The 52184-nt window shown below is 41.0% G+C and overlaps 5 protein-coding genes across 5 annotated transcripts in view; 4 read left to right on the plus strand and 1 right to left on the minus strand.

Moving 5' to 3' along the window:
* Nucleotides 1-2124, plus strand: part of LOC125373518 (patched domain-containing protein 3-like) — an 8943-nt gene extending 6819 nt beyond the window's left edge. Inside the window, exon 4 of the mRNA XM_048384636.1 lies at nt 252-2124. Within this exon, the coding sequence (XP_048240593.1) occupies nt 252-1705 (1454 nt within the window). The 3' untranslated portion in view covers nt 1706-2124. The remainder of the gene's footprint in view (nt 1-251) is intronic.
* A 9669-nt stretch (nt 2125-11793) lies between these two features.
* On the minus strand, nt 11794-15130 carry LOC125373031 (highly reducing polyketide synthase ZEA2-like). Its single transcript, XM_048383838.1, has 2 exons — nt 14608-15130; nt 11794-12002 (listed from the first exon to the last, which is right to left on the minus strand). The coding sequence occupies exons 1-2, from the start codon at nt 15128-15130 to the stop codon at nt 11794-11796; spliced, it is 732 nt and encodes a 243-aa protein (XP_048239795.1).
* A 2494-nt stretch (nt 15131-17624) lies between these two features.
* Nucleotides 17625-35034, plus strand: LOC125373032 (F-box only protein 3-like). Its single transcript, XM_048383839.1, has 11 exons — nt 17625-17693; nt 18134-18195; nt 20747-20836; nt 21471-21625; nt 22207-22325; nt 26403-26574; nt 27896-27980; nt 29507-29632; nt 30049-30164; nt 32005-32118; nt 33904-35034. The coding sequence occupies exons 1-11, from the start codon at nt 17625-17627 to the stop codon at nt 34008-34010; spliced, it is 1215 nt and encodes a 404-aa protein (XP_048239796.1). The 3' UTR covers nt 34011-35034.
* Nucleotides 26336-28152, plus strand: LOC125373520. The gene is made up of 2 exons (XM_048384638.1): nt 26336-26574; nt 27896-28152. The coding sequence occupies exons 1-2, from the start codon at nt 26454-26456 to the stop codon at nt 28120-28122; spliced, it is 348 nt and encodes a 115-aa protein (XP_048240595.1). The 5' UTR covers nt 26336-26453; the 3' UTR covers nt 28123-28152.
* Nucleotides 35035-41590: 6556 nt separating the features above from the next.
* Nucleotides 41591-49086, plus strand: LOC124111038 (patched domain-containing protein 3-like). The gene is made up of 4 exons (XM_046470586.2): nt 41591-41849; nt 44299-45311; nt 45694-45900; nt 46521-49086. Exons 2-4 carry the CDS (start codon nt 44324-44326, stop codon nt 47903-47905), a joined length of 2580 nt encoding a protein of 859 aa, XP_046326542.2. The 5' UTR covers nt 41591-41849; nt 44299-44323; the 3' UTR covers nt 47906-49086.
* Nucleotides 49087-52184: the final 3098 nt, after the last annotated feature.

Consider the following 52184-nt stretch of genomic DNA (forward strand, 5'->3'; position numbering starts at 1 on the left):
CAGCGTGTGTTGTACATTCTTTGTGTTCAGGTTGATGATGTATAGTCGGAATCGTACCAGGCATTCTTCTTTTAATAGAGATTTCTTATCGTTATCGAAATGGTTTTGTTGCTTTTTGTTCATTTTATAATTTCACAATTCTTAAATTCTCTGGGCAGCATTTTAGCAATCACGCCAAAAGAGCAGGTTCTCTTCTCCCCTGTAGTCCATTCGTGTCATGGTGTTAATTTATATATTCTTCTCGTTCACAGGAGTGGCCGTCATCTTCTGCTACCTGTACCAGTGCCTCTTCTTCTCCCCCTGCCTTGCCATCCATGGCCGTCGGGTTAACAGTAACAGACACTGCATGACCTGCCTCAAAACTAAATCCAGAGACCAACTCAGGAACGATGATGCCTCTACCTGTAGAGTGTTCTGCTGTGGAGGCTCACCACCAACAGAGAGGGGACAGGATGAACGATTCTTTGAGACACTGCCACGAAAGTACCTGCCACAAATGTTACTGTGTGTGGGGGGGAAGGTAATTGTGATTGTGCTATTCTTGGCCTACCTCGGAGTGTCAATATGGGGAACATTGAACTTTAAACAAGGTTTGATTCTGAAGAACCTGGTCTCCACAGATTCATACTATCATTCCTATAGTGAGATATATGATGCATACTTCTCGAGTGCTTTCCCTGTCCCGTTTGTATTTGGCCCAACAACAAATTACAGAGACAAGAATACTGTAGATAATATCGAGTCTCTGATCAATAGTGCAAAAACAGACTCTGGAGTAGATCAGAATTCGTTGATTTGCTGGTTCGATTCTTATAGATCAACAACTCTTTATGACAACAGCAGCACTACAGCTTTTATATCGGGATTGAAAACATTTTTTACAACAACCACAGTATTTGATAACGATGTTGTATTTGACGCAACTGATACTGATATCAAAGCTTCCCGATGTTATCTTTTATCAACAAATATTAAAGAATCCAACGCTCAAGCTGATGTTATGGTTCGAATGCGAGCTCTGGCAGACAACTCACCTCTCTCTGTCTACACCTTCCACCCAGCCTATATCTTCTTTGAGCAGTATGTTGCTATCCTACCCAGTACACTACAAACTGTGGGCGTGGCACTGGTCGTCATGACTGTGGTCACCTGCATCTTTCTTCCTCATCCTCTTCTGGTTTTCCTTGTCGTCCTGAACATAGTTTCTATCCTCGTTGGCATCTTCGGGTTCCTTTACATCTGGGGACTGAGTCTCAGCTCAGTGACAATGATCCATCTCATCATGTCTGTCGGCTTCTCGGTGGACTTCAGTGTGCACGTGTGCTCTGCCTATATGATTGGAGAAGGAAGAAACAGGAGAGAGAAAACCGAATCTTCCATTGTCCATGCAGCTGGTCCCATATTAAACGGCGGAATGTCATCCTTTCTGGGCATTCTTGTGCTAGTGTTCTCAAAGTCCTACATCTTCAACTCCTTCTTCAAGATCATGTTCACAGTGATCCTGTTCGGCATGCTGCATGCTGTGTTCCTCCTCCCTGTGATATTGTCCATCCTTGGCCCTGTAACCAAAACTTTCGTAAGTCCTACAAGCTCACGTCCACCGACACCTCCCCCAGATTACCCCGTTCAGATTCGATTCCTAACCTTGACTCAAGATATCATCGTTGTGTCATCTGGGCCATATTCCGATCTAACAGGCATGTAACCAACTATATCATAAGTCCTGCAAGCTCGCCTCCTATAGACGACATATAACAAAGACCACTGGTAATACGCAACATTATTACATGTGTTCGTTTCAGGATTGAGAATTTTAAAAAATTTAACACATACACAAAAATAAAAGACATACACCTAAATATTCATTGTCCTCCCTCTCAACACACAGATACCTAAACTAGAATATTTCTGTCAAATCCAATGAGATGTAAATCCACAATACTAGTATTTGAGAAAGAAATAACATGTATGTATTAACCTCAGCAATACAGAGAAAGAGTACATACTCTCTGTTCTGAAATATGTTACTGTTGGTGTGCTGTGGTTTGCAAATAATATGACATTTATACCAATTGGGTTTCTACTGTCCCAATATTCATTCAGATAGTATGGTCATCTACTTATGTGTGTCCCTTGGGCACGCCAGAAACCTATGATCGTGGGTTCGAATCCCGGTTCGCCCCGATTATGTTTCTAGGTTTGTCAGCACCATAACCGTGCTCGTGGGTTTCACCAAAGTGGTAAACGTCTGAGACCTGCATCACTTCGGGCTTTCCTCCCACATTAAGCTGACACGCCGCGATATAACTGGAATACTGTTAAAAAGCGGCGTTAAACCCAACTCACTCACTCACTCACTCACTCACTTATGTGTGTTTAACTGTCTTAGTGTGCCCATTTTATTTCTCTATGTTGATTTCGTAGTACATCTGTCCATGTACATAAACCATATAATTATCATGAAATAGGTTCACAGTTTGGTAACATGTGTAACAGGAAGAAGGTTTTTTGTTCATCTACCAGAGATGGACATTGTAAAAAAGTACCTGCCAAACTGTGTGTACACTACCACCAATTATTGATCTGGTGTCTGTATAACTACAACACTAGAACCATTGATCATTGATTATTTAATGCTATGTGGATGACTTTCTTTGTCATGTATTGCCTTCCCTACTGTGATATATGAATAAACCAGTCTGTTATCTTTGTTATATTCTTGACACTTCACCGATTCATACAAACATCCACGAAAAAACAAAACAATTTCCATGATCATAGAAAGTCTCTAGTCAAAACGAAAATCCATTTTCCGACTAATTCATAAGCATGTGTTTATGAATCACTATAGTGATGGCACTAGGTCTTTGTGAGGGTGAGAAAGTGAGAAAGTGAGCGTATCCTTCCCCCACGGTAACGCCCGTGACAAACACATGCAAATGCAAGCCAATTCTTCATCTTCACGCAAACAAGTCAAAATAGGGAATATCATCGGTCAAATGTGGAAATGTTCTCTATATATCTACCATAAAATGTTTTAAACTTTACGAAAACCTCGAAAGCTTAAACCTTGATGAAACAACTTTTGAGGATGAGTCGTATGGCGTTTTTTGATATCTTCGTAGAAAGAGAAGACCCGATTGAACCTCAAAAGCTGTGAAATGTAGACACCAAAGGTTGCATATTGCTCGACAGGTAGGGAAGGTTGAAGACATCCCTCTTGTCATACAGACTTGTGAATAGCTTTTGTCTCTTTGAATTTGTATCCATTGATTTAAATATGAAACAGAGGAGTTTCATTGGTCTCTTTCAGGTGAGTGAGTGAGAGGGAATCGGCTATTTGATCATTAGAGAACGATATCAAATTATACTGTGTGCGTGTGTGCGCACATGGGAATACATGGGTTGGCTTGGCGTAGATATAGTAAGTGAACGAGTGAGTATGGTTTTACGCCGCTTTTAACAATATTCCAGCAACATGTGTGAGTGTGTGTGTGTTGGGGGGGGGGGGGGGGGTGTCATTCCTTGCTGTTTACCTCGGTTAGGACATATTATGGTTCTGAAGAATATTAATGCAATTTTAGATACCTGCGTACTACCTGTACAATAAAAGCAGTGGTGGGGTAACATAATCTTGAGGAATTAATGACAAACACTGGGACCTTTGCCGCCACACATCGGCTTTATCGCCTGTAATATGATAAATAGGCCGATTTCCTTGTCATGTGCCTTGCGTGAGAGGCGACGAGTATCCCTGCCTTTTCCTCTTAACTTCTCTTATCAAGCACATGAACTTTTGGATCACTCGTAAGCCTGCATTAATCTTGTTGTTGTTGTTGTTGTTGTTTATTCAGCAAGGTTACGTAGGTCATCGGCCCATGTTACAGCAGTTGTATAGCAGCCATTGTTGTAATTACAATTACAATTGTCCTTAATTACATAGACTTATTAATAAACATATCAAAATTTCTTATGATATCAAGACGTTGGCTTTTATGTAATGCGGGAAATACATAGAAGTTTCTTGGAATATACTGTTCACGCTATTAGGCATACACCTTGCATACAAATAAGAAATGATACTCATCCTCAACAAAACCTTTTTTTACAAACATTGCAGAACCTTTCGCTTCCTCGGAACATTTGCATATCTGCCAGTCTCAATTTTTAGTTCGTGAGAACTACGTCTAAACTTAGCTAAAGCTACATGAAATTTGTGGATAGAAATATACTTAATATAATACTCTTGAAACGCTATAGATTTTTACATAAAGTAATTGAATGTTTTTGCACCATGTGACAAGGATGCATGCCATTCTTGCTGATAAATACATTTTGCTCTTACCATTAATTCTGATAAAATTAATTAAATACTACCAATACTCTGATTATCCCAAACTTAGCCAATAATTTAATGCTGTCCATAATTTTATACTTCTCCAGGTAAGTAAGAATCATCAATGACATTGGCGGACGCTCTACCACTAGACCACGAAGGCGTTCTAATATCACAAAGGATACGATTGCAAGATAACAGCTAACTAATCAAAATCGAGACGTATATACGGTTATTGTATAATTGACATAAATTCGGTGGAATCCTTTCGAAACAAACATAGTGTACTTATATTTTATACCAGCAAAATCTGCATTTCAGTGTTCAAAAGAATGTAAATACAAACTGAGCTGGCCAATTTTTATGAAAGCCTATAAACACCTGTAAACACATTTTGGCAGTGGGAAAAGATTAATGAGAGACATGGCAATGCATTTCTTTGTCAATGAAGGACACGGAAGACCAAGTCGTCTACGGTGCCACAATAGCTGTGCAGAGTTGCGTAACAAGGGAACGCGAGAAATCTATAAATTCGAATGATCAAATCGAAACTCCGTCACCCTTTGGTCACGTTTTGGCTTCTAATTTCCGTTGGTGATATGCGACACATTCTGTACAGTATACAGAGACATTTTGTGCGTGTGTGATCCTTGCCGTCTTCTTGTCATATGATCCATGTGGCTGGGTGTTTAGAGAGCCAATAAGATTTAGGTGTGACTCATCTTTGGCTTGTCATGCCAGCATACCACAATCAATAGTCACATAATCAATGGTGTTATTGCATATAACTTTTTTTTATGATTTTCGATGTAATCAATTTCCAAGAACAAGGCAGTCAGTGGAAGAATCAAAAGCGTTTTTTCCTTGAAATGTGACACCAAAGAAATCAACACGAAGGCTAGTTATGTCTATCGCGTGCCAGATTTTTCTGCATGATTTCTTCTCATTTGTTTTGTAGTGGTTTATGTCACGACATTACCCAGAATGACTGCACATTTCCTCGAAATGATTTGCATCAGGCAATGTGAGCCACGTTGTGACCTTGTGATGTATGTGAAGTTGCGATCCTTGTAGATAAATCTCAACATAAGTAAATACAACACTGCGTTCGCATTGTATCTTGTTATTGTTATGGTACATTCCATTGTGTACATGCGATGCAGCCATTCTTGTAGTACCTCACCGGAGAGTATTTGGCACACGGCAGAGTCTACTTTAGAGGCTGTCAGAACATCAGAACACATAGCCATAGAGTTTGACACTGCGTATTAGTCTTACTATTATTTACACATGATATGTCTATTTTATCTGAGCGTTCATGTTACTATATACGTAGGTACACATTGCTTATTTGTTTGTTCTTTAACACCGCACTCAGCAAGACTCTGTAAATAATCAAATCTTGACCAGACAATCCTGTAATTGACATCATGACCATCGACCCAGGCAGTTAGGAAACGTTGACATGTTTCAACCAAGTCAGACGAGCCTAATCCCGTTAGCCGCCTTTTACGACAAGCAGAGTCGCCTTTTACGGCAAGCATGGGTTGGAGAAGAGCTATTCTACGCCGGATCTTCACCGGTATGCACACGTTACTATCCACGTAGATACACGTTACTATCCACATAGGTACACGTTACTATCCACGTAGGTACACATTGCTATCCGCATAGGTACACGTTACTATCCACATAGGTACACGTTACTATACACGTAGGTACACGTTACTATCCACATAGGTACACGTTACTATCCACGTAGGTACACATTGCTATCCGCGTAGGTACACATTGCTATCCACGTAGGTACACATTGCTATCCGCGTAGGTACACGTTACTATCCACGTAGATACACGTTACTATCCACATAGGTACACGTTACTATCCACGTAGGTACACATTGCTATCCGCATAGGTACACGTTACTATCCACATAGGTACACGTTACTATACACATAGGTACACGTTACTATCCACATAGGTACACGTTACTATCCACGTAGGTACACATTGCTATCCGCGTAGGTACACATTGCTATCCACGTAGGTACACATTGCTATCCGCGTAGGTACACGTTACTATCCACGTAGATACACGTTACTATCCACATAGGTACACGTTACTATCCACGAAGGTACACATTGCTATCCGCGTAGGTACACATTGCTATCCACGTAGGTACATATTGCTATCCACGTAGGTACACGTTACTATACACGTAGGTACACGTTACTATCCACGTAGGTACACGTTACTATCCACGTAGGTACACGTTACTTTCCACATAGGTACACATTACTATCCACATAGGTACACGTTACTATCCACATAGGTACACGTTGCTATCCACGTAGGTACACGTTACTATCCACGTAGGTACACGTTACTATCCACGTAGGTACACGTTACTATCCACGTAGGTACACGTTACTATCCACATAGGTACACGTTACTATCCACATAGGTACACGTTACTATCCACATAGGTACACGTTGCTATCCACGTAGGTACACGTTACTATCCACATAGGTGCACGTTACTATCCACGTAGGTACACATTACTATCCACGTAGGTACACGTTACTATCCACGTAGGTACACGTTACTATCCATGTAGGTACACGTTACTATCCACGTAGGTACACGTTCCTATCAACGTAGGTACACATTGCCATCCGCGTAGGTTCATGTTGCTATTACTACTGAGGTAGAAGTAGAAGTAGTTCTTTTCACTCTGGCGTAATAATTCATGTGACTGCGTTCGATCTTCTTCGCTGTCATATCAAAAGGTCGTCTCGTGAGCAATTGGAAAATAAGAATTCTTTTATATGCTTGTTGACTGGTTACAGACAGGTTGAACATTAACACAAATGATATTAGAATAGAGAGCGATTATTGAACATCATATTATTTTTAACAGAATGACAATAAAATATTTAGTAAGGTCACGAAGCTGTTTGTCAGACAGTAGAAGATATACTTACATCAATATATTCCTAAACGTTGTTCATGGGTGGCCAGCACAAGGTTGTTGGGGGGCACGGGTGGCCCAGTCGTCTAAGGCGCCGTGATTCGCTGTGCAGAGTTGCGTCCCTTGGGCATGCCAGAAACCTATGATCGTGGGTTCGAATCCCGGTTCGCCCCGATTATGTTTCTAGGTTTGTCAGCACCATAACCGTGATCGTGGGTTTCACCGAAGTGGTAAATGTCTGAGACCTGCATCACTTCGGGCTTTCCTCCCACATTAAGCTGACACGCCGCGATATAACTGGAATACTGTTAAAAGCGGCGTTAACCCCAACTCACTCACTCACTCACTCACTCACTCACTCACTCACTCACTCACAAGGTTGTTGGTGTATCCACCATCTTTGGTGCAAGCATCTTCACTTAGCTTTGACAATCATAGTAAGCAACGTAGTTCATACACCGCGAATATTGCAGGAGCAGTTATATGTCTGCTAGACAACTATTTCTTTTCAGTGGACATAAATATACCGTATTCGACGTAATAAGCGCCCACGGCGATATTTGCTATTGGCTAGTGAACAATCCCAATTAGCACAACTTACACGATCAACTGATCTATCAAGAAGAGAATTCACATTACATTATACCCGGACGTGACGTGACGAGAGAGATTTGAGGGATTTTACGACCGCTTCAGCCGTCGGCTATTTCGCAGTCGGGGCCAGACGGGTTTTAGATAATAATATAATACTGGGGAATAGAGATGTAATCGGCTGGCCCAAAAAACTGTAAATGAAGGGGTGTAAAGAAGAAAGAAATACAGTAAAGGTGGGGAAATGGGATAAGAGAACCTAGTGACAAAGTATGACGCTGTAAGAAACCTAGTCTACTATAAGCACCTAATGGGAGAGATAAATAGTTGAATGTGATCAGTTAAGCTGATATGCTTGTGTAATAACAGAACTGCTGAGAAATAAGATAAAAAAGAATAATGGTAGGGTAGGAAACCTACTCTAATAAACATTGGGCTTACTTGGCTGGGGGGGGGGGGGGGGGGGGGGTCAGGCGGGAGTCGAGTAGGGTGGTAGTCGTGAGCGAGTTGGCTTGGCTTGGATAGGTGGCTGGATTAAAGAACATGGTAATGTGTGGCTGGATATGGGAGAATTTGTCGCGCGGACGTCGGAGAAGGCAATCCGCGCTAGGAATTTGGATCCCGATCCTAAATTGCAAAAGTGGTGATTTTGTAGATGGTGGTTTTTAACTAAGATTTGTTGGGATAGGGGTGGGGGGGTAGTATTTCATTGAGGTTGATTTGGCCACTAAGCATTCTATTTATAATTTTATCCGTGATGACTGACTTTGTGAAGTTGCGGCATTTAGTGACAGGTTTAATGAAAAGAGATTTTATCCATGCGACCTTAGAATTTTGAATATTAATTTGGAAATTTTGACTCTTTATGTTTTTTCTGATTATTGATTTGATTTCGGCCTTACTTGTGGTGAAGTTAATGCAGGGTGATGGGTGTGTGGTAGCTAATTTTGCTGCTGTGTCTGCTAAGTAATTGCCTTGTATTCCTGTGTGTGCAGGTGCCCAGAGTAGTGTTATTGTTTTGTTTGTTTCTGTGAAGTTTTTATGTATGTCTATAATAATGTTTATGATGTCTTGACGCGATTTAGATGTTTTGTTTTGAATTTGGGATAATGAGCCTAATGAGTCCGAAATGATTAGAAAGTTAGTGTCCTTGGATTGTTTGATATAGTGATATGCACATTGGATGGTGAGTAGTTCTGCAGTGGTAGTGTGTGTGTAGTTAGTGTAATGGAAGTTTGTGGTAATGGGGACTGGTTGAGTGATTTGAATTCCTAGACCTGTGATATTCTTGTTATTTTGGGAGGCGTTAGTATAAATGTGTGTATGATTAGGCCAGTTTTGATGTATATATTGGTTTGTTTTTTGCAGTTTGTCTGTTTTGGTTAAGTCGGTTTGGGTAGTGAAGAGTTTGTGTACAAAGTACTTACTTACTTACTTACTTTGGAGATTTAACGTGCGCTTTCCGACTGATGCGTATTTCGCACACGGGCCCGGCCAGGCCATTTCATGTGTTTCCGAAAGGGGCGAAAGTGGTCTGTGCAACCCAAGAAGGGGGTTTTAGGGGTTGCTTATATAGAATTTGGGAATTTTGAGATTTGGAATAGATGCCGATGGGATTGGGGAGGGGAACTAAGGGAGCTGGGTATGGGGGATGTTTGTTTGTTTATGTGATTTTGATTTGGTAGGTTATTGTGTTTTTAGATGCGTTTTATTAGTTCCGTTTTTATTAAGAATACACCTAAGGCCTTGAAGTTTTCTAGTTTATTTTGTGGGTTTAGTATTGCTTCTAGAGTTAGAGCCTTGTTTAGATTGAGGGTGGTTTGTAATGCGGTTCGATGTGTTAGGTAGTGTGTGCAGTGGATGAGTGCGTGTTCTGGGGTTTCTGGTTGTTTGCAGTGTGGGCAGTTACCTGTAGTGTGTTTTTAAAAAAAATTTAGGTGGTTATTTAGGTTGGTGTGTCCTGTTTGGAGTTTAGTGATTACTCTGTCGACTTTTTTGGATGGATGGAGAATTTTTGGTTTGGTTAGTGGTTTGCTGAGCACTTTTTTGATTTGGCTATTTGAGTTTAGATATAGGTTATGCCATTTTTTTGTGATTTTTTGCTTGTTTACACTTTTAATTTCTGATTTTGAGATGGGTAAGTTTAAGCTTATTTCTGGGATTTTGAGGGATAGTTTAGCTGCTTTATCGGCGTTTTCATTACCGTATATTCCTACGTGGGCGGGTATCCACAAGAAGGTTATTTGTTTGCCTGCCTGAGTTAGGTCGTTGGAGCTTTTAAGTATTTGATTTATTAATTTAGGTCGGTTTTTGGTATTTTTGTTTTGGAGGGCTTGCAGTCCACTGAGGGAGTCGGTAAGTATTAGGATTTTTTTGTGTTTTTTTTATTCTTGATTATGGAGGGCTGAGGCCATGCCCATTAGTTCTGCCGTGAATATTGATTGGTTGTTTGGGAGTCGGAAGGATTGTGTGGTTTTAGTTGGTTGTGTGGTATGGACTCCGAAACCTGTGTGTTTGGAGGTCGGATCTGAGGATCCGTCCGTGTAAATGTGACACCAATTTGGCCAATTTTCGTGTATGTATGCTAGTGTGGTAGTTTTAGCTATGTTTGGGTCGGTTTGTTTATTTATTTGGCTAGCTAGTGTTGTGTCTATTTTGGGTATTTTAAGTTTAGGGGTGAAGATATTTGATTGTTTGCAGTTTTGTTTAAGATTTTTAATTTGGTGTTCATTTAGGTAGTTTGTTATTCTTTGGGATATTGGGGTAAGTAAGGGGTGTTTACGAGCTAGAGCTTGGTTTTTGGGGCTGATGTTTTGGTTTATTAAGTTTTGGATGAGAGGGTTTGATTGGGACGCGGCCCAGAAGTTTAAGCTTAGCTGTTCCCTGCGTAGACTTAGTGGCATTTCTCCTGTTAAGGCCTGAAGTGAGGTGTAGGAGGTGCCATGTTGGGTGCGTGTAATTAGTTTGAGAGCCTGATATTGTATTGAGTCAAGATTTTTAGATAGAGAGTTGTTTAGGGTGTTGTATATGGCGCAGCCGTAGTCTAGTTTTTATCTAATTAGTGATATGTAGAGAGAGAGGAGGGTATCTTTGGATGCTCCCCAGTTAGAGCCAGTTAGGCATCTTAGGGTGTTTAGGTCTTTACTGCATTTAGTTGTTAGGTTTTGGACGTGAGCATCCCAGGTGAGATGTTCATCGAAAATAAGTCCTAAGAATTTGGTTTGTTTTTGAAATTTGATTGTTTGATTGTTTAGCTGGAGGATTGGGGAGGCGGGTTTCATGTTTTTATGTTTGAATACTATTCCTGTTGTTTTTTCTGAGTTAAGGGAGAAGCCCCATTTGTCAGCCCATTGTTGTATTTTATTAAGAGATTTTTGGAGTAAATTTTGGACCATGTTCATGCTTTTAGTGCGGATCCAGATGGCTCCATCATCCGCGAATTTTGATGTGTTTACTTTAGGGGATAGGCCCTCGAATAGATCGTTTATCATTATATTGAAGAGGGTGGGGCTGAGGATACTGCCCTGTGGAGTACCATTTTCTAGGGGACATTGGTCCAATAGAGTTTGGTCTATACCCACGGTTATTTTACGATTGTTTAGGAAGTCCTGGATGTAGTTTATTATCTGACCTTTGAGTCCTATTTTTTTAAGTTTTTGTATTAGCCCATCGTGCCATACCATGTCGAAAGTAGGTATGGGCATGATATATATACATAACAATAAATAGATGTTTATATAACAGATAAGGTTGGTGTACACTGATTGATAGGTAGTTATGATAAGACAAGTTTATACAAGAGATAGGATTGATTACAGTGATTGATAGGTATGGGATTAACACAAGGATTACTAAGAAGAAATGTATGGGAAGCCAGTGGGGAGATAATAGTTCAGTGTTGTTTTGGCGAGCTGATGAGATCATGGTAAGCTGGAGGGATGTAGTATCCTTGATCTCTGTTTATGGCTGGCTGAATTCTTTTGATGTCAATGGCTTCTCTAAATTTTCTGAGCTTGAAGTCTTTCTGGTTTCTTGTTAAGATGTTGACGTTGACACTCAAATCCACCCCAGCCATAATATTAAGTGGGACAACGTCAACATCTTAACAACAAACCAGAAAGACTTCAAGCTCAGAAAATTTAGAGAAGCCATTTACATCAAAAGAATTCAGCCAGCCATAAACAGAGATCAAGTTATCATCACTGGGTCAAACACTTCTGTTCAATTAATATATATAGTTTTCTTTAATCATGTAGGTATAACAATACTTTATATGGATAACAAAATGCTTCCAAATAAGGTGATCCCTCTGAGTTTTGAGGTTTATTTGTAAGGACCTGTGTCGGGCAAAATAATTATTGCATGTAACTATAATGGTAGTTTACTGATGTGGCTTCTGTATCTGAATAGCTACGTCCTTGCTGCCTGCCAAGATGACGTAATAACAACAAGCAACATCGACTGGGAATTACGATGGACAATTCAAAGAGGAAGATTACAAATGTCATTAGGCAATTTGTGTGCCATCTGATTCACAAAACGTTTAATAACACGAATTGGCGATTGATATGCTTTGACAGTAGCACTGGATGTCATATTTATGAGAAACATGTTCATGAATAGTGATGTTAAATGCTGCATCCTTTGGCACGCCAGAAACCTATGATTGTGGGTTCGAATACCAGTTCGCCCCAAATATGTTTCTAGGTTTGTCAGCACCATATCCGTGCTCGTGGGTTTCACCAAAGTGGTAAATGTCTGAGACCTGCATCACTTCGAGCTTTCCTCACACATTAAGCTGACACGCCTCGATATGACTGGAATAGTGTTAAAAGCAGCGTTGAACCCAACTCACTCACATAGTTCAGAATTACCATCAACTTTAATACACGTCTTCAGATATCATCAAATACGATTCTGGGTTCCTCTGTACGTTATTCATTAGATTTAATAAAATTTATAACTCAAATTGCTTGGCTTTAGCCAAATTCAGTAACTGCATTGCGACCTAAACCAGCTGTTACAAAGTTGAAAATGGCGGGCGTCAGCAAAACACGTTGCTACGCCCTGATCACAAATTGACACAGATATTGGTAAATATCGAGCTGCTAAGGGATTTTGATCTGTTTGTTGAAGAAGGAAGGTATGATTAATCTTTATCTTATGGTTAATCAGCGTAACTATGCTTAGAACGACAAATTCTTCAAAAGTTACGGTCAATGGAAAACTCTTGAAAAAGATAAACAAGATCGTTTTGACAGACATCGATGCTTATGAGGTACTGCCATATCCTAAACAATATAAATAACATGATGGCATTGAGATGTGATTATTCTCCGAGATAACAGTATGTTATGAAGCTCTATAACAGCATGCTATGATCCTCTGATAGATTTCTTACCAAAACGAATTACGAAACATTGAATTACGTGAAAACGAGGTTCGCAAAAATATACTGGTGTATACCTGCAAAACTTACACTGTCATATAACCATCAAAAATACAACAGGGAAATATGTAGGAAATATTTCTAATTTTTACATGCTGTCAGAACTTACACAATATTACAATAAAGATATTTTAATATTTATATATTCTTTGCGATGGTCATCACAATACATTATAAGTGTATAGATAGAATTATGAAAGAATGTTTCATAAAAAATAAGATGTGATTTGCCTATATACAAGGGCTGATCAAAAAGTTCTAAGCCTGACTAACTTTCAACTATGTACCATAATAAAGTGAACCAGTAAATGTAATACATTGTTTGAGTAGTTCATTGCAAGTGTTTTTGGTCTGTTTGTGACAGGTAACTACTAGATGGCATGGCTGTGAGGGGTGACAGGTAGCAGCTTGATGGCATGACTGTATGCTATGTCAAGTATCTACTTGATTACATGACTGTCAGTTGTTAGAGGTAACTACGTGATGGCATGATTGCATGCAGTGTGAGGTATCAATTTGACGTCATGAGTGTATGCTGTGGTTGGTAGCTACGATATTATATGACTGCATGCTATGCCAGGTAGCTATTTGATGACAATACTGTATGAGGTATCGGGTAGCTACTTGATGGCATGGCTGGATGCATGCTGACTGTAGATTAAAGGATATATCTTGTTTTTATTCCTGTTGGACGTTTTTCCTCCATTCGTCATTAATATTATTCGATATTTGGGTCACCGTCGCAATTTCGACGTTCAGTGTTGTTGGCGAGGACTGAACATGTGTGTCGTCATGATTTGCGTGGTGGTTTGTATGTAATTCATCGAATCAACACCCTGTTCTCTGGTTCCCTATTCAAAATCAAAAGTGCTGTCCAGCATGGCTGCTTCAATAACATAGCTTTCACATACTCTACGAGTTTCAACATGGCTTCCTTTTTTGAGATTTTGCTCATTTCGTTCAGATTCAAAGTTGTATGGGAAGCTGGTCGAACAGAAGAGGTTGCAGATGGATAAAGAAGCAGCCGAAAACGAGACGCAACATTTGGGTTGTTTTCTCTTTGAAAAGTCTCCTCAAACTTTGCCATATGAAGACCACACATCACATCTGTGGTTTGTTTAACAAAAGAACATGTTTTAGACATTCTGTTCTTTTTCTGTATGATGTTATATCCATATAACTCAAGAATATTTATGTTCTTTTCTTGTAGCATTCCCATTTGCAGAGGGCCCCAGTTAACAGTTTGTCCACTCTGACCATTTTTATTCCGCACATGCGCAAGGCCATCCATAAAACCATTCCCAGCACTGTAGTTTGATTGTCCAGCGTTTCCAAAGACCGGTGTTACAAACGAAAACAGCACAAAGTAGTGCAGTGGGAGATACTCTGTCAGGAGATGCAGGTTCCAGGATCCAGCAACCTTGGGAGAAGAAGCTGTGTGGAACTTCTCTCTTGTCATGCCCGGAAGTAGTCCATCCTCAAGCACAGCAGACCAAAAGAACACCCCTTTCAATGGGAACATCGGGAAACTAGTTTTCAACTCCGACAATGCTGATTTCAGCGCACTGATATCCTGAACATCAGCTTGCACTGATGTCACACTACATCCATAGTCCTTGGATATCTGTTCAATGTCTGCTTTTTTGTCATCGGTAGGATTACGTCTACTGAGAATTGCAACACATCCTGCTCCTTTGCTAGCCAAATACAAGACGCATTCCCATCCCAATCCAGTCAAACCTCCAACAACAAGATACATTCCAGTCTTATCAAACAGCATATCCTCTAGTATACCCACTTGTTCAGTTTGGAGGCTTGCATCGCTGTAAATATTCCATTCCTTTCCGTTTGGGTAGTTCGGTAAGGTCAAATGGTAGAGGCTGCGACACTGGAGAGTCACACAAGGACTTGAAACACAGCAACATTTCATCCACATTTCTGCTGCTGTCCTTAATCCAGCTGTACAAGTTTAGAATATGTGCCTCCATTTCATTGAATGAAAGAATTTCCAAAGACCTCACAATGGATACTTTCACTTGTAATCGGTCACATTTCACCAGTTTTAAAATGGAGGTTTTCATCATATTTTTGAAGCAGACAATACGCTCTTGACAATGCTATTTCTGAACAACCATTTGTGCTAGCTCTGCAGTTATCTGTATTGTAGATATGACCACTGGGCTTCCATGGTGGGATGGTATTTCATCAGGTGTCAACATTACAACTGTCTGTGTTTGTGTGGTCAACAAAAGAGCCTTCATTGCCTCAGCATACTTCTTCGTCTGGTGTGTGTACAGTATTGCAGTGGCTTTCATCAATTGATCAAATAATCATCAAATGCAATAAAGTCTCAGCATGTATCCAGTTTCATACTTGTTAAGGTACTTCATTTCCATCACAAATGATGTTCGGACACAGGTCTTTGGCATGACTAGATGTTGGTAGCAATTAACAGCTGTTGTATCCGTATCAGATGTCTCAGTTGAACTGCAACTGAATGGGTAGTGAACCTACCTTCTTCCACTGGCGTCTGAGATACTTGCCTTGAAATCTTAAGGAAAGTTTTGTAATAGTTTCTCTCGTTTTTGAAACTAAAATTGTTTCCATGCCATTTCTTTGCTGTTCAGTCAAACATATGGTGTAGTTATTATCAGTTGGTCATACACCTGTCCATAGAACTGTATGTGGTTTATCTTGATCTCTGGATAGTTTTGGATTTCTAAAACCCCGCTTATAACAATCTGAAACAGGTGTCCGAGTCTTCCTTCAGTTTTAGAAGCTTTATGGCCCGATGAAGGCCTGAATACCTTCATCAATACAAGCTTGTTCATCATGCCTCTTGTTCGCATTGAGGCGATCAACAGGAGTAGTTTCTGTCTTGATAAAGATTGGTATTTTGAGAATATTGTTGGACATGTAGAGGAGTAGAGATCTCAGTAACATGATTATATCCTCCAAGCATTTCTCCAGATACGAACCATCCTCTGTTTTCTCAGGCATTGCTTGAAATAGGACAGCCACTGCTGATGCCTGTTGTAGTTCAAGAGGAAAACTGCTCCCGAGTAAAGTGGAATTATCATGAGTTCTCCATGGCACTGAGGTGAGTGAGCTGTCACAATTGCAGAACATTTCATCTTGAAATGCGTTGCTGTTACAGGCTGAAACATCTTGATCTAGGCTGAATTTCAAAAGCAACGTTTCAGACATTAAATATCTCCACACCAATCACCTTCAACGTGAAAGCTGCAATGTGCGCGATGACCTATGCATCCATTGTCAGTAATGATAGTGTGTTTCTGTTTCTTGGATAACCTTAACATTGACGAGCATGTTCTTTGATATATTGTTCTTGACAACCTTTCAGAAAAAAATGGAAGCATCTCTTTGATGTTTGTTGCCACTGTAACAGGTGTTTGTAACATTCCATCAAGAACACCAGGATGAAGAACTGTAAGTTCCATTTCATTTCCAAGCTGGGATCCATTGTCAATCAAAGTAAGACTTTCTTTTTCAGCTACCTGGCTATTTTAGATAGCAGACATTATTACCCCATAGCTGAATCCAGCCTTGTCTAACTTCTTATAAATATCCTCCTTTATCAGCGTTTGCTTACATCGTCCTAATTGATAGCACATCCAGAGTTTGCCTGATCACTGCTTCTGCGTATGCTGTAGTATCTTTCCTGATAGCGACTGCCATCACACATTTGGGGATATATGTGTTATCCTTAATTTCAATGTTTGTAATGTGTCCCCTATTTAGGTTAAACAGCATTTTTAAAGACACGGATATGTTCACTACATTGTGTTCACTTAAAGCTATCCATTTGCAATGGAAAGTGCAGCCTCGGCATCCACGGCACCTGGAAGAATAATTGTTCCTTGCACCTTGTGCTCAAAAACACTTTTAAAACTGTTTGGATCAATAATTATTCTTGCAGATCCAGATTCAACAGTGCCCTTCAGAAACAGATGACCTCCCGAATTCTCTGTTCTACCCATAAGCATTTGGTGTTCAGTGTCAGATACCAATAGAACAGGTTTTCCATTGAAAACATAAGCTGGATAACTTGTTGCCTGCATCTGTTCATCAAAGAAACTGTTCCACCTGATGCTGACTCCAGGGGTATACAGTACACTCAGAGCATTATACATATCAATGTACTTTGATCCTTTGTGGATAGATGAGACAGTTGTTACATCCAGAGATGTGTGCTTGAAAATATCCCGTATGTGGGAATTTAATACTGGTTTGGGGCCTAACAAGATATTGTTATGGAAATTGTGAGCAGCCTTCATAATGGCATCACAGAACCTGACTGGTTCCCTTATGTTCCTACCCCAGTAGGTAACAGACCTTATGGCTTCTTCATTTAAGACTAGGTCAACTGATGAAATGAATTCTGTTTCCATCTTTGATGTTTGCAAAGGAAATAACACTTTGTCCAGCTGGTCTTTAGATGAAGCCATGGAGGGACTGTGGAAAGCTCTTGTAACAGGAAGTTCATAAAACAGTGTGTTACTGTCTGAAATATGCCCCAATTCCTCTTTGACTGACAGAACAGCCCTCTCATCGCCACTGATAGTACATTAGACTGGGCTGTAGTGAAGGGCGACAACTGCCTGATTGTGATGCTTCCTGCATGCTGTCTTTACTTGTTCAATGTCAACATTTCGGATAAGCATCATCTTTCTACTTGGCACCATAGCCAGGATCCGAGTCCTTTGGAGAATGACCCTGACAGCATCATAAAAGGACAGGATTCCACCAATGTGTGCTGCAGCCAACTCCCCCACTGACTGACCAACAACAGCTGCAGGCTTCACTCCCCCAGGATTCCCAGAGGTGAGCTAGAGACACCTGACAAGCAAAGGTGGCAATAGGAACAAACAAAGGATCTGTCATACCAAGAAAAATGAACACACCATGAGGTATGTAGATATACAATGATGTTTGCAGTCATACCCTGAAAAGAAAGTGAACACACCATGACGTATGCAGATATACCATGACGTATGCAGATATTCCCAGAAAAGTGAACACACCATGACGTATGCAGATATACCCAGAAACGTCAACACACCATGACGTATGCTGATATACCCAGAAAAGTGAACACACCATGCCGTTTGCAGGTAAACCCAGAAAAGTGAACACACCATGACGTATGCAGATATACAATGACGTATGCAGATATACCCAGTAAAGTGAACACATCATGACGTATGCAGATATCCTTCGATGTATGCAGATATCCCAAAAAAGTGAACACACCAAGACGTATGCATATATATCATGACGTATGTAGATACACTACTGCCTAGAAGTTCATTCCCCTTACACGCATGGGCAACGCGTTACGCAACCAGTGTGCATCGGGTTGGTCACGTGTGTGATACCCGTGTGCAACGCGTTGCACACGGGTGTGCTCCCCGTCCGCCACTCGTGTGCAACGCGTGACACACTCATTAGAGGGGGAACAAACTTTTGACCAAAGGAGGACCCGTCTTAAGCTGAACCTGGAGGTGGTAACAAGGAGAGAAAATTTTGTTATCCTGACGAAAAATGATAATACACATGTATTTGCTAATGTCTCCTTTCTTTATGTGATTTTGTGGGAATAACATGAATACTGTTGTGTTTAAATAGATCTGTCTTGTTTTAAACGACCATTGCTTCTAAATCCGATGGTGTTAAGAGAATACATGGTCCTGGAACATGTTATTGCAATTGAAATGCTTTTATTGTGATTTGACATTAACCGTCTGTAGTATGACTTTCAGTGATAATATGTATGAGGTTTGGCGGCGCATTGTTTTTATTGGACCCTAATTACTTTATGATGACTTGGACTCTTTACCTCAGCTCCATAGCCGTGAGGCTGGAAAAGAGCAGCATGTAATTAATGAGGGTGGGTTATATCATTGAGGATACACTTGAGGGAGAGAATACTAATTACCGTACTACAGGAAGAGACCTGTGTTTTAGCTGGCCGTTCGATAATGGCCGCCAGGAGAAGTGAGCTTTGACTGCGTCATCTAAAATAAATAATAAGATACAGCAGTGTTATTTTCACGGGTCTGTTGAATAAACTCCCAGCGCTACTGTCAATGTATCTTCTACTTGATCCTTGATACATCATTTTGGCATTCACAATATATAGTATTTCAACGTACAAAGGAGCACTGATCTAAAGCAATTCCGCGGGAGTAGTTGTTACCTGTGCATTACTCTATTTTCCCAGTGAGTACCCGGATGATATAGCAGAAATCTAGACTTGTTCGCGACCTGTGCTCGCCATTCGTAAGCGCATTTTTATTGAAAGTAGAAGGACGTATGATCACATTGATCAACAAAAATGAAATACAGTTTTGGAAATGTAGGTATATTTGTGGGGAGCATCGGTAATGGTGATGCAGTTTTGGTAAGTCACTTGCTTGGTAATTGTGCGATCTTTGTGTACACTATTTTGACTTGCAACACAAAGTAAATATTTCATCTGAACATTGCTTATTTTACCGTGTGTATATGTTTACATTCAAAATGTACACAGATTTCACTAAGGAAATTTATTAAACGCCTAAATATTCAGTTTATTTTAAAAATTAACTGAAAAATATGTCCATCTTTATTAATATGATAACGAATTCCAAATATTTGTTTATGTTTAATATCATCACCAAGTACAGTTCTGTATTGTTTGGCTTCTTTTCTTAGCATAATTAATATATTGTGATGTGTTTAAGCTCTTTTGATCGTCTTTATCATTTTTAGTCAGTCGGTTAAATAAATGAATGGATTATTCAGTCAATTTGTAAAATGACTGAAATATTTAGATATTTAATAAATTGCCTGAGTGAATCATATTTTACACATTGACTGTAACATATACACGCTTACAAGTGGTTGCGTGTTACCATGGTCACATAGCTGGTTGTGTCACCTGATTGGTTATGAGTGAGTGAGTTGGGTTTAACGCCGCTTTTAACAGTATTCCAGTCATATCACGGCGAAGTGATGCAGGTCTCAGACGTTTACCACCTGACGGGTATGGTGCTGCCAAACCTAGAAACATAATCGGGGCGAACCAGGATTCGAACCCACAATCATAGGTTTCTGGCATGCCCAAGGGACGCAACTCTGCACAGCAAATCGCGAATGGTTGTGTGTCACCTGGCTGGTTGTGTTCAGTTAAAAAGAAGGGGCAAACTTTCTTACTATCAACTCCTTAATACCCATCTCCTTCATGGTGAAGTGAGATTCACGATTTTGAAGATGGCGCAAAAGTATTTCTCTTGCTGTCACATTTAGAGTCGGAAGAGACCACCTGATCACTTTTAATGAGTGCCCTGTAGCGCACTAAAAAACAAATTTGTTTCCATCTCTGTTGTTTCAGCTTGTCCTTCGTCAACAGCCTGTTCCACAGTGTTGCTGCTGATGACTCTCTCTGGAAGACACAGTGTGATAAATGTTTCTTGCTGCAGGAGTAAGTCTTACCACTGCTCACAAATAGGTTGGCTGGTTGGTTGGTTTGTTGTTTAACGCCTCACTCAACAATATTCCAGCTTAGAAACGGCGGTCTGTAAATAATCGAGTCTGAACCAGATAATCCGGTGATTGATATTATGAGCATCAATCCACGCAATTAGGATCGATGACATGCATCAACCAAGTCAGCAAGCCTGACCACCCATTCCCGTTAGTCGCCTCTTTCGGCAAGCATAGTCGCCTTTTACGGCAAGCATGGGTTGCTGAAGACCTATTCTACTCCGGATCTTCACGGGTCCACAATTAAGTAGCATCTGATGTAGGACGCATTGTACATGTTCCCATCCTCTACCATATATAACAGTCCAGTATTCATGCAATGGAATGGATTTCAGAATCCGGATGTTGATTTTGTGCCCCAGTATCCTTTAGTGTTTTCATTTCAGCACTTTTTTCTTATATTTTTATTTCACCTGAACCAAAATTTTGTAAGATCACTTCCAGGAACTTCCTGATGTATCTCTATTTCCATGGAAACTCCTCCTCTATGCATCTCTGTGTTTCCAGATCATTTCCGGATGTCTCTATGTTTCTGTGGAACTTCTTATATCTCTGGGTATTTCTTCTGACAGATGCCCTGAGGAAAGTTCATGGAAGGAGTTGTTTGTCAAGTATTATGGAAACTATGGCGATGTCCTCGGTGTCTACCCAAAGATTCGCACAGCATGGAACAAGATCATGGGCTACCTGAAGAAGTATGACAAGGTCATCACTGGCTCGCTCCTTCGTAAGTCCCAGGATGCCAAGTTGCCTTTCTTGTGTGTGTGTGTGTGGTGGTGGTGTGTGTCTGTCTGTCTGTGTGTTATGTATTAATGTGTGTGTTGTCTAGTAATGTGTGTCTGTCTGTGTGTGCATGCGTGTCTGTCTGTCTCTGTGTGTATCTGTGTGTGTGTTTTTCTCTCTCTCTCTGTGTATGTATGTCTGTATCTGTGTGAGTGTGTTTCTCTGTGTGTTTGTGTGTGTTCTGTATCAATGTGCTTCTATGTGTGTCTGTACATGTCTGTCTCTGTGTGCGTGCATGTCAGTGTACGTGCGTGTCTGTGTGGGGGTGTCTGTATGCGTTTCTGTATGTGTGTCTGTGTATGTGCTTGAGAGACTAAAACCACACAATGGCACAATTATCTACACACTGAAGCACTATTCTGGTTGGCTACGAGATCCATTCCCTATTTTGAGCACCTGCTATAACATGGAAAGAATCACAGAAGTAGGGACTCGACTATACTTTAATCCCAGTTTATCTGCCCAGTCACATCAGAAATTCTATCAGCAAAGATGATCCTCTGATGCTGCTTTCTGAATTTTCAGCTCCAGCCACTGAGGAACAGTTACGGGAGGCAGAGAATAAACTGGGCTGCCGTTTCCCCGATGATATGAGGTGTTCCCTGAAGATTTATAATGGACAGAAACAAGGGGCTGGGCCAGGGTAAGTGGCTTCTTGTACAAGCTGCTCAGGACATTTTCAAGTTATGGGAAACATTAAGACCTCTTTTTATATGTTTACATGAATGACATCTGACATGTTTTCTTTCTGTCACTTGCAAAATTTGGACATGATCTAGTATAGGAGTATGCCTCAAAGAATATATAAACTTTTGAGGCAAATGTGTCCATGTCTTTACCAACATCTAAGAAATTCAGCTTTAGCCAAGCATTTGTTCATTTTCAGATATTAGGAAAATTCTTACTGCAAAATTCTAGAATTGGCAGTTTGCTCATGTTTTTGCCATACATTTTGGTGTTTATTTTTTTGCGTGTTTAAAAAAACAGCATTGTAATTCTCATTCATAAGAACACAGGTCATTAATTATGTGATGACATGTAAATGGTTTGCTTGTATCTTGAACAATTCAGATTTAGTTGGTCCAGAAAGGGTCCTTTTCATACCGTTTAGTTTAAAGAAATCAATGATTTTAGTGTAAAATATAAACATCCTATCAAAGAAATGTTTGTACATATGTTATAAGAAGGCTGTCATGTTTAAATAACCACATTTCATGACACATCATCGAAGTGTGTCACCAGTGTCTTGGCAATATCATTGGTACAGGCAAACCATTGGCTACTATGTGAGCATAGAACCCTGTCATGATCGTATGGAATGATATTCTAATGAAACACGGTCAAACCCAAACCGTTTCTTGTATGGGGATCCCCATCCAAGACCTAATCGGAGTCCACAGTCAGTGTTCCACCAGTCCCAATCAAAGACCTAATCGCAGTCCACAGTCAGTGTTCCACCAGTCCCCATCCACGACCTAATCATGGTCCACAGTCAGTGTTCCACCAGTCCCCATCCGCGACCTAATCATGGTCCACAGTCAGTGATCCACCAGTCCCCATCCACGACCTAATCGTAGTCCACAGTCAGTGTTCCACCAGTCCCCATCGAAGACCTAATCGCAGTCCACAGTCAGTGTTCCACCAGTCCCCATCCACGACCTAATCATGGTCCACAGTCAGTGTTCCACTAGTCCCCATCCACGACCTTATCGCAGTCCACAGTCAGTGTTCTACTAGTCCCCATCCACGACCTAATCACAATTCACTGTCAATGTTCCACCAGTCCCCATCCACGACCTAATCGCAGTCCACAGTCAGTGTTCCACTAGTCCCCATCCACGACCTAATCATGGTCCACAGTCAGTGTTCCACCAGTCCCCATCCACGACCTAATCATGGTCCACAGTCAGTGTTCAATCAGTCCCCATCCACGACCTAATCATGGTCTACAGTCAGTGATCCACCAGTCCCCATCCACGACCTAATCATGGTCCACAGTCAGTGTTCCACTAGTCCCCATCCACGACCTAATCGCAGTCCACAGTCAGTGTTCCACCAGTCCCCATCAAAGACCTAATCGCAGTCCACAGTCAGTGTTCCACCAGTCCACATCCACGACCTAATCACAGTCCACAGTCAGTGTTCCACCAGTCCCCATCGAAGACCTAATCGCAGTCCACAGTCAGTGTTCCACCAGTCCCCATCCACGACCTAATCATGGTCCACAGTCAGTGTTCCACTAGTCCCCATCCACGACCTTATCGCAGTCCACAGTCAGTGTTCCACTAGTCCCCATCCAAGACCTAATCACAATTCACTGTCAATGTTCCACCAGTCCCCATCCACGACCTAATCGCAGTCCACAGTCAGTGTTCCACTAGTCCCCATCCACGACCTAATCATGGTCCACAGTCAGTGTTCCACCAGTCCCCATCCACGACCTAATCATGGTCCACAGTCAGTGTTCAATCAGTCCCCATCCACGACCTAATCATGGTCTACAGTCAGTGATCCACCAGTCCCCATCCACGACCTAATCATGGTCCACAGTCAGTGTTCCACCAGTCCCCATCCAAGACCTAATCGCAGTCCACAGTCAGTGTTCCACCAGTCCCCATCAACGACCTAATCGCAGTCCACAGTCAGTGTTCCACCAGTCCCCATCCACGACCTAATCGTAGTCCACAGTCAGTGTTCCACCAGTCCCCATCCACGACCTAATCACAGTCCACAGTCAGTGTTCCACCAGTCCCCATCGAAGACCTAATCGCAGTCCACAGTCAGTGTTCCACCAGTCCCCATCAAAGACCTAATCATGGTCCACAGTCAGTGTTCCACCAGTCCACATCCACGACCTAATCATAGTCCACAGTCAGTGTTCCACTAGTCCCCATCCACGACCTAATCGCAGTCCACAGTCAGTGTTCCACCAGTCCCCATCCACGACCTAATCATGGTCCACAGTCAGTGTTCCACTAGTCCCCATCCACGACCTTATCGCAGTCCACAGTCAACGTTCCACTAGTCCCCATCCAAGACCTAATCACAATTCACTGTCAATGTTCCACCAGTCCCCATCCACGACCTAATCGCAGTCCACAGTCAGTGTTCCACCAGTCCCCATCCAAGACCTAATCGCAGTCCACAGTCAGTGTTCCACCAGTCCCCATCCACGACCTAATCGCAGTCCACAGTCAGTGTTCCACCAGTCCCCATCGAAGACCTAATCGCAGTCCACAGTCAGTGTTCCACCAGTCCCCATCCACGACCTAGTCGCAGTCCACAGTCAGTGTTCCACCAGTCCCCATTCACGACCTAGTCGCAGTCCACAGTCAGTGTTCCGGCAGTCCCCCCCCATCCACGACCTAATCGCAGTCCACAGTCAGTGTTCCACCAGTCCCTATCCACGACCTAGTCGCAGTCCACAGTCAGTGTTCCACCAATACTTGTGTTTTTCAGGTTGCTTGGCTGGATTGGAATATCAACTCACTTCAGATCAGAAAAAACTCTTGGATTGCAAAACTATTGCTGAGAATTTCCTCGTAAGTTTCCATTCGTACATATTGATTCTTAGGTGAAGCTGTTTGAAATAGTCTCATTGGTCCACTTGCACGAAGCAATCTTAGCACTTTGATGATTATAACCATGATAACTCCCATACTCAAACATAAAGACGAGGACAGTTGTAGTGCTAAGATTGTTTTAGCAGGTGCGCCTTTATTAGATCCAATTACAACATACAATATTTACACTTGTGGTTTAATGTTTCAAAGGGAAGAAAATGTATGTTAGATTACAGTTCGTTAAAGAGATATGTATGTTTGTGGTTTTATGGACAAACGTATCACAGAGGTGAAAACAATGTGTCTTTTTAAGATATCATTTGGTTGTATTTATATTAACACCTTCATTTAGATTTGAAAACATTTTTTTGATTTTGCATTCTGATGCTTTTTGTACTGACCAAGATTTGGTCTGCGCTGTTTTGAAACATGATGTTGATTTAGTCTGCGCTATTTTGAAACGTGAAGTTGATTTAGTCTGCGCTATATAGAAACACACCACAAGGCTGCGATGTTGTCACAGATGATGGAGAAATGTATTGAAACATTATGAATGTCGGTAAGTTCATTGTCAACTGATCTCGATGTATATATGGCGTGACATACCCTGTGTTCAAACCATAGGCCATAGGCTCACACACACCGTACATCACACCATATGCCCTGAGGGATCGGTTAACAACATATTTACCTTACCAATGATCATTGTACAGGTCCAGAATATATGTCCTCAGTTTCACTCAGTTAACAAAACTCATCACAGACCGAGTAATGACCAAGTTACTTCCCTTTACCCAGTGCATTCGGATAGACATCGGTTCATTTCTGAAACTCAATGAAATAAGTAAGTTACCTAACATGTGTACTGATTGATTTCTCAGCAGGTTACATGAAATTCATACCAATGTAGCAGGGCGTGGAGTCATCCCACAGATGACATCCTTACCTTGTCAGCTTGCTGACGGGGTTAACCTCTTTGGTCATGTGGACAAGGTGTCCGACCTCGGATCAGAAGGTCCGTGGTTTGAATCCCATCACGGGACTCAGAAGTTTTATGGCCGCTACACTAACATGGAAACAAGGAAAATATTTGCCAGCTCCAGTCAGAAGATAGTATTTTAATGTAAGATAACACGTGTCACCAATGCTTCTTGGCAGGTTACAGACGATGCCCCCCTCCCTTGGTGCACGCCCATCACCTACTGCTGCATGACACAGCGCTGCCAGCTGATGAGCTTCAGGGACGAGTTTGGCATTCCCAATGGCCAGATATTCTTCCCCTGTGCAGATGAAGATTCGAAAGACGATGATCTGGATGCCTTCATATGTGGTTTGTTTGAATATATGTAGATTGTAGTTTTTGACCCAGTGAATAAATTGACTAATGTCAGTCAATGTTAAAGGATGTGAGTCATGATGGGCAGAGTGCCTTGAATGCTGTGTTCAAGTGGGCCCTCTTCTTCTAAGATTTACCCTTTTCGACATAATAAGCGCCCAGGGCACTCTCAAAATTAGAAATAGGGGGCTCTTCTTGTTAGAATATTATTTTGGTGAAAAACAACAGTTGAAAGATCGTAAATTTCGTGGTTTATGCTGTCAGCCTGAAATGTTTATATACGGCAGATACGTTTTTCCAGAATTTAATTGCCCATAATTAAGGATGCATATAACACACATATTATACTCGAATAAATAAGTCTTGTGTACATTGATCAGTCAGAAGGGGTGCCATGGGCGGATGCACCCCCGCAACCCCCCTTTTTATTTCGAAAAAAATCTTTTTTTCTGTATAAATTACCACCAAAGATAATAAATAGATCCCCCCTTTTCAAAAAAGCTGTATCCGCCCATAGGTGCTAATTGGAATTGTTCACTAGCCAATATATTAACAAATATCGCAGTGGGCGCTTATTAGAGCGGGGCGCTTATTACATCGAATACGGTAGTTGTTTTTCTTGCGATGCCACGGAATCTATCCTTAATGTTGAAAAATTAATAAAAAAAACTGTTTGACTGTAAATATTCTCATTTTGGATATATGTTTCTGTAATTTAGTTTTCCTCCAACATCAAGCTTACACACCGTGATATACTGTATTTTCTTGAGTATAGTGCACACTTTTTTCCAAAAAAACACAGCTGTGTAGAAGGAGGTGCGCATTATACACGCCATGATGAGTTTTGATGTTTTACCTGAATTACTGTTCAAACTGGCGTTAACCTCGCCCACTTAACTCAGCTGTCTCTATTTTACTATTGAGTAAAAGATCCCTTGAACATTTGTTCTCAAAATAAGCATGATAAGATTTTGATAATGTTTTCTTTGTATTACTTTGTCTTTGTTATTTTATGACCTGCACCAATTCTGGTTTAGAATATGTCGCAAGGCACTTTGTTTGTGACCAGGGGTGACTATATGGATCAGGTGGACATGCTCGAGGACTTAGTGGATTACATGTTATCTTACCCTGATTATGTTGAACACTGCTGATTACATCAATCACTGGATTGTCTGGTACAGACGATGATGTAAAGGCTGTATGTATATAGCCTGGGATATTGCTGTGTGCTGAGTTAAGTAACAAACAAACAATACTCCATGATCAGCCCGACGGTATATACATATGAATTGGCTTCATGTTTGTATGACAGGCAACAACTACACGGAATGGCTGGAGGAGCTAGCAGAGATTATGGACAAGGAAATCTTCTACAGAATCAGGGGCTGTCATTTCAGGTCTGTACTATGTAATCTGTTGGAACAAATGTGCAGTTCGCTGGTGTGCAGCAATACACGGGAGTGGAATTTTGCCTTAACATTACTGAATTGGTTTGTTGATTCTGCCAACCCTAACATATTTTATATGAGGCAATTTTAATTCTTTGAATTAATATGGGTACTTTGTGGATATAGGAGTGACAAAAAATGGGGCCATGGCCATATGACACACAGTTGAACCAATCAACTCAACTCGAAAGGGTGCACGGGAATCCTCACATTGAGACGCCAAACGCTAACACCGTATATGGCGTGCGTGATTCCCATGCAACCTTTCGAGTTGAGTTGATTGGTTCAACTGTGTCATGTTGCCCTGTGACGCAGGGGTAGCATTATGCAGATGGCTGTTTCAATGAATGCTCGTTCCACCCGTGACGAACAGGTCTGGTTGTTGATGAAATATAGTGATAGCTAAATAGACAGATATTTTATTCATGCACCGATTGTCTTTGAATGTAATATCCAGTTATGTATGACTGTTTAATAATCTCATACCAACTTTGACTGGAGTAGGTCCGATAGTTTTTCAGATATTGTAGTAAACATTGGTACCTTAAATTACCTTCCCGACTATATCTGTGGAAGTATGCTTCATTTCTGGTACTTCCTGAATTAGATAACTGTTGTTGTTTTTTGTGTCCATTAGGATAAAGCACTTAGTCAACATTGTGCAAAACCATACAAGAAATGCCAATAAATACAATTTCACAAACCGCAACCGGACCCAACTTGGCGCCATTTTGAGTTATTGAAAAATGTGCATACGACAGTAATGAGCAAGACATGATTTGATTGGAAGAGATACAGCAGACATCGAGTGTAAAACCCGTGTCTCATGTCTGTTGATCGCAGGTGACAATTGTGGAAGAGTTGCTTCCCTTCCATTGAGAAATCCATCAATGTTTTGTGTTGGCAAATTATTAAAAAAATATTTTTTAAAAATTCGAAATGAGGGAAAATTCTGTCAGGCGGATGGATCTGTAATACACGATAAAAAATAGGTCTGTCCTAAGTTATGAAAATAATAATTGTGTGTACCATAGATTAATATTGGGCAAGACTGACAAGACAGATGTTAGGAACGCTCCTCACATCAGGCACATGGTAACAAATTGAGATCACCTTCTGACAAACAAAGAAAATCTGAACTCTCTCCTTTATTTTTTTTTCCTATCTACCAACTAGGATATTTTACAAACGAATCCAAACATCGAGAAAGTAAAAACAGAGGTCTTGCTTTAAAATGCTAGCGTGTTTAATTTATTTTGAAGGTGATGTTTATGTATAACTTGTCTGTTTACGTGCAGCCAAACATAACTAGGTAACATGTTTCTTGTAACGAGGACAAATAAAGACAGAACCCTGGGACAGTTATGCCAGGACACTTGAGATGTGGTTCCTCCTCAGTGATCATCATGTCTTTATACATGTCAGAGTAGAAGAATGAAGTGTAAACATTTTAGCATGTGTTGTTTGTGTTACAGGTTTCTAGATGTACCTGACTGTGTGAGTGTAACAAGAGGCAAGTTCACAGTGAAGGCAGGCTCGTGCTTTATGCCAGACCTCAGCACCGTTCATCCCCCGAGCTTCTTCTACGTCTACAGAATAACGTAAGTACTGTGCATCCCTGAGCTTCTACGTCTACAGAATAACGTAAGTACTGTGCATCCACAAGCTTCTTCTACGTCTACAGAATAACGTAAGTACCGTGCATCTCCGAGCTTCTTCTACGTCTACAGAATAACGTATGTACCGTGCATCCCCTAGCTTCTTCTATGTCTACTGAATAACGTAAGTACCGTGCATCCCCGATCTTCTTCCATGTCTACAGAATAATGTAATTACCAACCTTAGCACCTTGCTACCCTCAAAAGCATCTTGTATGTCAACAGACTAACATAAGTACCCACCTGAGCACCTTAGCGAGACATCACAAGTAATTTCCACTCTGATTAATTAATATTCTCCTCATGTGTGCAGTATGATAAGAAGCGCTACCTGTATGACACAGTGTGTTTGTTTGAAGGATGAAGATGCATGACGATGCCCCCGTGTATGAGTCCTGTCAGCTGTTGTCGCGGTACTGGTCCATCACCGACATGGATGTTAATGAGGAAATTGTGGAGGGGCCAGGAGTTGTAGGTGCGTATTTGTAGTCATGGTTGACTGGTTCGCCTGAATTATTAAAGGGTATGCAACAAGCGAGGTGAATGTAATCAATATGTGACACCATTTGCATTTTGTAGTCTTCTTCATATTGTTGCAAACATATCACATTGTCTGGTCCAGACTCAATTATTTACAGACCGCTGTCATATAGCTGGAATATTGCTGAGTGCGGCGTTAAACAACAAACAAACCAAACCAAACCAAAGATTCAGTTAAATGTTTTTTTTATTTGTTTGAAAAAGGAAGGTGAACACCCCTGTGCCGGCCTTGAATTAGATTTACTCTTGAAAAGACCTTCAATTTTCTGGACCAAGCACCCTCTGAAGTCAATAACTTTAAAAGACATGTATGATTTTATGGTTAAGAAAAATCTTATAAAAATCTTGTACAAACTTGGAAGAAAACATGAACATGTTCGTCAGCTGGTTCCACTGCTGGGACGTGAGGAAAGCTTTCAGCTTCTGGCCAGCAGGTGGCAGCCCAAAATAGTAGGACAAATCTGTACCATTGCCAGTTACGAGCATACATGGGTACTGTACTTTGACTTCTATAAACATGACATCATGTCTACACCTTGAAAGTATTCAAGCAATTAATTTGTTTGGGACGTTAATAATTACAGCAAACGTTTCTGCTCTGGTTAAGTGTAGCGAGAACAATTGTAGTCTCACAAACAGACTTCACATAGGATGTCATTTGTTAACATTGGATACAAAGGACCAGTGAGTTTTGTGTTTAGTGTCGACCAATCACACCCTGTGAGAAATTGGCCACCACCTGTCTATTCATTTAGGTAGACAGGAGCCCAGTCTTACATGTTTGTCGTTAGTAACCATAGAGTTATCTCCCTTCAGTTAGAATCAGTTATACCTGAATTTGTTACAGATTGTTTGGAAGGGCCAGAAGCATGGTACCAGTACTTTATATTTAATCCTTTTGGGGCAAGTGTGATAAAATGTTTTTATTTGCTTGGCATTGAATTTAGGGGATGGATCCTTGAAAAGGCCAATACTTTTTTGACTGAAATTCTGTATGAACCATTTATTAGGATTTTGATGTTATTGATTTCTCCATGTTTTCCTGACAATGATTGTGCTGAGGGCTCAGTTGGACTAAACTATCTTAACACTAAGACTGTCTTAAGGTGCAGGGTACCTTTGTACAAAACAAACTTAGTGCTAAGACTGTCGTATGTCTATGTTAAGGTATGAGAGTTACAATCACCTAAGCGCTAAGATTGCTTTGTACAAGGGCACCCAGGAATATAAGACAGTCATGGTGCTAAGATCACTTTGAGCTGGCTGTCAGTGTCATTCAGTCGACACAGGTGAAAACTGATTCCGTTGCCATGGTTTCATGTGAGTTTCTATTGATACAGGTGGAAATCTGGTTTGGTTGTCATGGTTACATGTCACATTTAGTTGATACAGGTGAGGACCTGATTCTGTTGCCATGGTAAAATGTCAGTATCTATTGCTACAGGTGAAAACCTGGTTATGTTAAATGTCAACTTCTGTTGATACAGATAAAATGTGATTCAGTTACCATGGTTACATGTCAGTTTTTGTTGACACAGGTGAAAATCTGGTTCTGTTACCATGGTTACATGTCAGTATCCATTGCTACAGGTGAAAACCTGTTTATGTTAAATGTCAACTTCTGTTGATACAGATAAAATGTGATTCCCCTACCATGGTGACGTGTCAGTTTATTTTGATACAGGTGAAAACCAGGTTCTGTAAAGTATCAACTTTGATACTGGTAAAAACATGATTCAGTTGCCATGGTTACATGTCAGTTTCTGTTCATACAGGTGAAAACCCAGTTCTGATTCCTGGAGAGGAATATTCTTGGGAGAGTGGAACGACATTCCCTACAACATATGGCAACATGAAGGGCTATTTCACTATGACAAGTCTCAATAAAGGTGAGCTGAAGATCAGTGGAACTGTCCGATGTGCCGCTGGGGCAGGGACAGTTGGTCTGTATGGTATTCCTGTAGTTGTGTATTTTCAGCTGCGATTTATGAATCGCTTAGAGAAAGAAAATTAATCGTTCATCCTGGGGTCTGCAACAGTTTGAAGCGCTTACGCACTCTTTCAAAATCGCGTTGCAACTCTTGCTTTGTTGCCTTGACTTAATGAAAAATGTAATAGGAGAGGCTCGATGACGAGCTGATGAAATTTATGACTACTTTGTAGATATGGAGCAGACTGAGGATGATTCGATGTTAGCTTTTGCTCATTTCCCGGTTGATCCAGTCAAGGATTTCTTGTTCCGCTGTCAAAGTCAGCCGCCATTTACGTTTGAGTACAAAGTGCCCTCAGCCAGCGATTGTTTCACTTGCAAGCGGCTGAACGTTAGTGCACTCTTGTAAGGCGAATTGCTGTACATCACTTTCAAGAGATTGGTGCTTTGCAACGCACCTCTTTTCTTGCTTTAAGTTGTAAAAGTCTTCTAATTTGATTAATCATGTCGAGTGTACTTTGGATAAGGTACTGATTTTGATCTATGCGAAACTTGTGTCCATAAGAGGTGTTTTGATTGGTTGTTAATTTCAAGAATTCGGTTCTGTTTTGTGATGGTGATGGTTATGAAATTGAAACGGAATGAAGCTATGTTGGTTATTGGGTCCAGAGTATTCACCACTACAGAATGGAGATATGATGCTCATGAAATTACATTTTTTAACATGGCTTGTTAATTAAAATAACATTTGTTACCGACTGACTTGCCTTTGCATGTGTTTGTGATGGGTACACCAGTGGTGCAGGATACACTCACCTTTTCATAAACTCCAGGTATCATCGCTATTTGACAGTGATTCAAAAACACATGTTGATGATAAAGTTGAATTGTACAATTCACTCTGTTTGGGGCAAAGATTTCTTAAGGGTAGGGAAAAGGTTTTGTCGCTGTTATTATTGTATATTTCCTGTTATCCACTGCTATCAAATGTCAATGGCGTCTAACCATTCAGTTGATTTAAGTACACACTATTTGCACATATATAAATAGGTTTGTCAAGTTGTGCTTCATTTATGTAGAGGTAATGGGAAATTTTGTATTGTTAGGTGTTTTCCTTGAAACAAGTAGAACTAAAAAAAGTTGACAACTTGACCAAGACACTTTGTTTGCTACGGTTCTTGTGAAAAAGAAAACTCGTCAAGATTTTCGTGGAATTTGTTTGGGCCAATATTTTGAATCAAATTGTACTGGGACAATGAGTAAGTTGTGATAAACTAACTGTGATAAAGCCTTGCATGCACATGACTGTGGGGAGGTGTGTGTCTGTGTGTCTGTCTATATGTCTGTGTATGTCAGTGTGTGTGTCTGTGTGTATGAGTGTCTGTGTGTGCATCTTTCCTCATGTATGTGTCTGTGCGAGTGTGTCACTGTCACTCTGTCTGTCTGTCTGTGTGTGTGTTTCTGTGTCTCTGTGTGTCTGTGTTTGTGTGTGTATGTGTGTATGCGAGTGTGTCACTGTGTCTGTCTGTCAGTCTGTCTGTGTCTCTGTGTGTGTATGTGCTCACACACAGTTGAGGGATTATCAGCTATTCTCCTTGCCTCTTCTGCACAACATGCTGAAACTTTAAAATAAAGATACAGCCTATGCCACAGATTTCTTGGCTTCCAATCCGGGTTTTAACAATTATCAGAGTCCAACACAAACAAGTATGCTTTCCAACTTTGTTTTGACATGTTATTTCAGACACCGAATTCCGCATAGAGTGTCCAGTGTTTCACATGAAATGTCAGCCTTACGAAACGTCAGCGCAGCGGAAGGAGAGAGTTGAAGAAAGAAAGAAGAATTTGTAAATAGCTCCAGGATGTCCTTCAGCTGCATGATGTTTAGCAGGATTACTGCGGACACATTCTCCCTGACCTGAACGCCCAGGCCCCATCTCGGTCGAAGTGACGATGGGTAGCGAGCGACGAGATATCAAAGTCGGGATAGGGATGCTGGAGTGGAACCGGAAGGTGGTTGGACTGATGTGGATCGGAGATCAGCAGCCAGCAGAGATGGCGATTCTGATTCATGTTGTACATAGGCACAGGGACACAAAGATGTCATACATGTGTGCTCAAGAATCTGTTCGAATTCTGGTACTTACAGGATTAAAACAGTGCTGTTACTGTGAACTCAATAAGAACATGTACAATTTTATGGATAACAACTTCTGGTTCATTGCATTTGGGGATGTTTTGATGTAGATTCTTATCTACTCACCATCTTCCAGAATGCCAATCAAACAGTTGCTGTGAACATGATATCGGAGCCCACAGATATATCTTTCAGCATGTGGCTTGTACCTTATGCTCATGTCATGATTACACCAGCTTCAAGAATCTTGTTTTCATTGGTTTGGTTCGTACACAACAGTCACAAAGTGTCTATTTTGTTGATTGTTTTTTGTTTGATGATTCCTATTTGTCATGTTCAACCAGACATCACTGAAAAGTTGGTATTTACACAAGACCTTCTTGAAAATATGTGTAGGGTTGTACAGAGCTGTTTTGTTGGGTTTTTTTAGGGGGGGGAGAATGTTTGATTTGTTCCATTTTGGTAAAACTCTTGTTAAAGACATAGTTGTGAATAATGGTTGTTATCATCGAGAGAAAGGAATTTAAAAAAGGCGAAATAATAGAGGAAAATTTCAAGCAATGATAACTAATAATGAAAAGCTACTTAATTTCCAAGGCCAACTATTATGTTTGGACCCGATCATGTCAGTTTGGTGTTTCAGTTTCAAGATTATCTTGGTCAATAAGAAGGAGACAAAAAAACAACATGCTACTGTTGATGTAGGTTTTTTTACCTTAGTAAACTCTTGGCACATAACTTCTTTCAGTGGCATTTAGAAGTTGGTGTGATGAAGTAAGACGAGTGATATCACTTGCTTGATAAAGGTGTTAGGATCTACACCGAAACGTCGCACTAATTGTAAAAAAGAAGATGTTCATCCATAGAACTCGTCTTACTTCTTGGCACATATATTTTAAACCAAATTCAAACGAAAAACTGTTTATTGTATTGGAGAATATTTTCAGTCATCTTTTGAAAATATTTACTTCTGCATAATTAATGGTAGGCTATTCATTAAAGAAGAAATTAACATGGTCAGGCTCTTGTGAATTCATCTCCAAGCAATCTGAGATCCCCATGAAGGAGTTGCGATCGTCTCAAGGTAGCTGGAGCTTTGTGGTGGGAACATGCTGGGAATTTCCACACAATCAGTATGCGGTTTGTGTTTACATACAATTCCTGTTCATATATGTCTATAGTATGTTATTTAAGTATTTCATCATGTTATGCAGTGGTAAAACTCATATTTTTGGTTCAGTGTTAATATATTTAACAGTGAAAAAGGATTATAAATTTTGAACTTTTTCCGAAATATATCTGCAGCCCCACTTAAACAAGGCATTCCTAGTGCTAGGACTGTTGTAGCACCAACAGATTATATGGTCTCTGGTTTCACCCAAATGGTAAAGTTTAAGACCTACATGACTTAGGGCTCCCACCCCATGAACTTACATGCCATGATATAACTCACTCACTCACTCACTCACTCACTCTGAAACAATTGTCATTCCAAAACAGTGCCTTCTACGAAAGACACCCCTCATCTTTATGTCACATTCTGGATGACTGCTGGTTCCTCTTTCACTTTTCAGGTACAGGTTTAAAAAGCAATTTCATTACATTTATTGTAATCCGATATCTGTCTAATCTGACTAAAAGTTTCAGTCCTGACGCAGCCACCTGTATTATCATATAGAAACCTTGTGCAGTCCGACATCTCCGCTTCTGTTTTGTGGTCCCATGAGTAAATATACTCTGTGTTGTCTGAAATCTCATTAAAATCAGACCTTAGTTCTCGCTACCGCTAAACAAAGATCTGAAGACATTCCATTAGGGGTCATGTCAGACCGACCTTTCATCCGACCAATCAGTGCGTCGCTTACCAGATTATGAAAGTGACAGTCAGAGTGTGATATCTAATCATACAACCTTTAAAACTTTAACATGGGGTATACCGAACGATAGTTACGGATTTAACGACTGATTCCTTACAATCTAGACCATCTATTAGCCATTCCAGAATGTTTTTTGTTCAGGTTTCAATTTTTTAATCGGAATTTGTCAAAATATGTTTCGAAGCGAAGTCGCCAATTTGAAATTATTGCCGTAAAGCACGAGAAAGCTGCCTTATGATTGGTCATTCCATTTGTCGGTCAAAGTTCGCGCAAGGTCGGTCTAACGTGACCCGTAATCGGATGTCCTCAGATCTTTGTTCAGCGGTAGCGAGAACTAAGATCTGATTTTAATGAGATTGTGTTGTCAGCATCAACACTGGAACAACCTTCAATAAACACTCAAGTGTGGCCGTGTTGTGTTTGTATTCTTAAGGGACCATTAGTTGAACATTAGCACATGTATTTAGTGTACAGCCTTCAATAAAAACTCAATTAACGCTTGACGAGGATTAATCACAATGAACCAATTAACTTTTCAGGCTTGGTGGGTCAGTGGAGTAGCCGAGTGGTTAATTCATTTGCTCATCACTGCTAAGTCCTGGGTTTAATTCCGCACATTGTAACAAAGAGAAGAATCTATTTTTTCCGTAACCTGCAAGAAGACTCGTCCCCCTATCGATGAATGTTATGTGCGAAAATACGTGAAACCAATGAGAATGCGCGTATGATTTCAAGTTCTTCGTCAAAGAATCCCTCAGAAATAATTTTTGATTTTACACATGTCTTGCATCTTAAAATATACCCAAGACACAGTTAAATGTGTTCAATCTTACTGTATAATTCCGCATGTCCCGATATGCTTTAAATTGCATCTGAAATATATATAATATATGGGGAAATATATGTGAACCATTACGCAACGAGTTGACAATTGTTTTAGGTATGCCCGTTTGCGCTAAGACGGAACCCGGTCGCACAAATGGCCATGAGAGGGGCACGAGTCGCTATTCGGCTTGTCCCGGAATAACACGAGTTTGTCACGATGAAGCAATTAGTCATTGTTTTATTTGTAACTGTAATTATTTTCCTGATTTATGTACACACGATTGAATTATTTATTCATAGTAAAGCTAATGTCCACAGTGGTATGTTAAGCAATAAGTCAATATTTGTCTCTGTAATTATATTTTTCTGATTTATGTACATACGATTGAATTATTTATTCATTGTAGAGATAACGTGATATATTTTACATAACTATATCTTTCAACAATGCTTTTTAATATTTTCTAATTGAGCATGGGTTCAGTGGCAACTATCACAATTTACTGTACAGAGTTGCATCCATTAGTGGTACCAGGATCCGCTGCTTGTGGGTTTGAATCTCTTCATTTATTATAAGGTGTGAGCCCTATTTGAAAGAAATAGTTATCCCCTCCCCCAAAAAACCACCCACACGTGATAAAGTCTGACCCCCACCACACACGCCTTAGCCGCTCCCCCCCCCCCCCCCCTCCCAACCACACACGCCTTACACCCCTCCCAACCACACACGCCTTACACCCCTCCCAACCACACACGCCTTACACCCCTCCCAACCACACAGGACCGCCTCCGTGGTCTAATGGTAGAGCGGAAGGTCCGGGGTTCGATCCCCAGCCGCGTCATACCAAAAGACGTTAAAATATTGTACTTGTTGTTACCCTGTCTGGCGCTCGGCATTGAGGGGCTAAAACAAGGACTGGTCGGCTCGGAGTCAGTATACTGTGTCTGAGTGGGGTATTCATGTTAAACTGCGGCATGGTATCTCAGTGTGCTAGCACTATAAATCGGCATCACTCCGGACTAGTACAAGCAGCCACACACACACACACACACACACACACACACACACACGTGCATGCATGTCGCTATATAAGTGCAATAAACTTGGACGCGACGTTAAACCCCATTTCACCTAACCCAACCACACACGCCTTATCCGCATCGATTTGCAACCCCGGTATCGAGAAACATACTGTACATTACGTTACAAGTTATATTGGCGTGCAATAACGCGAATAATAACAGAAACTATTGATACAACAGCTTGTGCCGATTCTCTGGTATTTCCCGGTTGGCTTCAAACAGCATAACATCAAAGTGCCCTCAGCCATACAGGATTCTGCCCTAGATTATCCCATCTTCGAAACAAACGAGACTAATGTGTGACTCGTTAATTATTACATGGGCGCATGTGTCATTATTTTTAAGATACGCGGGTCAGGATTGTTGTAATTTCTGAGCTATTACTGTGATACAGATACGAATGTAATAATCAGTCTGTCAAGACATTATAAATAACTGCTGCGAAGAAGTGATGTCCTAAGTTCAATTTTGAAACAGTCATACACATTTTGACGTCATTGCACTAACCTATGTGGTAAGTTCACATATGTGAACATGTGCTGTGGTGTCCATATGCGTATCATCAACCCAATAGCTAATAACTACGAGTATCATACTGTGTTGTGTGTGACAACAATACACAATTATTGCAGGTCAAGTCGGTCTTGTCTGATAATAAAACTCAGCGATTTGCCTGATATAATCGCCACAATTGTTGTCCGGGATTGACTATTGTAGGGTCACAATAGGCAGTTTCACGGGTAGTCGGCTTCAGTTAACGACCATTGTGTTGCGCAGTTAATAATACGGCGATAACAAGTGTAGACGCCAATCCAGGTAGTCATGTAACAAACAGTTTTCTGACTCGTTAGCCCATGACGCCTCATTAGCCCTTGTCGCCTTGGACAACAGTGCTTCTTTATCTGAGCTTGGCATCACGGGTGGCCCAGTCGTCTAAGGCGCCGCGATTCGCTGTGCAGAGTTGCGTCCTTTGGGCACGCCAGGAACTTATGATTGTGGGTTCGAATCCCGGTTCGCCCCGATTATGTTTCTAGGTTTGTCAGCACCATACCCGTGCTCGTGGGTTTCACAGAAAGTGTAAACGTCTGAGATCTGCATCACTTCGGGCTTTCCTCCCACATTAAACTGACACGCTGCAATATAACTGGAATACTGTTAACATCGGCGTTAAACCACTCGCTCACTCATCTGAGCTATGTTAAAGAGGCAACTTTAAGTAAGTCTTTATAATTGAGTCCCGAAAATGCTGTAAAGTCTTTTCCCAGGTCCCTCTACTACCCCCCCCCCCCCCCCCCCACCCCCACCCCACCCCACAAACACGCACACGCACACGCACACGCACACGCACACACCATCTATTTTTAATGACGAATACTCACATCTTTGTTGTGCAAAAGCTATCTTAAAAATAGAAATTGTGATAGCATTTAATGTTAAACTTTACATGTATGATTTTCTTGTAAGCTGTCATGCCAGTTCTGTTCAGTATATTACTTTATTTTTCTTCATTCCAGAAACTCAATGCGTGATAAATGTATCCTTTATTAACAATTGTTTGTTATTTACAATTATTTACAATTGACTTGCCTTTGCATGTGTTTGTGACGGGTGCCACCGGTGAGGCAGAATACGCTCACATTTTCGCGAACACATGATGCGAGGGCTGGTTGAAAAGTTCTAAGCCTAACTGTGAAAGACCCGTACCCAGTCGATGTTTTTATTTATTTCTCCACATAGTCCCCTTCCAGGTTTACACACTTTTGCCAGCGATGCTGCAAGGCCTGGATGCCGGTCAAGAAGAAATTTTCTTCAGCCACCCTAAAAGAGTCATTCACAGCGGAAATGACGTCATCACTACTAGGAGAATGGCGACCGGCTAGTTCCTTTTTCATTTTGGGAAACAGGTGAAAGTCTGACGGGGCCAAATCGGGCGAATAAGGGGATGGTCAATGAGTTCGAAGCCACAATCATGGATCGCTGACATGGCAACAACCGATTTGTGAACAGGAGCATTGTCTTGGTGGAACAGGAGCATTCCCCGTCGCTTAGCTTGATAGCTTCACGCAACTGTCTCAGTAGGTCAGCATATTATCTTCCATTGATAGTCTGGCCTTTTTCAAGATAGTCAATCAGCAGAATACCCTTGGAATCCCAAAAGACTGAAGCCATCACTTTTCCAGCAGAAGGAACCGACTTGGCTTTTTGAGGGGCTGGTGATTCCGGATGCTTCCATTGTTTAGACTGAATTTTGGTTTCTGGTTGAAAGTGATGAATCCAGGTCTCATCCAGGTTACAAATCGGGCCAAAAATCATCGGGATCTGCTTCAAAACGGCATACATTGTCACGGGACGTCAGGAATCTGACACGTTTCTGATCCGCTGTCAAGAGCTTTTGCACCCATCTTGCAGAAACTTTTGTCATTCCCAACTCGTTGGTGATAATGTGCTCAACCCTCTCATGAGAGATGCCCACAACACTGGCAATATGTCGAGTGGTCAATCGTCGATCAGCCATCACCATGTCATGCACCCGGGTAATGTTTTCCGGAATGGTTGCTGTTGAAGGCCTTCCTGGACGCGGGTGCATCGTCAAGGCTCTCTCTGCCACGCTTGAATTCCGCAGCCCACTTCTTTACAGTGGAAAAGGAAGGGGCATCATCCCCTAAAGTGGAGACCATGTCAGCATGTATCTGTGTTGGAGTTGCAGGTACTTGATGACTGCCCTATAGCCAGTTTTGTCCATTTCTGGTGATTTCAATGGGTAGGTTCACAAGATGGCCTTGTTCCAAAGACAGTAATAACACTATAGTTGCAGTTCTTATGTCTATGATTCATTAAATGATTGTACTTGTTGGTGGCAAAAGTTTGTCTCAATCCGATGGAGATATCCCACTTAGGCTTAGAACTTTTCAGCCAGCCCTCGTATCATCACTGTTAATGTTTCATAAACACTGCTCGTGATATAGCCGGAATCGTACAATCGACTCTTTTGGCAGAGACTTCTTATGAATATAGAAGGGTTTTGTGGCTTATAGTTACAATGTGATGTGATGATATATAAGTTTCATCCATGATAATTATCTTTGGCGTTTTGATCGGTTAAATCATACATTTATTTAGAGATTTGCATGATATGAATTTGCGTTGGTAATTCCAATGCAAACTTCAAAGATATGATTTGAAGTCCACATTGCTGTCACTGTGTGTTAGCAACAAGCACGTGCTTCATTGTTATCATCGACACGACCAGAGAACAATGAATTTCTGCATCAAGGACCGACATGACCTGTGAGTTGAAGTAATATAACAATGCAGACGTGTGGGGGTAATTGGCAACCTGATTGTCATATAGAATATTTCACCAAGCAACAGAGCCAAACACCTCTCATGCTGGCTTTACATTAAGTAACGGGATATATGTAATGTATAACACTCCACGTGACTAATACAACATGTAAGAATAAATTTAGCATTGTCGAGTCTGCGCAGATCCAGCCTGTCAGCGCAATATCGATTACCTGATCTGGTGTCTCGCCAGCGCAAACCTCCCGATTGCGTAGTCCTTATCTGTTTGGTGCCATGACTGGTGCCATGAGATATACTTTTCCAAGCAGGGACTGTGTCTAGTGTCATGTATCGAAAATAAGACAGCAAAAGACGGTTTATTATGACAGTGCTGCCGCCCCACTTGGCCAGACACGCTTGTGCCAGGATCCCGCTGTGGAGGCGAGGATAGACTGGATTTACTTACAACGACCGACACGCATGGTAAGCATGAGGAGGGTTAACCAGTCATTGTACTACTTAAACCAGACCAGTATTGACCCTAGTGTGTCAAAATGTATTCATTTCGCTCATTAATAGAAAACGCAATTTCTCTCATCATTCCCACTCATTATGTAACATTAGCAGTTTTTTCAAAAGCTTATACTCTCAAACAGGTAGGACTATCTGTTTTGTGGAGGAATCATTTAACCCTTCATATGGTATCGTTTCAAAAACATCCATATCCGTGTATTCCTACAATAGCATGTCTGTCTCACACGGATGAACGAGTCCTGAATCAATCAATCACGTGGCAAGTCAATATCACGCACGTGTGGGCATGGATGTGGGTCAAATCATTGTAGCGCATGAGTCGCTTCGTTGGTTACAATGACGTAAATCAATTTCAGTAGATAGCTGCAACTTAACAACGATCTTCTAATGATTGGTCTTGGTTGGTTGGTTTGTTGTTTAACGCCGCACTCAGCAATATTCTGGCTACATGACAGCGGTCTGTAAATAATCGAGTCTGGACCAGACAATCCAGTGATTAATATCACGAGCATCGATCCACGCAATTGAGATCGATGACATGCATCAACCAAGTCAGTGAGCCTGACTACCCGATCCCGCTAGTCGCCTCCTACGACAAGCATCGTCGCCTTTTACGGCAAGCATGGGTTGCTAAAGACCTATTCTACCCCGGATCTACTCGGGTCTTTCTTCTAATGAACAAATCCGCTTTACCTGTTCAGGGAGTATCAGGACGAATAAGGGACAGGCTATTTATCACGGGTGGGTGGGTCAGAGGTTTGTGATGCACTCCTGTGCTAGAAAATAATAACGCCTCCCCTCTCCCCCCTGCATGTCATATTTTGGGTGACCCACACCATGTCCTTGTGCAGTTATTTCATGACCCTTCCTGAAAAAAATTTTAAAAAATGCAAAAGCACTTTATTTTTAATTAGAAATTGTCCATGTTACCATGGTTCTCCTTTATTATGTGTATGTGTTTTATGACCCTCCTCTAGAGACAGCCATATTTTTGGTGACCCTCCCCTGATTTCTTCTGATCCACCCCTAACCTCAACCCTGACCCTCATCGTAAGGGTCGCTCAACATCGTCGACATTAATCCTTGTTTTGCATAAGAAGTAGTGAACAGACATGATTAAAAGAAGGTATAAATATTTAACTGCTTGTGTAACTCTGTGCGAGAGGGCGTTGTCAGCTACACGTTACATATTTCATGAGTTTAGCCCCTCTACTAACGTAAAGTCGAATAACTGTACTGTGGATCCTTCACGCACACAGCTGCGTTGATGTTGTTTAACGCGGGACTCACGAATATTCCAGTAAATACTCGATTCTAGACCAGACAGTCCAGTGATTGATATTATGAGCAACACTCCACGTTGGGATCGACGGCACGCTGTCGACCAAGCCACCAAGCCTGACCACTCCATTTAGTCGCCTCTTACGACAAGCATAATGTGCTGGAGTTAAATTCTAAGCCGGATAAACGTAACATCCGCCTATTGATAAGATATAAGTCACAGTAAGTTACACAGTTCTTACCAATATTCCATATCACGACAGGGGGACACCAGAATCAGTACCAATATCATTACCAATTAGCAATTTGGACTGTGAAGATAGAATAGGTCTTCAGCAACCCATGCTTGCCATAAAAGGCGACTATGCTTGTCATAAGGGGCGACTAACGGGATCGGGTGGTCAGGCTCGCTGACTTGGTTGGTCCATGTCATCGTATCCCAATAGCTTGGATCGATGCTCATCATGTCAATCCCTGGATTGTCTGGTCCAGACTCGATTATATTCAGACAGTCATCATATAGATGGAATATTGCTGAGTGCGGCGTTAAACAACAAACCAACCAACCAACCCAGTATGAAATAGCTTGCTGTCCTTACCAAGTGTTGAGCAGTATATATATACGTGTGACATAACTGTGTGGTGTCTGAAGTACGTGTAATTTCATAGTAAACACTGTGCAATGTGTTGGTAATTTGGACATCAGACTTCAAACGTGTTGTATGTGCAGGAAGTGATGGAATAGATCGGCATTTATCTCACCCGAGTGCGGCGTTATACAACAACAACAACAACAACAACAACAACAACACATCATTAGCAATTTGTTAACCTTGCAAGCTATTTGACAGAAACACATTGTCAATCACTTTCCATGACAGCAAGTTTACGACATTTAGAAACGACAAACGGTCGGGACTCTGATGCACGACAATAAACCAATAATGAACAAGCCAGCTCCTGATGGGCAGAGCACCGACTTGAGGCTACATTCAAATATGTCTCCTGCAGTATTAGACTAATATGCCATGCGTTTGTGTTAATTTACAATGCACCTGCGATATTCTACGTATGATACTATTGGTATATCCGAATGTATCGTTGTTATTTGTTCCAGATACTTCCAAAAGAGTACTACCAATATGTCTTGTTCTGTAAACGCCTGCTTTGAGACTGTGTCCGGATTCTTCCAGAGGATTTTCAAAAAGATTGGTACTTTTATCGGAACGTATCCCGTGGCTCTCATTATCGGATCTGTCATTGTGGCAATTGGTCTTAGTTTTGGCATGCTTACGTTATCCAACGAGACTGACACAGAGACACTGTACACGCCCATTAACAGCAGAGCATCACAAGACAGAGTTCAGTACCAGGCCACGTTCCCAGACGCCACAGGAAGCAACTACCGCGGATATGCACTTACGGCTCTTGACATGTATGGCCGATTGTTGATAAGCAGCACGACAGGTGGGAACGTGTTCACTAATGCTACTGTTGAAGAAATACGAACCCAAATAAATGAAGTCAAAAGTATTAATGCAACCTATGACAATGTAGTGTTTACTTACAGCGATATCTGTGCTCGGCAGGACGGTAGTTGCTATGTTTCAGGGGAGTTTCTCACAACAGATGCTGTGTATAATGTGTATCTGTCTGGTGGAATCACCTACCCAAACTGGAATAACATAGACATATCAGCATTTCTTGGACAGGTTGATTCGACAGGTGGAAAACTGGTGTCTGCAAAGTACCTGAGTATTACGTTTGATTTACGAATGGACTCAGGGGTTAACAAGGCAAAAGCAAGAGCATGGGAAGAAGCGTTCCTGAAGAGAGTAGCAAGTTTAAACACAACATCAACAAGGATAAACTATGCTGCCTCCCATTCGCTGGACACAGAGCTAAACAAAAACACAAACGGAGACATCGTGTTCTTCTCTATAACCTTCACGTTGATGATCACGTATGCCACTGTCGTCGCCGGCGGTGATGTGGTGTCATCGAGGACGTGGGCATCATGGGCTGGCGTTCTTGCTGCTGGATTTGGCATATTGTCTTCATTTGGACTTGTCAGCCTTTGTGGTGTCAAGTTCGTCAACATCGTTGGCGTGACACCATTCTTAGTCATAGGTATGTTTTAGACTACACCAGAACGGGCATAATATGCAAACCCCTTAAGTGACATTGCACAAGATGGTTTAATAATCCTTAATATCATTATCAAGTAGAATTTGCAATAGACTGTCCTTGGATATTGAGATGATACTTGTTCCCCGTCAGTTAATATATATATCTCACCGACTGGCAAGACAGTTGATGTCTTCACTAGTGGCGCATGAAAATGTTAGCTGATTAATATTATTATCATTCAATCAAAGTGAAAGTAGTTCCGACAAGAATTCGTATTTTATTCGAGCGAAATATACATTTTAATATATTGGATTTATTTTAATACACTTGAACTCCGAATGTTCATTCACAAGTCATTACTCCAATCCTCTTGTTGATGAAGGTATCGGTGTGGACGACATGTTCCTGTTGATGTCCAGCTGGGCGGAGACCTACCCTTACCGAGACAAGTCCGTCGCCGAAAGGATGGGAATGACCTTTGCCTCAGCGGGTATCGGTATCACCATCACGTCTCTCACTGATCTCCTGGCCTTCTTAACTGGCGTGTCATCTGTGTTTCTCAGTGTGAGGAACTTCTGTGTATACACAGGTTAGTATGGTGTATATCAGCCCCAAACCAGTTACACCTACCTGGCTTCAGTTAAGATGTCAATTACCATCAATTCAAATTTTCAGAATGACACCATTCTCTGCTTTTGTCTCTACGTTGTCCGGTAAATCAGTACTTTATACAATCAGTACAATTGTTATCTCCATAGGGGGCATGGGTGGCCCAGTCGTCTAAGGCGCCGCGATTCTCTGTGCAGAGTTGCGTCCCTTGGGTACACCAGAAACCTATTATTGTGGGTTCGAATCCCAGTTCTTTTTACAGTTCGCACGTGCTGGCCAGTTTGCAATCTTTTACCGCCTCCGTGGTCTTGTGGATAGAGCATCTGCTTGGACATAAGAATGGCGCTCGGCAATAAGGGGATACAAAAATGCCTGGGTTATCCATGTTAAGCTGTGGCATGGTATCTCTATGAAACTGGCATAAGCACTAGGTAGTACAAACAACCGAACACACACGTGCAGGCACGTCACCATGTAAGTGAAACAGTCTTTAACCTAACGTAAAACCCCATTTCACCTCACCAACCGGTCTATTTCGTGTTCCTTTAATAACTCATATAGCGTTCATATTCGTTGTACCTATATTCTTCTCATTCACAGGAGTGGCCGTCATCTTCTGCTACCTGTACCAGTGCCTCCTCTTCTCCCCCTGCCTCGCCATCCATGGCCGTCGGGTTGACAGTAACAAACACTGCATGACCTGCCTCAAAACCAAATCCAGAGACGAACTCAGGAAAGATGGCGCCTCCACCTGCAGAGTGTTATGCTGTGGAGGCTCACCACCAACAGAGAGGGGTCAGGATGAACGATTCTTTGAGACACTGCCACGGAAGTACTTGCCACGAATGTTGCTGAATATGTGGGGGAAAATAGTTGTTATTTTATTATATATTGTTTACCTTGGTGTTTCCATTTGGGGAACAATCAACTTTAAGGAAGGGTTGATTCTGAAGAATCTTGTTTCCTCAACCTCTTACTTTTACTCATACAGTGAAACGTATGACACATACTTCTCAGGTGCATTCCCAATCCCATTTGTCTTTGGGTCGACAACGGACTACACCAACACACAAACTTTAAATAACATTGATTCGCTAATACAGAATGCAAAGTCCGACAGTAGTGTTGATGCTGACTCCCTCATCTGCTGGTTACACAGCTACAGGAACGATTCAAGTTACGATGGCAGCAGCTCCCCGGCCTTTGTGTCGGGATTGAAAACATTCCTTGCAGCAAATACAGTGTATGAGAACGATGTTGCTTTGGACTCTAGCAACAGTTCTATTACTGCATCTAGGTGCTACCTTTTCTCAACTAAAATCAAGGACTCCAATGCCCAAGCTGATGTTATGGTTCGAATGCGAGCTCTGGCAGACAACTCACCTCTCTCTGTCTACACCTTCTACCCATCCTACATCTTCTTTGAGCAGTATGTTGCCATCCTTCCCAATACACTACAAACTGTGGGTCTGGCACTGGTCGTCATGACTGTGGTCACCTGTATCTTCCTTCCTCATCCTCTTCTGGTTTTCCTTGTGGTCCTGAACGTCGTTTCTATCCTCGTTGGCATCTTCGGGTTCCTTTATATCTGGGGACTGAGTCTCAGCTCAGTGACAATGATCCATCTCATCATGTCTGTCGGCTTCTCGGTGGACTTCAGCGTGCACGTGTGCTCTGCCTATATGATTGGAAAGGGAAGTAACAGGAGAGAGAAAACCGAATCTGCCATTGTCCATGCAGCTGGTCCCATATTAAACGGTGGACTGTCATCCTTTCTGGGCATTCTTGTGCTGGTGTTCTCAAAGTCCTACATCTTCAACTCCTTCTTCAAGATCATGTTTACAGTGATCCTGTTCGGCATGCTGCATGCTGTGTTCCTTTTCCCAGTGATACTCTCCATTCTTGGGCCAGTGACGAAGTCAAGGGTTGCAGAGTCCCCTCAGCGCACCCGATCACCATCGCCTGCTGTGGATTACCCTCTGTAGATATGGATTCCTAGTATATTTTTAGTGAAGATATAGACTATTCGTCTAGAAATTCTTGTGTGAATGCAAGCATTCAAGTGTGCTGGTCGCTGTTGCAAGATCATGACCAATGAAAACTACTGTTATAACGAAATCAAAGGGGCCACTAATTTTAGTTCGTTATAACCGGAGTTCGTTATGAATATATGCACAGCATATATACAGTAAATGTCCGGGACAAAAAAGTTCGTCATATCCGTCAGTTTGGTATAGGCATGTTCGTTATAAACGTAGTTTACTGTATATGATGATGATTATCCATTTGTATTTTGATTATATAGTTAAAGTATTATAGATTCCGTCCAGCTAACGCAGTGTTGTACACAGTGTAGAGTTGCATAACATGATGCTCTGCTGACCATTATGCTGTTATCCTTTTAACACCAACAACAACTTCATCTCTATAACAACATCATGACAACGTCTACCTAGTTATGTTATATATTAGATATATGGATGGATGGATACATTATCGTGGTGTTGTGACTACAATTGTAGGGGTTGAAGCACTTTCTCTATTATAGGAGTCATTGCGGTCGGCAACCCGTCGTGATTCCAGGTTAGAAGTGGTCGCCAGCAATCTATGCTGGCTGTAAGAAGCGACTTAGCGGATCGGGTGGTTAGGCTCGCATGAATATTCGCTGTGTAAAGTTTCGTCGCATAGCCACGCCAGAATGTTCTAATCGTGATATCAAATCACGGCATCGACCGAATTATCACCCAGAGCCTGTCAGCACCATTCTAAATCACACGCCCGTCGGTGCGACAGTTAGGGTAATGGTCTACAATCCGTATCATTTTGAACGTTCTCCACACAAACTGACGAGAAGTGAGTGATGTGACTTAAATACTGTTCAGGGATGTGTAAATCCCAACTTATTGTGTCATACACTAATTCATACTGTGTCTCCATAGTGATCCGTCCAACATCAGACACAACCGTTAAAGTGTGTACAAGGTACAGCAACAAATGTCCATGGTTATCTCCTCCATATCGTTATGAGTATGGTATTATGTCAAATAATCACAGGCCAAGTATGTAACCAGTCTGTAAATATATATTGAACTGTTTGATTTCATAAAACAACAATATTTGTTTATACATATTTATATCATTGTCGAAAATATATATTCTAAAATATTGTTTTTTGTTGTATATATGATTCATAAATTATTTTTTGTTGACTATTGTTATGCGATGTACATGATACTCTGTACGGTGTTGGCTATATTTTTGGTACACAATAGGACAAATACTTGCAAGATTATGAACAACAACATCGCCGCTGTCTTTCAGGAATTGTTTACGTAAATAGTTCTCCTTGTATATTTGGCAGTTTGTCTATCATACCTTTATCACTTCAAGTGCATTTTGAGGAACTTTTTAAAGAATATTCACCAAGGTTATTTATTTTTGCTACTTTATAGGAATGATAGGGACACAGTAAGACGTTTTTGACTATCTTTATAGACCATACTGGGTCAGATAAACGACGTCGACCTCCCTCAAATTGACTTGGTTGTTTTAGATATCGTACAGTCCCAGTAGACAACAGTTTCATTCTAAACCTCTACCTAGTGTTGCTGATTTAGAAGATACTGAAGATGTATTTCAATAGTATTGAAAACCATCTAATACTTGCCAATTGTAGCGTATCCATGTCTGCCCAGTCAGGTAGTATACTGAAATATCGTTGACTTTAATGCACTTTGTATTGATGATATATGATTATCTTATAGTGTGCAGATATCAGGTATCTTATCTGGTAGATACATCTAGTACCATGAGAGAGACGGTAGGCAATGATGAGGCGATGCCAGTTCCGAAATTAGGTTGCAATTCTGTGAACAGAGACTATTGTGGGGATCAATTACATGACCGTTCAGCTTCGTAAATCACAAGAGAAATGGTACAAACTACCTTGGATTTTATGTAAAAGTCCTTGTGTTGTCGGACGTTTAGAAAGATCTAAATTGGTTAGTTTCGTTTACTAAAGACACACATACGTCACTGGTTCAAACCTTCAGCTCCAAGGTCTCCATATTTACCTTGGATAGATAGTTTCCAACTCTCCATTGTCATTGCATGAAGGTCCATGACTAAATCACACAATGATGAAAATGGAGGAACATGACTTTTTGATACTCGCGCTTAAGGAAATGACCTTTTCCTACATTTTGTAATGGAAACGAGATTGTTCATGAAGAAATATGATTAAACCATTATCACGAAGAGATGCAACAAAAAATATAACATAAATTCTGTCCGTTTGGTAAGCTAATAGTGCGCTTTGAGTTTTTCGGGCCCTATTATTTTCTTTGAAAATGATCCTTTGAAAAACAGCTGATTCCCTTGCCATGACTACTGGTGTTGTCAAAATTCTTGCTACAATCTCTAGTAACACAGACTTATAGGAAGAGAATGGGACTGCGCGCGATGAGTGCCGGAAATGAGACCACGCAGCCTACAGGCAATCCGTTGTTTCGTGTCGATTCCCAAATTGAAACAATAAATTAAACTAGAAATCTGTACGCAAGAGAATGCAGTGAACACCAAGGGATTGATATACATTTGACAATTGTATTAGTGAATTAACTAGGTTTACAAATCAATACAAAGGACTGTACATAAATTACAATGACAGTACACAATAGACTGGTAGTGCAAAATTCAATAGCAATACAAGTGAAATGGCAGTATAATATATGAGAGCAGTAGTCAAGCTTCCAAAATAGGCCAAGGCTGGATATCGAGGGTGAAAACAATGATCTTCACACAACCGCTGGTCTTGATGTAATGTGAGGTGTGATGATATAGGCACGCATTTGCCCACTTATTATTAGTCTAAATATCTTCTGGAAGGCTTTATACAGTGTTGGATTAGTCTAGCTGTACTAGAACATTCCAGAAGATTCCTGATCACACTTGACTACACACGCATCTAAATATAGCACATTTTATACCACTACCTACATTAAATGGTACTACATTCCGGAAAACTAATTATTGTCAAAACACAATGATATGTGATTCTACTGAATTTCAACAGAAACAATGTAATACAGTTACAACATTATTTAACAATAATTTCCACTGCCATATAACACTGTGAAAATGAACGCATGTTGCGGACCTTTTGTTCAGTTTCCAATCATGTAATAACTACAGCTTTAAGTGAGCTGTCGCTCTCTTGGAATGAAATACTCATACTTATTGTTACTGTTTTAACCAGTTAAACAGTTCCTTGTTTCAGATGTGTTGACGTTTGACATACTGGCAAAGTTGGTAGTAACATGATCTTCACTATTCAAAATATAGTATTTGTTACAGCAGTTTTTTAACATGTTTCATATAGAGTGATATGTAAACTCTTTTATCCTTGAAGTTGTCCATTTTTAAGGATGTTATCGCTGTGTGCCAACTTTCTTGTCTTGAACGGTGAGAATGTTGTTAGGCTCTGTACACTGTACCTTTTTTTCTGATGATTGGTTGTGGCAGCTAATTGTGAAGCGCTTGCAAATGAGGCGCTCCTAAAATGTCATATGTTCTGCTGGCCTGTGGTGACATCCACCTTCCTGGCTGTGCTTACATACGAGCGAGACGATGGCTATCCGAGGCCTCCTCCTATGACTTTAATTGCGACTTATCCACTTACCCAATGCAGACTGGATAACTGACGACTTTCGCTTCCGATTTTAACTTCTTCCCATAATGTTTCCTGGATTCAGGAATCGAGCATGTGCCTCATTAAAAAAACAATGCGGCAAAATCCTTTCAATATCCGATAGAAGTATTTGCACAAAGCAGAGTCGATTGTACGATTGTGACTATATCATGAGCTTGTGTTTATAAATCAATATCAAATAGTAATGATACCAGGTGTTTGCGAAAGTTGAGCGTATCCTGACCTGACATTCGGCTGTGCCCTGACTTATGTTATCGGGGTAATTTTTATTGTTGTTGTCACATGTTATGATTTTAAACTTAATTTAATTTAATTTGTTAATTATTCATTGATCCTGTGTGGTTATTTACTAAATTCACATTTTAGTTCTGTACGTACCTATTTCCTGGTTAACATTCGCGTTCAACTTGGAAATCAACACGTAACACTGAGCAATATATTCACTAACAAAATGAAAAGATATACAGTCAAGATTATAAGTAAGGAAAAGATATATGGATGAACAACTCCTGTATTACAATTAGGAGCATGAGTGGATGTACTTGTTCATCCAT

This window comes from Haliotis rufescens, unplaced genomic scaffold (assembly GCF_023055435.1).
Source record: "Haliotis rufescens isolate VD_foot unplaced genomic scaffold, xgHalRufe1.0.p SCAF_5, whole genome shotgun sequence".
Taxonomy (NCBI): Eukaryota; Metazoa; Mollusca; class Gastropoda; order Lepetellida; family Haliotidae; genus Haliotis; species Haliotis rufescens.

Bases quoted from the DNA above. Each gene is read 5' to 3' on its own strand.
- LOC125373031 (XM_048383838.1), bottom strand. From the start codon at position 15,130: ATGCTGTTTGATAAGACTGGAATGTATCTTGTTGTTGGAGGTTTGACT. The intron at 12,003-14,607 runs GTCAGAGTGGAC...TTTGTTGTTAAG, and splicing joins GCATGTGCGGAATAAAAATG to ATGTTGACGTTGTCCCACTT.
- LOC124111038 (XM_046470586.2), top strand. From the start codon at position 44,324: ATGTCTTGTTCTGTAAACGCCTGCTTTGAGACTGTGTCCGGATTCTTC. The intron at 45,312-45,693 runs GTATGTTTTAGA...TTGTTGATGAAG, and splicing joins GACACCATTCTTAGTCATAG to GTATCGGTGTGGACGACATG. The intron at 45,901-46,520 runs GTTAGTATGGTG...TCTCATTCACAG, and splicing joins GAACTTCTGTGTATACACAG to GAGTGGCCGTCATCTTCTGC.
- LOC125373520 (XM_048384638.1), top strand. From the start codon at position 26,454: ATGACACAGCGCTGCCAGCTGATGAGCTTCAGGGACGAGTTTGGCATT. The intron at 26,575-27,895 runs GTTTGTTTGAAT...TTTGTATGACAG, and splicing joins TCTGGATGCCTTCATATGTG to GCAACAACTACACGGAATGG.
- LOC125373032 (XM_048383839.1), top strand. From the start codon at position 17,625: ATGGAAATTGTGAGCAGCCTTCATAATGGCATCACAGAACCTGACTGG. The intron at 27,981-29,506 runs GTCTGTACTATG...TTTGTGTTACAG, and splicing joins ATCAGGGGCTGTCATTTCAG to GTTTCTAGATGTACCTGACT. The intron at 32,119-33,903 runs GTGAGCTGAAGA...ATGTTATTTCAG, and splicing joins TATGACAAGTCTCAATAAAG to ACACCGAATTCCGCATAGAG.